Genomic DNA, 72,089 nt, shown 5'->3' with positions numbered 1-72,089 from the left:
AAACGATGTCTTAATATTCCAATATGGCTTAGTCTAGCCGATTGATGAAATTCAATAACAACTAAAAAAACATATTCATTATAGTGAGGAAGGTAAAAGGGCATGTAAGGTGACAAAGATTCTTGATGCATTACAAGAGTTAGATTGGTTGCAAGTGAGACCACAAAAAGCAGCTTTTCTACAGTTGAGATTCGTGTACCTTTGAGATCCAATGGCTTCACACCTCATTGGTTTTGGGATCAAGATCCTCTTTTGAGCTAAGGGTGAAGATCTTCCTGACCAAGCTCATCGGACCGTTGAAATTTTATCCAACGGTTACAATTATTATATAACTTTTAGAGGGGCCCCCTGTTTGTAGTCGTTGGATAAAATTTCAACGGCTCGATGAGCTTAGTCAGAAGGATCCTCACCCTTAGCTCAAGAGAGGAAACTAATCCTTGGTTTTGGTCTAGCCAACACCAACATGTACCCAAATTGTATTAATTTGTAAGTCAGAAAGGGTAGAGTAAAAGTCATACTTGCCTCTGAGTCTAGAACTACCAAAGGACGATGAAAACCACCAAAGGATCCTCGAAAGGCTTAGAACGACCCATCTGCGAAGCACCATCGTCTGACATCCAATGAACGATTAGAACCCATAGTTCTGAAGCTATGGTCGAGTCAAGACAAACTCAGATGGTGGTTCACGTCGGGATGAAGGAAAAATGGATGATCTTTGACTGCCATAATGGACAAAGGTTGGGTGGGTTATGTCTGTGGGAAAGAGAGGAGTCGAACGGTGATGGGCCCGTCTGAGCTCGCTAGAAAAAAAGACTGAAAACTTGCTAGTCAGTCGGGTCAAGTTACAAAGGAACCGTGTTGTCAAGTCGACCCACGAGCTGGGTTTCTATTTTCAAGAAGTCCCCCATCATTCCCCCCCCCTAAAATTCCAAAGCCTTTCTATATATAGTAGTGCAATTTATAATAGTGCCCCTATCTTTGCTCACTTATTTCTCATTCGTTATAACTTCGATTTGTGGTCGGTTTTGGCCAACATGCTCGTGAGATTGCCCTCTATCTAAAATTACAAAGAATGCCCCTGAAAGGTATACGCATTTTTAGTGACTAATTATAGAAAATAAAACTTGTTAACTAGTTAACGAAAAATTCAAACTTAACGAAATTAAATAAATTCGCAAAATAAGAAATACAAAAAAAATGAATAGTAAAATTCAAGGAGGAGATTTCATATCTAGAGAAGACAAGAATATTTAGAGATGATCCTTTACTCAGCCTAGAACAAAATTAGATTGAAAACGATGATATCAAAAGATCTCGGCTAGGCATAAAGCATTGTTGGTCGCCTCTTGTTATGGTTTAGTCATTTCTTTTAAATTTCTATTGTATTGAAAAAAAAAGGTTAAAAGACACTTGTGTTGGAAGTATGCCCACAAAGCCACTCATTTGATGTAATAGCTTTTTGGAATACTTAATGTATTAAACTTTTATTTGTTTAATGAAGGGCAAAGCTTATTGTTAATCACTATTTATTGTATCATGTGTTTAAGCAATAAGGGAATCCAAGGGATGTATTTGATCTAAGAGACAAGTGATCTAAGTGAGTTAGATTATCGAGGCCATTCTCTTATGTTCATTCCTAAAACGTTCCTAGCCATAGGATTGCCAATTGGGCATTGACAATCCGCTAAGGTTAGTATGTGTTATGTTGACTCAAGCGTGAGTATGACTAGTCTCAAGTCATTTGGTGTTGGACACTAAGACAAACACATAGGTGCTCGAAAGAGTAATCGAGTACACTGAACTACGATCAAAAGAGAGTTCGAACATACATGTCATGTATGAACTCTAAAGTTGCAATATGCAAAGTAGTCCTTTGACCTGAGGCATCATAGATGTCTAATGGTTAGGTCCTTGATCTTTGATCATGTCAAACGGCATTCCATCGGAGTGTCCACGGCATTGTTGGGGTCAAGCTATCTAGTCATGTAGACATATAAATGCACAACAAGGGATCTCTAACCTTCCATGGTGGAAGGAGAATACTCTAAGATATGATTCTAAAGTCTTTGGCCAAAGCAAATGAATATGACTTAGGAAGTTTGTTCCAAATCATATTCAAGGGAATCATATAGGAAAGTATCACATTGGATAGTAGACATGAAACAAACTATCACTTAAACAATGTGATTAAGAGTATTGTATTAGAGAAGGACCGTATTGCATTGTAGTTGTAACTAGATAGGTTCTCCAACCAATTCTACTTAGCTTGGGTAACCATGATATTCTGCTAGGCGTCACTCATGGTTTGTGGAAGCCCTAATGGTTAGCAAACACTAATCAATAAAGGGAGAATTGAAATGTGGTTTCAATTCACAATCGATCGTTAAGAGTAACAATCGCCCACTGCCTCGTTAATTGGAACCTAATGGATCGTACACCGAGTAAGGATATATGTGAAGAAATCAAATGAAATGGATAAGCAATTAAATGGTTTAATTGAAGAATGGTCAAGATTAATTAATTAGTTAATTAATTTTACGAAAGGTTCGTATTGGGCTTATAAGTTGGTTTTGGGTTTCGGGGCCCAAAAGCGTTTTGGTCCAAAAGGCCCATTATGTTTAAGTTGTATGACAACTAAAACAAAATGGGCAAATAGCCCAATAACATCAAAGAGGCCGGCCATTAGGGTGGATGGGCAAACTTGGATTAATTACAAGTTTGCCACTCACTTGTAATGAAGTATAAATTCAACTTTATAGCTTTATTTTCATTTAGGGTTTTCTAGTTGAAATTGGGTGAAACATTTTCTCTCCATTTTCTTCCAAGAGGCCGGCCACTAAGGGAAGGGACATCTAGCAATCTCTTCTTCCCTAAGTCATCCATATCATCTTCACAAGATACATCATTGGTGAAGAGACTTAGAGACATCAAACTTTTGGTGTTTTGGAGAACATATCCTCATTTCCTCAAATCTTCAAAGGAGCACTAAAGGGAGGAAAACACAAGGAGGATTCAAGGAGCTTGGAGGTGACTTGAAGGCCCTCCACTTGGGTGAATCCCTTGTGTAAACAAGGATGAGCTTCAAGGGTAAAGAAACTCTAAATCTTTACTTCTCTTTAATGTTGTTAAAGAGTTTATTGGTTCACCATATACTAGGCTTTGAAAGTCATGGGTTTTATGAATTGTTTTTTAATGCATGCCTACTTTAAAGTGTTAATTGCTTGCATGAGTATTCAAATGTTCATACTTGTTCTTAGCTAGGAAAAAATTTTTCCTTCAAGTGGTATCAGAGCCTAGGCCTAGTTTATGGTGAATCCTTTTGGGTTTTGTGACTTTCATATTTTGTGATTTAAATGTTGTAAATGTTACAAGCTTTGTTGTTGCTTTTGAATATATAAATTTTGCTAGAAAATTTAGCATCTCAAATGTTGTAGATGTATTTCATTTAAGCATGAATATTGGAACTAAAATTTGGTGCCATGTATTTTGGGAAATTCGGCCAAATCCTTAGGGTGATTTTTTGGGTTCATGTTTGTCTTGTTAAAATGGTTTTAAGGTGACTTTTGGAACCCCTAAGTACCCTAGGATATTAGCCCTCTTTTGAGAGGTGAAAAATTGAGTTTTGGTGATTGAAAACATTCATGGAGCTATTATGAGTTTTCATGGTGTTCTTCAATGTTCTTGAAGTTCTTGCCAAGAACAAAAGGGTTTGAAGTTTTGATTCTAAAGTTTTATGTTTTTCATAAAGTTTTGGTTTATTATTTGATGGTTGATGATTATTGGTGAGATGTGATCAAATGGTTTTAATGATTTGTCATAGATCTTTTATTTTTCTTACAAACCATCAATTTCACCAATAACTCACCCACCAAAATCCACTTGCATTTTGCACATGCATGCTCAACTTGCATAAAACCCTTTCACACTACTTTACCTCTCTAAAAACCGGCCACCCCCTAGTGGGGGTACTTTTGGGGTCTTTTATGCAATTACATAAAGTTTTGATACTTTTATGTATTTGCACTTTGGCCCAAAAGTTTACGTTTTTACCTTAAGGCCCTAAAACGCTAAAGGACGAATTGTTTTGATCCTTTAATGATGTTTTTACATTAATAAAATTTTGGGATCTAGTTGTAATTACATGAAGGTGTGGACTATTGTGTTTTTACAAAGTGACCCCAAAAGTTTTTGTATTTGCATTATGGCTCAATTATTGTGGTCATAGTTTCCTTTTGGCCCAAATAAAATGAGAACAAAATTGTTTTGTCTCTTTAATGAGAATTGGATTTTCATTTCATTTAGTTCCATTTAAATCAATTCTATGGATCCAAAAACCAATTGTTTAAGTTGCTTTCTTAGTTAATGTGATTAATTGAGAAAAGGGTGAATATGAACCAAAGGCCTCGATAATTGAGCTATGTGATTGGCCGCTTTACATTATGAATGTTTGGGTTTTAGTAGTATAGATTTGAATGTAATTTGATTAATTCAATTTGTTGTAAATGGACATAAGTCCATCATTTGATTTGTGTTGTAAAAGGGCATAAGCCCTTCTTATTATTTCATGTATTCCTTTTGTTTATATGTATGCAAAATGGAATAGTTGGGTCCAACGCCCAATAGGAAATAACGGTTTAATTGGATTAAACGCGTAACTAAAATCAACAACTATCTACCTTAAACCCAAGGTCCAACACAAGGCTCGTGTTGGATCAAATTAACCGGTTCATAATCATCCTAAGACCTAATATGACTATATAGTCCATATGAGGATGCAATGCATTCGTTAGTAGTTCCATATAGTCTCACTTATTTCTTCGAAATAGTGGGAGTATTATAAACTACTAATTCATATTAAACTTGGACCAATGGTTGTGATAGGCCCAAGTTCTTTTAATGTGATTAAAATGTTTTGATGTAGCCCAAAACTACTCCCTCAAAACGAATATTAAGTTGATAAGCGAGAGATGTTTAGAATATCTCTTCATAGGCCTTCCACCGTGGTGGGCTCCAAGCGTTTGTGACTCATACACCGGCTTCACCCTATTATGGGGAAGTACAAAGTATGTGCTTACATCCAGGAGGAGTCCATAAACATATGATGAGGTGAGTGTAGGCAACGAGGATAGCCAACATCGTATCATCGTGAGGCTATTCTTGAACCCCTTCACGAACTAAGCATGGTGGGAATAACTTAAACTAAGTGCAATGGTGCCAACATCGTATCATCGTGAGGCAACATTCTCTAGAGGCCAAACGGATGGGTAATTACAAAAGTTGTAAATGAATAATGCGTTATTCTCTCATCATTATTTTTGCTAGCCAACATCGTATCATCGTGAGGTGGGCTTGGTAATGGTGAGTCTCCCATAACCCGCTAAGAGTTCAATATAACTCTCGAATTCTATTGAGGGATGTGGAATTTGCCAAAAATAGTGGGTGGTACTATTTGATTCAAAGACCCAATCAAATAGTTTTAAACAAACAATCTAATACGATTTCTGTTATGTTATGTAGCGAACGACATGCCTAAAATTATACCCACCATTATACTTGACAAAAGGGGCCTTAAGGGCCAACGTTTCCTTGCTTGGTATCGCCACATTGAGAATGTCTCAAAGGTGAAAGACATATTGTATGTGCTTAAGCAATCCCCTCCTCATGTACCTCCTACGAAATTAGCTTCAAAGGAGGAGTGTCAAAATTATGTTAGACACTATGAGGATGACTTACAAGCCAAATGCTTAATCCTCACTTCACTTAGTGAGGAGCTTATGAAGCTACATAAGCACATGGACACTTCTTGTGTCATGGTTGAAAGTTTGCATAAGATGCATGACATTGAAACTAGTAATGTACGATTCTCAAATGTTTGTAGTCTAATGAATGCCAAGATGGCAAAGGGGGCATCGGTCCATAAACATGGACAAAAGATGGAAAAGATATTTAAAGTCTTAAAAGTTTAGGAACTTCCATCGATGGGAAAATGGCCCAAGACTTTTTCCTTGCATCTCTCTCGGATGATTTCACTAAGTTTATTGTAAACTATAAAGTGAATAGATTCAAACATTCTTTGAAAGAGATGATTGACATGTGCTGTAAATTTGAAAAAGGTTTCAAAAGGGACAATGGGAGTGAGAATGCAATGATAAGGAAAAGGTTGCATAAGAAGAAGGCAAAGAAATCCAAAGGAACATGCTTTCATTGTGGAAAGGATGAACGTTGGAATAAGCAATAGGCACCTACATGCTTAACCTACCCTCTGGGGAAGTCCTAGAACTTAAAAATTGTTTATATTTTCCTTCATGTATAAAGAATTTGATTTCCATCTCTAAGCTTTTATGAGATGGGCACTCAGTATTGTTTGACAAAATGAGTTGCACTTTATACTTGAACGGTCGTATTATCTCTCATGGTAATATGATAGATGGACTTTTTCACCTAGAGACGAATAGTGGGATGCACTGTATTGCAAGCAGGAATACCTCAAAACCCAAAAGGGCTAGAGAAGAAGTTAACCAAGAAAAGATGTGGCATCTTAAACTTGGACATGTGAACCTTGATAAGATTCACAAGATGTCGAAAGACGGATATATCTACCCATTAGGTAATGATCAGATGGGTACTTGTGAATGTTGCTTGAAAGGGAAAATTACCAAATCTCCATTTACTGGAAAAGGAGAGCATGCCACTGAAATTCTAGGGTTAATCCACACTGACGTATGTGGACCTATGTCTACTACGTCGAGAGGAGGCTTCTCCTACTATATCACATTCACCGACGATCACTCTCTGTTTGGCTATGTGTATCTTATGAAGTACAAGTCAGAATCCTTTGAAAGGTTCAAAGAATTCAAGAATGAAGTAGAGAAGCAAACTGGGAAACAGATAAAGATCCTAAGATCGGATCGAGGGGGTGAATATCTAAGTAACGAGTTCCTAGATTATCTCAAAGAGTGTGGAATAATATCACAGTGGACTCCACCAGGAACTCCACAACTCAATGGAGTTTCTGAAAGGAGAAATCGAACCTTGATGAACATGGTTCGTTCTATGATAAGTTCTGCTGATCTACCAGTAACATTCTGGGGATACGCTCTATATACAGCAGCTTACTTGCTTAATAGAGTACCTTCCAAATCAATTTCACAAACGCCCTATGAGATATGGCATGGAAGAAAGCCAAGTCTTAAACACATTAAGATTTGGGGTTGTGAAGCATATGTCAAGAAGCTTGAAGCGAGATCAGTAAGATGCTATTTTGTGGGATATCCTAAAGAAACTATGGGATATGAGTTCTACCATCCTGACGACCAGAAAGTCTTTGTCGCCAGAACTGCTAAGTTTCTAGAGGACGAATTTGTTCTCAAAGGAACTATAAGCAAACAGATGGAAATTAATGAGATTAATAATGAACCACAAACAAGCACTCGACATATTGACAACCCTGTTCCTGAACCCCTAGCTCCACGTAGATCTGAACGGGTTAGTAAGCCACCTAAGAGGTATGGCTTAGACAATGACTTTGATGAATTGTACCTTCTAAGTGACAATGAAACAAAGGAGGACCCTAGAGACTACACTGAAGCAATGTCCGACATTGATTCAAAGAGATGGCAAGAGGCCATGAAATCCGAGATGGATTCCATGTATCAAAATCAGGTCTGGACTCTTGTAGACCCTCCAGAAGGTATTGTACCTGTTGGAAACAAATGGGTCTTTAAGAGGAAGATAGGCCTTGATGGGAACGTGGAGACTTATAAGGCTAGACTAGTAGCCAAGGGTTACAGGCAAAGAGAAAGGATTGACTATGAAGAAACTTTCTCTCCTGTAGCCATGATTAAGTCCACTCGGATTTTTCTTGCTATAGTTGCGTACCATGATTACGAAATCTGGCAAATGGACGTGAAGACGGCCTTTCTGAACGGCTACCTAGAAGAAGAGCTCTATATGACTCAACCCGAAGGTTTCGTGTCTAAGTCTGAAAAGACTAAGGTATGCAAGCTTCAAAGGTCCATTTATGGACTTAAGCAAGCCTCCAGGAGCTGGAACATTCGTTTCGACACTGAAATCAAAACGTTTGGTTTTACTCAAAACGAAGACGAAAATTGTGTTTATCAAAAGGTCGTTGGGGAAGCAGTAGTATTCCTAGTGTTATATGTAGATGACATATTACTATTCGGGAATGACACTACAATACTTTCTTCTGTAAAAGTGTGGTTGTCCAAAACCTTCCACATGAAAGATTTAGGAGATGCATCTTATGTACTTGGGATAAAGCTCTATCGTGATAGATCCAGAAGATTAATTGGATTATCCCAATCTATGTACATTGATAAGGTGCTAAGTAGGTTCGAAATGGAACAATCTAAGAAAGGTTTTCTTCCTGTGAGACATGGAATTCACCTTTCTAAGGCCATGGAACCTAAGACTCCTGAAGAGATATGGCAAATGAGTTATATTCCTTATGCTTCTGCCATAGGAAGTCTCATGTATGCCATGATATGCACAAGGCCTGATATCGCATATGCTGTGAGCATTACTAATCGATATCAATCTAACCCAGGATCAGAACACTGGGCAGCTGTCAAGACGGTCCTTAAGTACTTAAGAAGAACTAATGACATGTTCCTCGTATATGGAGGAGCGGCAGAGTTGCGAGTGGAAGGCTATACAGACGCAGATTTCCAATCTGACGTCGATGATAGAAGTTCCAACTCCGGATATGTATTCACTCTGAATGGTGGGGCTGTCAGTTGGAAGACCAAGAAACAAAGTGTAATTGTTGATTCCACAACAGAGGCTGAATACGTCGCTACAGCTGAAGCCGGCAAAGAAGCGTTCTGGATGAAGAAGTTCATCACTGAACTTAGGGTGGTTCCAACCATTACATCACCAGTAACTTTGTACTGTGATAATAGTGGGGCGATAGCTCAAGCCAAGGAACCCAGGGCACATCAAAAGAACAAGCATTTTGACAGACGCTTTAATATCATTAGAAGATATGCTGCCGAGGGGAAAGTCAACATTCTCAAAGTTGCTTCAGCCGGTAACGTAGCAGATCCACTGACAAAGCCAATGTCTCAAATCCAGCTTGACCGTCATATGGATAAGATGGGTATTAGATACATGGGAGGATGGCTTTGAGTGCAAGTGGGAGATTGTTGGAAGTATGCCCACAAAGCCACTCATTTGATGTAATAGCTTTTTGGAATACTTAATGTATTAAACTTTTATTTGTTTAATGAAGGGCAAAGCTTATTGTTAATCACTATTTATTGTATCATGTGTTTAAGCAATAAGGGAATCCAAGGGATGTATTTGATCTAAGAGACAAGTGATCTAAGTGAGTTAGATTATCCAGACCATTCTCTTATGTTCATTCCTAAAACATTCCTAGCCATAGGATTGCCAATTGGGCATTGACAATCCGCTAAGGTTAGTATGTGTTATGTTGACTCAAGCGTGAGTATGACTAGTCTCAAGTCATTTGGTGTTGGACACTAAGACAAACACATAGGTGCTCGAAAGAGTAATCGAGTACACTGAACTACGATCAAAAGAGAGTTCAAACATACATGTCATGTATGAACTCTAAAGTTGCAATATGCAAAGTAGTCCTTTGACCTGAGGCATCATAGATGTCTAATGGTTAGGTCCTTGATCTTTGATCATGTCAAACGGCATTCCATCGGAGTTTCCACGGCATTGTTGGGGTCAAGCTACCTAGTCATATAGACATATGAATGCACAACAAGGGATCTCTAACCTTCCATGGTGGAAGGAGAATACTCTAAGATATGATTCTAAAGTCTTTGGCCAAAGCAAATGAATATGACTTAGGAAGTTTGTTCCAAATCATATTCAAGGGAATCATATAGGAAAGTATCACATTGGATAGTAGACATGAAACAAACTATCACTTAAACAATGTGATTAAGAGTATTGTATTAGAGAATGACCGTATTGCATTGTAGTTGTAACTGGATAGGTTCTCCAACCAATTCTACTTAGCTTGGGTAACCATGATATTCTGCTAGGCGTCACTCATGGTTTGTGGAAGCCCTAATGGTTAGCAAACACTAATCAATAAAGGGAGAATTGAAATGTGGTTTCAATTCACAATCGATCGTTAAGAGTAACAATCGCCCACTGCCTCGTTAATTGGAACCTAATGGATCGTACACCGAGTAAGGATGTATGTGAAGAAATCAAATGAAATGGATAAGCAATTAAATGGTTTAATTGAAGAATGGTCAAGATTAATTAATTAGTTAATTAATTTTACGAAAGGTTCGTGTTGGGCTTATATGTTGGTTTTGGGTTTCGGGGCCCAAAAGCGTTTTGGTCCAAAAGGCCCATTATGTTTAAGTTGTATGACAACTAAAACAAAATGGGCAAATAGCCCAATAACATCAAAGAGGCCGGCCATTAGGGTGGATGGGCAAACTTGGATTAATTACAAGTTTGCCACTCACTTGTAATGAAGTATAAATTCAACTTTATAGCTTTATTTTCATTTAGAGTTTTCTAGTTGAAATTGGGTGAAACATTTTCTCTCCATTTTCTTCCAAGAGGCCGGCCACTAAGGGAAGGGACATCTAGCAATCTCTTCTTCCCTAAGTCATCCATATCATCTTCACAAGATACATCCTTGGTGAAGAGACTTGGAGACATCAAACTTTTGGTGTTTTGGACAACATATCCTCATTTCCTCAAATCTTCAAAGGAGCACTAAAGGGAGGAAAACACAAGGAGGATTCAAGGAGCTTGGAGGTGACTTGAAGGCCTTCCACTTGGGTGAATCCCTTGTGTAAACAAGGATGAGCTTCAAGGGTAAAGAAACTCTAAATCTTTACTTCTCTTTAATGTTGTTAAAGAGTTTATTGGTTCACCATATACTAGGCTTTGAAAGTCATGGGTTTTATGAATTGTTTTTGAATGCATGCCTACTTTAAAGTGTTAATTGCTTGCATGAGTATTCAAATGTTCATACTTGTTCTTAGCTAGGACAAAATTTTTCCTTCAACTTGGTCATCAGCGTCGAAATTCGTTCATCTCATATTCTCTCCGAGAGGTTGTGGTTTTGGCTGAGAGCATCAATCAATTTCTTTCCTTAACCAGTTGGCTGCACAAGCCGATACTCAAGGAAATAAGGAGGGAACAAGCAACATGATCAATGATGAGAGTTTTTTTTTGCAGCTTTTGGCTGAGAATATCTATAGAAGATTTGTGGTAGTTTTCTCGATCGAAAAAATGGTTTGTCTATGCACCAAGCTCGACGTTAGCATATTTTTGATCCATTACGCTAACTTGGATGTGCTTTGAAATCGGAATAAGATTATCGTCGACAATGCCTTTGCATTTGTAATAGCTATTGAGACTCTGATTAGCTATACATTGGCCCTCATTCCATTTGTGATGGTGACGTAATACTGATTGGTTAAAATAGAAGCAAGCAATCTAGGTTGAACTTGATTCCTTAGCGAAGCATAAAGTGTTTAAACTTGTAGTTCCAACTCCACCTAATGTGATGTCTATTGGCTACAAATGGGTATTAGTAAGGCAGCATAATGAAATAGTATGTTACAAAGCACTCTTTGTGGCGCAAGACTTCTCTCAAGGCTCTGGAATTGACTACGAGAAGACTTATTCCCCCGTAATGAAGGTCATAACATTTTGTTACCTTGTCGGTCTGAATGTCTAGCTCATGGACATGATCACTGTGTATCTTTATGGCAATCTAAATACGGATATCTATATGAAAGTTCTAGAAGGACTTGCATTGACTAGCTCAAATAATTCTCAACCACGGAACACACTTTCTATTAGATTAAGACATTTGCTTTACAAATTAAAGCAATCTAGATGGATCTGGTATAACAGTCTTGGCGAGTATTTGATCAATCAAGGATATTTTAATAACAAGTTATGCCCTTGCATATTCATTACCAAGTCATATTCTGGATTTACGATTGTTGCAGTCTATATAAATGATATGAATCTCATTGGGACTCTGAAAGAGCTTGAGAAAACAACTACGTACCTAAAGTTGGAATTTAAGATCAAAGATCTTGGGAAAACTCGATATTGTCTTTCCATTTGAACTTTAGATGAAAAACGAGATCAATTCCATCCTAAAGATGAAGAGTATAAGTGCATTGTTAAAGTCATCATGCATTACCTTAAAGTTACAATGGATATGGGCTTATTCTATCCCCACACATCTTTGAGTGAATCCAACCCCCCTGATCCGTAGAATGATGTATGCCTTATTGGTTATGTTAACTCTGGTTATTTATCTGACTCGCACAGGGCATATTCTCAAACAGGTTATGTCTTTACCAATGGAGATGCAACAATCTTAGAGATCAACCAACCAAGAGTTGGTTGCTACCTCTTCAAATCACTCTAAGATCTTATGTCATTGCCGAAATTAGCCTTTTGAAAGCTTGTTCACAAAATTGGATTGCGCAAACTTTTAGACTTGCATAGTAATTCTCTTGGGAAGTTTTGTCGAACTCGGGGGGAGTATCATGAAGTATACTCTCATGACCTTAATTTACTATTTTCTCTATAATCAAGAACATTTTTTTTCATTGGATTTTTACTAACCTGACGAGGTTTTGATGAGGTACCTACTCTAGGTTGATCATACCCTTGTGTGCAACATTAACATCATTCATTAGCTCACTTTTTCTCCTTAAGACTACTGGTTACCATAGTAAGATATTTGTGAGATTTGCTTTTGATATACACCCTACTATGAGACTTATGTTAGCAATTATTGTACCTATCAAGAACTGACCACAACAATCGCCATCTCCTAATCATGAAGACTTGATGTGACTACTTCTTAAGTTGTACACACTCAAGATGGAGCGTATGGAATTGAACTATTAATTAGGAATGCGAATGTGTAAACTTAAATTAGAATCCTAATAGCATTTGGAGATCAAATCCTCATAGGTTTGCGTTACTTGCAAGGCAATAAAACCATCATGATTAATATAAATAAAGGTACAAGGCCTAGGGCTGAGGACACAATTCTCATACACCTAAGGCATTCTCTCTCTCTCTCTCTCTCACCCACTTTTATAATTAGTTTCATGATAAGCTGATATTTATATATATTTTACATCAAATTCACTTGTCTTTTCTAAGTTAGTTCCTTATATTTTTGAGCTATTTACTTTGTTTTTGTGTTTCGTAGCATGTTTCAAGCAAAGAAGAGAAAAATAGCACAAGTGGGATTTTAAGTAACAAATTTGTCAAAACTGCATGTGCAGATCAGCTGATTTTGGAAGCGAGTTGCGAATAACTCATAATGATTTAGAGAATGAGCCTTATATTCTTAGAAGGCTACAAATGTCTATTTTTTGGAGCATTTTGCGGCTTGTCAATAGTATTTTTCTAGAAGAAGTTATGCCCGTTGTAAAATTGAAAGGTTCCCAAGAGGCTGAGCAGTTTGTAACTGAAGAAGCTATGAAAGCAATAAACCCAATAAATCCTTGTAGCCAAAACTGATGCAGCCAAGAGAAAGCTAGCTGACACCTATTCAAATAACAAAGGAAATGGAATTAAAGATGAGGATTAAGTGGAGTAATTAGCATAAAGGCTACCCAAGGAGTTACAATTGTTTTTTTTTTTTTTTTTTTTTTTTTTTTTTTTTTGCATTTCCTATCACTAAATGGCTATTTAGTTGGGTGACTTATGGAGAGGAACGTTGGGCAGCAAGGATGTTGTTTAAAGGAAATGAATGGGAGGAAATAAAGATATAACTAAAAGAAAAAAATGGGGCAGCAAGTTGTAAAGGGAAAAAGGCTACAGGTTGCAGTGGCAAGGTGGGAGGAAAATAAGAAAATAGAACAAAAATAAAATGCAAGGAGAAAAGGGAGCTGACGGGAAGCAATAGAGGAGGAAGAAGGAAATCTTGGCATTCTCTTCTTTCAGTTTTATTTAAGGTTTCCTATTTTGATGTAGATTTCCTCTTTAATTGGAAATTAGATCCTTCTAGGAAAGAGAAATAAATTACTTCTAAAGTTTATTTTTTCCCCATGCCTTAGCAATCTTCTACACTTGCTTGTGCAAAGGACCGTTTTTTGTTGCTTTCTTCGTCTTCGCGCCACACCAAGGTAAGAAAATTTTAATTTTTCCTTGTCTTCGTAATTTTTGGGAGTCTCGGGGCTTGAAATTTGGCTCAACGGGGGTCAAGAACATGTCAAAAACTGGTTGGGGAGCCACGGCATGGCTGTTGTCATGAGGCGGCGGCTAGCTGGGCCAGGTGCAGCTCAGCTTGGGCCAAGTTGATGGGTGCTGGGCTAGACCTGGTACTGGCCAGGTTAGCATGCTGGATTAGACCGAGAAGGCGCGGGCCTCTTTTTTGCAAGGCTCTAGCTCGTGTGTGAGAAAAAAAAAAGAGGGAGGCGCGAGGCTGCCAGTTCCCCCTCCATTTGGATTGGGTCTTGGGAAGAACCATGCCTAGTGTGTTGGGCTGCCTGGCATGTCGGACCTTCTTGTGCGCTGGGCCGCCTGGCATGTTGGGCCGAGAGGGGAGATGAGAGCCAACGCGAGCTGGGCTTCCTTGGCTGCTGCTTTTGGGCCATAAGGCCTGATGCTTCCTCTTTTTTTTTTGTGCGTCGCTTCTTTGTAGAATTTCCTCGAGCATGCCTTCTTCAAGCCACAAATGTGATGATGGTGTATCATCAAGGTAGGTCTTTGAGTAAAGTGGGCTACTTCAAGGTTACTCACTTCAAAGTTAGCTCCAATGACTCGTTCAAAGATTTTCTCGAAGCGTAAAGGCATGCGTTTGGGGTGCGTGTGAATCGTGTCAAGGAAAGTAGCAGCCTTGGGCTGAGCTGATAGGCATTAGGCTAGACCTGGCACAGGCTAGGCTGGCATGATGGATTGGGCCGAGGAGGTACGGGCTTCCTTTTTGCTGGGCTCGGGCCCATATGTGAGAGGATAGAAATAGAGAGGGGGAGGCACGGGGGTGTCAACCCCCCTCCATTTAGATTGGGCCACAAGGCCAGTGAGCCGTGGGAAGGACCATGCCTGGCCTTCTGGTGTGTTAGGCCGCCTGGCGTGTTGGGCCGAGAAAGGAAATGGGAGCCAACGCATGTACTTGTTAACTGCGATTAACATGTGAACCGATATCTAGGATAAGTAAGACAACACCAGTACTTACGATGCCTTGTGATGACTCAAACTCTTTTTGTTCTTAATGATTTCTATTTGTTAAATCTATGAACATGCCATTCTAGATTGCATGCTAGGGACTAAGTTAAGTTGAAAACGTCATTCTCTTAACACACTACGTAAGAAAGAGTAATAGTTTATGTTCTAACATTGTACCTAACTGAGCATCATCTTCATCCGGAAATAAAAGGAATTTGAATGAAACATAACATGTTTGCATGATTATTTGGTGGTGGATAGCAATTCCCCTAACTCGTTTTCTAACTTTGTGATCTACAATCTGTTTTTATTATTTAAAATCCGTTTCTGTCCTGTTTTTGTTTTATTTAATTAAAATAGAAAATCAACTCCAAAAATCTCGTGTGAATGTACCTCTGTGTGTCTACTGTCGGAGTATAAATTTTGTTGAATTTAGATAAGTGTAAGTTAGTCTAATAGTTATTTGTTCGATGGCTAGTCAGTAAGGATAGCAGCCCAATTTTTGTGACATTTTAAGTAACTAGATAAAACAATTTTCTGCGGGAAAAACCCTTATTTTCATATGTTACAATGGACAAATCCTAGTGTTAAAAGGGAAAATCAATAGGACATTTGTGTGATATTTTGTGGTGTGTTTTTAATCCTATCATTTCACAACATTAGTTTATCAATTTAGCGAATTATTAATTTAGCACGTTATGTTGAAGTTGGGATTGGCCAAACCTACTTTTTAGCCAAAATAGTCCATGAGATTGGCATAACTCTTTACTTTGGTCCCTGAGACTTGAAGTTGATCGAAGTGGTCCCTGAGTTTGTTCACCCTCAATCTTTTGGGTCCTTATGTGAAAAATTCTGTTAAATAAGGATTAAAATGACAAAAATACTCTCAATTTAATAAACAATATCCTTATCTAATGGAGATTTTCTACCGAAGGACGAACGTAATTGATGGAGACCAAACTCCAAGACCACATCGATTGATTTCAAATCACAGGGACCAAAGTGAGGAGTTATGCCAATCTCATAAACCATTTTGAATAGAATGCCCCAAAAATATTATTAACCAAGGTTATTAATTTATCGGGTACTAAATTATCAAAGTTCTGCTATAAATATGAAATTTATTAAGTATGTGGGATCTATTCAACAATATATGAGGTGAGGTATTAATAAAACAACCCTACTACTTTATTTTTTTTCTTAGTTTGTGTGATTGATTTTTATTCCTATCATAATGTTCTTAAGTTTCATGATTTCATCGATAGGACCTCATAATATTATTGGACACTCTCACAAAATGCTTAAAATGATTAAGAATGCAAAGATTTCAGATTTCACACATAGAAACAATGATGTTGTACTGAAGAAAGTTGAGGTTTCACTATAAAATCAATTGACAATATGGGGAGTAGCAAAGTTACTTATAAGTACATACAAGGTCCCTCCTCATCAATGTGGGATTCATTCTCAACACGCCTTCTCACGTGACGAATTTTCAAGCCTAGCACGTGGGACAAATTTGGTGATGTGGAGCACGTGTGGCCATTGGGATTCTTACATGGGACAACTACTCTGATACCATGAAGAAAGATGATGACCAAAACCAATTGACAATATGGTAAGTAGTCAAAATACTTATAAGCACATGCAAGGTTCAAATCCTCTCATCAATGTGGGATTCATTCTCAACACTACTCCTCACGTGTGACGAATTTTTAAGCCTAGCACTTGGATAGCACAATACATTGATGTGGAGCATGTGTGATCATTGGGATTCGCACAAAGGGCAACCTGCTCTGATACCATGAAAGAAAATAAGGTTTCACCATAAAACCAATTACCAGTATGGAGAACAACCCAGTTACTTATAAACACATACAAAGTTCATCTTTCCATCAATATGGGATTCATTCTCAACATGTACACTTTAAAAAGTCATATTGCACTATTTGGAAAATTAATTTCTCTTATATTATCATAAGAAATGAGTGCACAAAAGTTTCTAAGCATGAACATTTAAGAAAAATGTAAATAGCAACAACGATAAGGTAATGCACACCTAGAATAGCATGCTCCGATAAAGTGATGATCACTTTTGTTGAGGACGTAAATTGTGGTTGCAAATTCGACTTAAGATTATTAAACCCTTCGGTTGAGCAAGGGGAAATTGTGTGGTCTTTGAGTCCATTGTCTTGATCAAATTTTTTTTCCTTTAAAACTAAAGGGCCGAAACTGTGCAGCTTTCTGAACCATTTATTACCAACCTTTTTTTACAGCAGATTCTTTTTGTGTACTTGTTGCCAAGATGTTCCTTTCGCAACGGTTAAGATAAAAAATGCCTACTTTAATTAGAAAAGAGAAAGTTGGGATAAAATCATGAAATTTTCTATGTTACTTTAGAGTCTTGATACTTCGGGTTTTTTAACACAAATCTTTTGTTAAAAGTACCAAAATCGAAACCTAACAGTAGTCTAGAGTATAAATACTCTAGATCATCATAAATTTTTTGTAGTATCATGCACATGTCTGCAATCAGCATATATAATTATTTTTTTCAAGAAAAGTATGATGTTTCGTTCATTAAAAGAAGACATTACAAATACATATCATGAAGAATTTGGGCCCAAAAGGGTCCTTGCAAACTGGATCTAAAATTATTCAAATAAAACAACACCAATCGCAAAGCAATGAATACACTTCAAGCACTTATTTGGGAATCGTAAGCTTACACGGATGAGTAAAGCTGTTAAACCTCGTGTTACATGGAGATCATGAGAGAAAAAAATCTCAAATCATTTTGGAACAGAGAGTCCAATGCCTATGGGTCTAATCGCATCACCTATTCACCACGATCCTAGAATACCAAGTGAAGTAGATCAAGAAAATCAAACAACTTCACGTTTCACAATAGATCCAAAAGAGAAGTAGCACACCAAGACAAAAATTAAAATAAGGCAACTCTCCTATATAGAGAAATCAAACTAACAAACTCCCATAAAGAGAGAAATCAAAACCAACTCCAAGATAGTTTCCGGAAAATATTAAACAAAATCAAAATCAAAAGACTTACGGACATCCAAGAGTCGGAGCACCTTATTGGCCAACACCATAGCTAAACCTTATGGCAACAATTCTACACCAAAACAAAAAAAACTGAAAGAAAAAGAGGGAAGAGACCAAGATTTATTGTGAAGGGGTAATATTACGGTGACCAAAATTTTAACCAAATTTGCAAATCAAATGATGTGCTACCAATAGGAAATAAGCACGTTAACCAATGTTTAACTAATAATTCAATTATCCACAACAACATCATTTGGTTTGCAAATTTAATTTTTACAAAATTTGGTCTTCCTAGTATTATTCATTGTGAAGAAGATTTTCAGTGACTTCAAAGAGAAAGCCAAAGCCAAAGGTATATGTGAAAACATGATTTGGGCATCGTTAATTTGGGCTATTAAGAGTGAAGTTGATTAGGATACAATAGCCTATGTACGTATACTTTTTATTAGGGAGTAAGATTTTCTCCCCTCCTAATTTATCTCCGTTTCCATCTCCTCCTATTTAAACGGTTGCGATTACGTCACGTCTACATCATGTTTTGAATTTTTTATATAGAGAATAAGGTAAGTGGCTCTTTACCACAATGGTGGAAATGTGTTGAGCCCTTGTATGACGTCATGGGTTCAAACCCCGCTGGTGGCTAATTTAACATTTAATCTAACAAAATTTATCACTTGACAAAAACAAAAAAAAAACAAAAAAAGATAAAAAGAAGAGTGTGAGAAGAGGGAATGGAAGGGGATGGTAATAGGGGATGAGAGAATCTTATTCCTTTTATTAGGGTTCCGAAAATCTACTGTCTCTGCTTTTTAATTTTTACAGTTAGGCAGGTGCTCTACTTTGAACATTGCATGGACCGAGAATGATATTTGGGTTAACGTGAAAGGGACAAGACTTGCCCACAGAATATTACAATGCAGATTTGAAAGTTTGAAAGCAACCTCTGATACACAGAGATAGAGATATGGGGAGGCAATTTGTCTGGGAGTTGTTGTAATTTGGGTTTTGTTTCTTCTGACTTAAATATTTTAGTTACATGTATTGCAGATTCCAGCTTCACAGGGTGGGGAGAGGGGAATCCAGACAACGTAAAATTATTTGGTCCATGAACCAGGTCCTTTCCCCCTATCTTTGACATGCAGATGGCATGGTACAATGAACAATTTGTTATGCAGATGGCATGGTACAATGAAACAAAGTCTTTCCTTTGGGGGGTATGGGGACGGTGGGGTTGAGGACGTATGAGTTGTGTTGTCTCCAGCAAAGGTACTAATAAGCATCGTCATGATGTAGTTTTAGGTCATCTTCTATATTTGTATGACGAGACCAGTAGACCTGTATTCTTTTACTTGAATTGAAGAAGATTGGCAGCTTGAGTTTTATGGGTTTTCTCTTCCTATTCATAAATCATCTCCCTATTCTTAAGAAAATATTTTTGTATTTTAAGTTTCAAGATTCGAGTCTTTACATTTGAGTTTTTAAATTCACGACATGCATTGGAGATGGTTAGAGTCACATCTCAGTTTTTTTTTTTTTTTTTGCCTTTTTTGTTCAATAATATTTTTTCTTTTTTCTTTTTTTTTCTTTTTTTTCTTTTTTTGCATGAGCATGGGTTCCACTTTGAAATAAAATTTCATATGAAACTCAAATTTAGTTGCCGCTTTGGCTAGAGATTTATATATGAGTTTTATGTCTCCAGTGCATTGACAATGTGACTATGGATTTACAATTTCAGTATAACTTACTCAAAAATATCGAACATGAAATGTATTTGTAGACGTCGAAATTTTGATTAAATAAATGTTCATCAATACATTAAACTTTCGACATGGCATGCACTATGTGTCCCACAAATCGTACACATGACATGTGACTCATCAAAACTGGACAAGTCATTAAGAGTGACACAGGTGACATTTGGCGAAAAGTAATTAAGGAATTATCTTTATTAATTCTTTAACCAATTTTAATTTCATTCAAAGAAATTAATTGATTTAAATTTAAAACAAATGAAATGGCAAATCGGAGAAGATTGGCCAAATCATGGATGGCCAATTTAAGGATGAAATGTGACTGTTTTATTTGATTTAAATAAAAGATTTTTTTGACTAAAACAAGGATTATTTGATGTAGTCAAATCATGAACCAAACCAAAAATCAAGTCTTGGTTCTTTCATGAGTTAATTAAGTCCAAAATGAAGTCCAAATCAAGCCTCCATCAAGACTTGGAAAGCCTATAAATACAAGGCTCTAAGAAGAAGAAAAAAGACCCCCTCTCAGACACACATTCTCATACCCATACGCTCAACTCCTCAACATTCTACCCATTTAGAAAACTCAGAAAGCTCATTGCATTTTTTGCCTATCAAGTTATTTGGGTTTCAATTTAACAACTTGAGACTTTTCACTTACAAGAAGGAAGACAAACCAACGAAGCCCTAGTTCTAGCTATCATTACTCAAAATATTGTATCACTTAGCCACTATTTAAGAAGCATGATGCGTGCTTTGTATATTCAAAGCATAGAGAGGACAATGACATTCACATGCTGCTTAAGAAGCATCGGACTGGGGGATGATGTTGCTGCCTAAACACATTTACATCTGCTTTATTGTTTTTACAGTTTTTATCTACCATACATCTTAGATTTCAAAGTAGCTAGGGTTGTCCCCATATATATTGGGGGCATTTATATAGATATAATAGGTAGCTAACATATCAAGTTGCCCATTTGCTGTTGTAGTTATGGTTGTAACAAATGCAAATTGTAGTTGGATGTTGAAATAACATTCATCAAAATGGAACAGACAAATGAAATGGGTCGTAAGTGAACAATATGTACTACTAAAGCTTCTTTATAATAACTACTATTTCTGGGATGCAGTAGCATTGGTTTCAAAAAGCCAGAATATGGAGCTACCAAGACTGTTTAAACACAAAATTTTGGCGTGGCATTGGTATTTGGTAAAACCTATGTACAAATTACATTAGCCACCCATTTCATGACCATAGCCCACCAGTTGTGACTGTTGTTATACTCAACAGCTAGCTGCCTATATTTTTTTAAGGAAAATTAACAAAAAGTTCAAAAAAACTTCCCTTTTAATGAAAAGTTCTTTTTAAAGGTATAATGAATAGTCCCAGGGAAAGGTATAAATATGGTTTTTTGTTAAAAGTGAACAGTACCGGAAATGTTTTGTTAAAACTCCCATTTTTTTAGGGTTTATGTAACATTGCAACTAAAACTCTTTTTTTTAAGGTAAGTATATGATGACGATTCCCAAAACCAATTGAGAAAATAACAGCAAAGTCCTTTCATTATTACATTTGCAAATTTTCAAGGATTAAAAAAGTATGTAAACTAAGGTGTGTATTTAAAAAGGGAAGTGTTATTGGCACTCTAAAAATCTCATTCTACACTCCTCACAAGTGTATTTTTCTTTCCTAATATAAAAAGTTTGGAGTGTAGAATGAAATTTTTAGAGTGCTAAGAACAATTCCCTTTAAAAAAAAAGTAAAATGAAATTAGACTCGAAAAGCCACCATTTACAGAAAGAAATAGAAATCAAGCTTGCACTTCAGTTGGTTTAGAATATCTATATACAAACTCGAGATCTTAAAATTCAGTTGGTTAAGAATATAGGTGATTTTGTATAAAATCAAAAAAATTATCATTTTAATTATAAATACGTCAATGAGACTTTGAGGTACACTATAATACCCCAATCAAATAAAATTTATAATTCATGCTACTAACACTCAAAAGTCTCTACGACTCAAACACCTCTACTCTTGAAACGCATCTGTGCTTCACACCACGTAACTACTGGTTTCACACCGCACTAGGCAAATGGAGATTGTGGAGCCTAAAATAATCCAAAAAATTCTAGAGGCAACATGTGGACTTTTGCTCAAGAAAGACAAGATTGCCCTCATTAAATGGGCAGGCTCCTCAGATACTCCCACATGCAGCTCACACCCCTGAGGTCCCTGCAGCTGAATACGATTACGCACAGCTCACCTGCCTTTGGCAAGGAAAAGTCAAAGTACTAAAGATAAGGATTAATTACCCAAATCCTATCTTTAATACATTCCCAATTGAAGAAGCCTCTTGGATTTGGTTTCTTCTTCTGTTACGTTGAATGTCTCACACGTCGTATCAATTAATTTTTCCTAGAAAAGTTTCTTCATCAATCCCTGGAGAAAGGATACAATGGTAGGAAATGCAGAAACCATGACGAACAGAACCCCATACCTACAAGGATTTAAATCAAAGAGCAAAGACGAGGATGTAGCCCCACGACGGTTATCCTCAAGACTCAACGCGATGGTAGGAGAAGCCTCACTGTCGTGGAGCAACACCATCATCGTGGCCACCACTTTGCAGCCCATAGTAAGGACCACCACAGCAGCAGCAGTCCAAGTCGAGGCCCAGACGCCCGTTGCAACAGCCCATTGCGCTGTTAAGGCACTAACAAGCTACGAGCAACAAGCCCAGCCTATGCCAGCTGCTATAGTAGGCCCGGGGCAAGAGGCCCAACCCATTGCAGCGATAGGCCTTGCTGCACAGCAGGCCTAAAACCAAGCCTAATGCACCCAGTCAACAGGCCATGCCACAGCAGCCCAACGTGAACAGGCACCGGCCCAGTACGCAGCGCATGACCCAGCCACCCAGTCAGGTTGGCCCTCCCCGCAACCCACTCTGGCTACCCGGCCCGAGGCTTAGTCCAATCCGAGACCGCCTCTGACGATCCTGATTTCGGCCAACAGTTATACCATCAACCCAAGGTTTATTTTCACCCCACTTATCTGCAGAAATTCCCTTTATGGGCTTAAGCTTTAAACATGCAGCAGGTCGCCAATTTGAGCAGCACCCTGGTGTAGTAGACCACTCTGGTGAACCAGCTCTTTGAGCTCATCGAGTCGCAGCACGCCTCATACGTGTTGGAAATGTGTCCTAAAGCCAATCATGTGATGATAGTTTACGGACATTTCACATGTTAAACTAATCTAGTTTTACATATAAAGGGCAAAGATTATTGTTTGAGCCGTCTCATATAAATGTTATATGCTTAAACGATAAAGTCCAAGGAATATGTGATTGGAAGAATGCGATCTAAAGAAGTTAGATTCATGAGACCATCCTTTCGTAGACACATCCTAAACGTTCCTGATCATAGGATTTCCAATTGGGCATTGACAGTCCGTTAAGATCAGTACGTACTATGTCTTCTCTCAGGGAGAGTGATTAGTCTCGAGTCATTGGTGTGTGTGACATCAAGACAAGTACGGTAGGTGCTCAATAGAGAATGAGTTCACTGAACGCGATCAACGAAGAGTTCTCATATTCCATGTCACATGAGAACTCATGGTTGGGATAATGCAAAGTAGTCCTTTGACCTGAGGCATCATAATTGTCTTGTGGTTAAGTCCTTGATCTTTGATTATGTCAAAGTCACTCCATCAGGAGGGTGTCCACGGCATCGTTGGGGTCAAGCCACTTATCTATGGAGACAAGTGAATGCGCAACAAGGGATCTCTAACCTTCAAACCGTTTGAGGGAGAATACTCTCTGATATGATTTGAATCTCTGGCCAGAGTATGAATGAGATTAGGGAATGCGTTTCGAATCACATTCAAGGTAATCATATAAGCACAAGACACACATTGGATAGTAGACATGAGAAAATAAACTATCAAACCAAACAATGTGGTCAAGAGTATTAGATTAGAGAAAGACCGTATTGCATTTGTAATCTCGAACTGAATAGGTTCTCTAACCTCTTCTGATTAGCTTGGATAACCATGATATGCTGCTAGGTGTCACTCATGGTTTGTGGAAGCCCTAAACGTGTATAATCACTAAAGGGAGAATTGAAAATAGTTTCAATTCACAATCGATGTAAAATGGTTTTAATCGCCCACTACCTCGCTAAAAGGAACCTAATGGATCGCACACCATAAAAGGTAGAGATTGGAGATTAAATGGAAATGAGTAAGAATGATTAAATGGTTTAATCATTTATTTATGGCAAGGATTAATTAATATGTTAATTAATCAAACGAATAAGTTCGTTAAAGACTTCGGGATAGTTTTGGACCTTAAGGCCCAATGGGCTTCGAACGTCAAGCCCATTAACTTAAGTTGTATGACAATTTAATGAATAAAGATTCATTAAAGCCCAAAAGCCCAAAAATCCCTAAATGGCCAGCCATAGTGTATGAATTAGGGTTTTGGTTGTTTAGGTCACTTAAAGAAGTGACTATATAAATGACTTTATAGCCAAATATTCATTAAGGATTAAAAGGGTTTATTTTTGGGGAAAATTGGTGAGAATTGTCTCTCCATTTTTCTCTCTAAAGAGGCCAACACCTTGGAGGGTACATCTAGCAATCCTACTACTCCAAGGTCACTCATTTCTTCTACAATCTCACCTTGGTGAAGAGACTTAGAGGTTCTCAATTTTGGGAACTTGGAGAACCTATTCTTCCATCCAAATCCATGGATCTAAGAAGCAAGGAATGAAGGCCCTATCTCTTTGGGTGATTAGCCTTTGCTTATGCAAAGAGGAATCTACAAAGGTATTAATTTCAACTCACTTTGTTTTGAGTTGATTATTGGTTCACCAATCTACTAGGCTTTGAATTTCATGGTAATGTTTTGTTTTTGAGTGCATACAAGCATGATTCCGCCTTTAATTGTTAATTGCATGCTATATGATGTTGCTCAAATGAACATGTTTTCCCAAAAGATTTCCTTCAAGTGGTATCAGAGCCTAGGTCTAGTAGTTGGTGAATCCTTTTGGGTTTTGTAGTTCATAAGTTTGTGATTTAAAAGTTGTAATTGTTACAAGCTTTATTCTTGCTTCTTTGAAAGTAAATTTTGTTGGAAAATTTGCTATCTCAAATGTTGTAGATGTTGTTCATATGAGCATGAATATTGGAGCTAAAATTTGGTGCCATGCTTTTGGGAAAATTCGGCCAAAACCAAAGGGTGGATTTTTGGGTTCTTGTTTGACTTGTTAAAAGTGTTTTAATGTGTTCTTTGGAACCCCTAAGTACCCTAGTTTGGTTAGATGTTATTTCCCTTAAGTAAGAATGTTTTTGGAATGTTTTTGGGTGAAAAAAGTTCATGGAAAAATTTGGGTTTTTCATTGATGTTCTTCATTGTTCTTGATGTTCTTGCCAAGAACAAAAAGGTTTGGTGTTTTAATTCAAAGTTTTGATTTATTTCATAAAGTTTATGTGATATGTTTTTAAATGATTTATCATGTATTTAAAGTGTTAGATATTTGTATAAATGATGATTGAAATAATTGTGATTGAATTATTTCAAAAACTTATCTTACATATACTTGCATGTTTTTGACAAAACTCACAAATCAACACACACACCAACCTTATCCCTCCCCAAAACCGGCCACTCCCTCAAAGGGAGTACTTTTGGGGCTTTTATGCAATTACATAAAGTTTTGATACTTTTGTGTATTTGCACTTTGGCCCAAAAGTTTACGTTTTTACGTTTAGGTCCAAAAACGCTAAAGGACAAATTGTTTTGTTCCTTTAATGAAGTTTTTGCATTATTAAAAGTTTGGGTTCTAGTTGTATTTACGTGAAGTAGTGACTTTTGTGTATTGTACAAAGTGACCCCAAAAGTTTTTGTTATTGCAATATGGCCTAAAAGTTGAGGTTAATTGCATGATGGCCCAAATAGGATGAGAACAAAATTGTTTTGTCTCTTTAAATGAGAATTGGATTTTCATTTTGTTTAGCTCCATTTAAATCAATTTTATGGATACAAAAACCAAATGAAAATGTTGCATTCAATTTAATTAGTTAAAGTGTTAATTAATTAAAGGGTGATTATGAACCTAAGCCTAATATAATTGAGCTATGTGATAGGCCGTTTCAAATTTGTTTGAACCATGGGAATGTGTAGATTAGATTTTGGTTGTAATTTGATTTGATCAAATGTTGTAAAAGGGCTTAAGCTCTTCTTTACTTTAAAGTAATTTGTTATATGCAAATGTTGTAATGAGCATAAGCTCACCTTTACTTTGAAGTACTTCTTTCTTGCTTTATATGATATGCATGAAAATGAAGTAGTTGGGTCCAACGCCCATAAGACAACACGGCTTAATGTGATTAAACGCGTAACTAAAATCAATCTTCATTCCTAGACCGAGGTTCAACACAAGGCTCGTGTTGAATCTAAACAAAGGTTCATAATCATCCTAAGGCCCTAAGGCAACTATGTAGTCCATCAAATGAATGCAAAGTTTATGTTAGTAGTATCATATACTCTTACTTTAAAAATCGTTTTAAAAGCATAGTGGGAGTATTATGTACAACTAAAACAATGAGATGGACCAATAGTTGTAATAGGACCAAAATTGTTTTAATAGAGATTAAAATGAATGTTTATATGTGATGAGACCTAAAACCCTCAACCAAATCAATATTAAGTTGATAAGCGTGAGAGTGCTTTGAACACTCTTTCGTGGCCTTCCACCGTGGTGGGCTTCAATCGTTTCTGACTCGTACAATGTATTCGTCCAGTTTTGGGGTTGCAAAGTATGTGCTTACATTCAGGAGAAGCCTATAAACATATGATGAAGTGAAAGGTAGGCAACGAGTGTGGCCAATATGGAGTTCTTCTGAGGCCATTCTTGAACCCCTACTTGAACTAGCATGGTGGGAATGACTTAACTAAGTGCAATGGTGCCAATATGGAGTTCTTCTGAGGCATCATTCTCTATAGGCCAAACGAGATGGGTACTTGCATTAGTTGCAAATGAGTAAGCGTACTCTCTCATTATTATTGTTGCTAACCAATATGGAGTTCTTCTGAGGTGGGCTTGGTAATAGTGAGCCTCCCATAACCTACTAAGAGTTTCATCCAAAACTCTCGAATTCCAATGAGGGATATGGAATTTGCCAAAAATAGTGGGTGGTGCTATTTGATTTAAAGACCCTGAATCAAATGGCTTAAAATCAATCAATTTATATTCGTTATGTATTTGATTACCAATATATTTGCAAACGCTATCCAACACTTGACAAATAAAAGCCGAACGTTTAGTTTACGGACTTGGTACTACAAAACCATAGATTGTCTTTAATGGCTTGTAAATGTACCTAAGTAGTCTCATCCTCACAATCTTCCTATTGATAATGTATCTGATGCGAGAATTACTTGACACACAAATTAAACCCTCTTTTTGACAATTGTAGTATAGATGTAAGTAGGGTATCGTTCTAGGCCGGGGATTAGGAGGGATTGCTAATCTATTCTAAATTAATTTAAAAATATTAAACAAGACTCAATGACACAAAACTAGGCTAAAAACTCTAATAATTCGAAACACACTTAAAATGACTCAAAATAATAAAAACAATCAAATTAAACACTAAGAATTGAAATGGACGAAAATTGAATTAAAAGACTAACAACAATGAAAATTAACTAAATAATATAATTTAATAATGGGGGGTTTGGTTTTGATGAAAAGTAAATTAAACTTAAATAAATTACAGAATTGACAAAAATATGAAATTAAGGTGAAAGGATAGGTGATGGATTAGCTAGAGGGTTCTTCTCTACACATGACACATATGCAACCTAAATTGATTTTCAGTTGTTCTTTCTATAAGTTGTAAATTTCAACGCCCCAAATTAACCATGAATTGCATAAATTAATTCTCAGATTTTCCTTAAGTTAATGGATTGGATGATTGCATACGACAACCCAAAATATTCCCCACAAGTTCCCTACATGAATTGCATAATAGAGATACAAGCAAGAATCATTAAGTTCTATGAAAATCATAAGCATTGACGAGGCACTTGTTACTATGAATTGCATGAAACTTATGCCAAGAATTTACTTCACGCGATTGTGGATAACAACCTTCACTACTTGTGAATATAAGTTCATAACGATTAGGTGAAATTCACTTATATTCTAGCATCAAATTCATGCATGTAAATTAAGTATGCATCCTTAATCGACATACAAAAATAAGTTATCAATCAAACAGTTAAGCAAATTAAATCACAACTCAGAAATCACAACTGAAGGTAATCAATTCATATTACAAACATATTCATGGCTTTGAATTAACCTCTAACCAACATAAATTTAATTACACATTATTAAAAACAGAAATAAAATATAGATTTAGAAAGATTTAACCGAGAGAGAGGAGAGTGCTTGCTGCTTCTGCCCATGCTGCCCTTGCGTCAGTCCCCCTCCTTCTCTCTATCTTTTTTTTTCTGTTTTTCTGGCGTCTGACTCTTTCTCCCTATCCCTCTCTGCGCCTTCCCACCTTCTGACCGTCCTCAATTCTGCTGCCAAGGCAGCCTTTCCTTTTCCGCGCCCAAGACCGCCCTCACCCCGTACTGACTCTCCTTTCCTACCCGTGCTCACTTGCCCCGTCAGCCTTCCACGCTGACTGCTCTCCCCCTTTTTCCTTGTGCTGCAAAGGCAGCTCTTTCCTGTCCCCTGCTGCTCGCTGCCAAAGGCAGCTCTCTCCTTCCACCAATGCCGCGCCTTGGGCCTCTCTCGCTGCCAAAGGCAGCGCCTCTTCTCTGCGAGCTGCCCAAAGGGCAGCCCCTTTCTCCCGCTCCAAGACCCCCCTCGCACCAATCTACTTCTCCTTCTTTTATTCTTTTCCGCCCTCACCTAACTTCCCTCTATCTCCTGACCTGCCCTCCAGCTGCCAAAGCATCTTTTTTTTATTTATTCCTTCCTCACGCTGCCCTCTTCTATTTTTATTGCTGTTCAAAGCTGCCAGGCAGCTCTTTCCGCCCACGTCTCCTTTTGTTATTTTTTTATGCCATTTCCTTTTGACTTTTCAAAGCTGCAAGGGCAGCTTACTCATTCCCTCTTAGCTGTCTCCTTTTATTTTCATTTAGTTTCTAGCAGCCCCACATAGCAGAAAAATAAGTTCTTTTGATCATGTTACTTCTACAAACACAATATATCAAAAGTATCATAAATACTTAAAGCTTCCAACTAAATTAGACAAGAAAAGAATTATAAAAGGATGAAATATATAGTTTAAATATTGGTTTATCATTTAGCGTCACAATGGATTAGCAATATTGTAATTTAAATTTGCTTTTGACGAATTTATTACATAAAATTTCACTTGTTCTATTTTTATTTTCTTTGCATAACAAATCCTATAAACACAAAAATAACGTAAATAGCTTAAAAATATAAGGAACTAACTAAGAAAAGACGAGTGAATTTGAAGTAAAAATATATATAAATATGATCCGATCAAATACCCCCATACTTAGCTTTTGCTAGTCCTCGAGCAAAACAAAGAAAACTAGAACAAGAAGTAACAAGAAAAACATTAGCTTCCCCCTATGTGACCCTCATAGAATTTCATTTAAGAAAACAAATCATCAAGAACTATAGCTAGCATCAAGGAACTAATCCAAGTTCATCTTCCTTATTCAAATATTAGCAGTAATCTTTGAATCATCCTTGAGGTGTAGTGTGTGAGATAGCCATGCTAATGCAATTTCAAGTTTTTATTTTTAAAATCATCATATGCAAACTAGTGACCTTCTCACGGGATATACACTCAATCACATATGTGTTTAGTTTTAGTGTGTTTCGCTCAAAGAAACAAATGTGAAATTTCTACCATAAGCTTGCATAAAGATCACTTCTCCACAGTCATAATTGCAAAACTTAAATCAAGAGGACTTTTATTGGATATAATGAGGCTTAGGGATAGGGTTATTGAAACGATAGAATAGGAAAACACAAGTTCCAAGCTACATTGCAAGCAATTCTTTTCTTTAGATTTATAAGAACTCAAGCTCTCCAACAATTCTTCTAATACCTCCAATCACACCCTTAAACTGAAACTTTAAAAACTTTTTATTTTCTTCGTATACAATCTTTCTTTTTTTTTTTTTTTTTTTTCTTTTTTTTTTTTAAATTTTTTTTTTTTTTAATACAAACATGAAATACCCCCACACTTATTCTTTTGCCAAACACCTTCAAAGTACTTCACAAACGTTTCTCATAAGACAATTTCGCATTGCTCGCTTGGAAAGGGTAAGGAAAAATGTTTCAGGTATAAGGGTAGACATATCTGGTGATAAGAAATAAAAGGCTCAACATACACGGCTCAAATTGGCAATCTAATGATATCATTTTTCTTTGGGAAACATGGTTATTTGGGCCATAGTGGGTAAACCTAATGCCTCTATTATTTCCAAATTCATGCAATCAATGACAAACATTTCGAAAGATCGTTACGCAAGTTCTAGAGATGTATATCACATAAGTTCATCACACATAAAAAAATAGGAGTGTATGAAAAATGCACACACTTTCAATAGGCTCAAAAACTCACATAGGATGTATATGGTCACTAAATTCACATATGAAGCTTTACGTTATGCTTTAGTTTCACATCAACAAGGCTATGTGCATTTGGTTTTTCAAAGATGATCAAACATGTACAAAACTAACAAAAGAATTAGGAATTTCACAAAACACATGTTAACTAAGTTCTTGATGATCATGGTTCAAATTTTATTCAATTATATCATTGGGTCGGGAAACTAACAAAAATCTAATTCAAAACAATAAGGAAAACAAGACAATATTTTTGGATTTTTAAATTTTCCGAATTTTTTTTTTTTTTTTTTAAAGAAAACAAAAAGCAACAGCACAGAAACAAATGAAATTCTGGAGATTTCTACCCCCACACTTAAACTTGACATTGTCCCCAATGTCAGAAAACACTATAATGCAAATAAAAAATAAAATAAAATAAATAAATAATAAGAAACAAAATAACGCAATTGGACTGAAAACTTCCCTAATTTGCAGTAAAATCAAGCGATGACCCCCAAGCTAAAATTCTGCAATCAACTTCAAGGGTGGAAATAACCAAAAGTTCCTGCAAAGAAAAGAAATAATTCAGTTAAGTACGCAAGAAAATTAATTAAAAAAATTGCAAACGAAAAATTTTAAATTACGATAAAAGATAATGAATAAAAACTAATAAGTGATCATTGGTCGTGCTTGTTGACTTTCCACAGCTTTCCTCTTGAACTGGGTGACACTTAGCTTTTTACTTGCAAGTGATGATTTGATGATATTGTACGGCGAAGCTTTGCTCTTTGGTTATGTTGCAGTTCCTTATTTGTTCTCCAAGCAGATGTGGCAGCTTCTCTAGTTCTTCAGCTCGGACTCCTTCCGCTGGGATGATTGTGCAAGCTGCATTCTTCTCTGCTTGTTTCTTCTGTACGTTGTCTCCACATGCTGCTGGTATCATTTTCGCTTGCCTTATCTGTTCTTCAGGTAGATGTGGCAGCTTCTTTGGAAGTACATCAGCAGTGGAAGACGAGTACTCGAGAGCAATTTCTCCATGTCCTGCAGGTTAGAACAAAGACAAGGAAAAGGACATGGAGAATGCATGATATGAGATACTCTTGCTTTCAACCTTTATGATATGAAATACTTTTGCTTTGAATGGGTTGTTCGCAGGAGTATCCCAAGGAATGAGGAACACAGAGTAACTTAGGAGGATTCTTTGGGAATGCATTTTCGGAGATGAAGAAGTGTTGAAAGGGTGTGCTGAGAGAGTGTGCTTTTGCTGTGGAAGGCGAAGGTAGAAACTTATAGGACTTGTCTTCACAACCGGAACTGTTCTCTCACTCATTGTCGGCAGCCGGTGGATGGATGAATAGTACAAATTAAGCGCTTTCTGACAAAGCTGCCCGTAATTTTCGCAAAGCTGCCAGTTGCATGTGACAAATGCTGACTAGGCTGAGAGAGACAGATGGTTGGAATCGGCACTTCGACAGACTGCCCGAGAATTTCGCAAAGCAATTTGCGTGTGACAAGTGACGACACGTCTGGACAAATTGATCTTTTGAAATCTGGGGTTCGGCTCGTGGTTTCTGAGCAAGCCCAGCCTTTGAGAAATGCAACGCCTCTTTTGAGAAAAGAATCCGGCTTTTGAGAAAGGAGCCCCGACTCTTCGATTTGCGAGAGGACGCTTCTCTGAGGAGCGCCTCTTTGATTTCTTCTTTTTATAGAGGCGCTAATTTTGTTCCACAACACACTTGAGCTCCCTCCTGTAAACGCTCCCTTCTTGCACTTGTTTAATCTTGATCAGTCCGACTCTCTTCTTTCTTCACCACCTCTGAAAACTGTCTGGCCCTTCCGATCGTCGTTTTGACTTGAACATTGGTGAAGAGGCAGCTCCGCCTTCACCAGACAACATATGGCGCCCATCTTTCATATCCCCAACTGGTCCTCTTACTGTTGGGGCTTCGGTGATGAAGAACGATATGACAGCAGCGGTGGTGGCCCGGAACCTTGTCACTCCCCGAGATAACAGACTGCTCGCTAGACGGTCTGATGAATTGGCGGTTAAGGAGTCTCTGGCTCTTAGCGTGCAGTGTGCTGGTTCGGTGTCCAACATGGCCCAACACCTATTTGCCCGAACCTGTCTTGTTGAATCGTTGGTGGCTGAAATACAGAGTCTCAAAGAGGAGATTAAAGGACTCAAGCATGAGAATAAGGAATTGCACAAGCTCGCGCACAGCTATGCCACCAGCATGAAGAGGAAGATTGACCAGATGCAGGACACCGATGGTCAAATTTTACTTGATCATCGGAGGTTTGTGGGTTTGTTCCAACAACATCTGCCTTCGCCTTCTGGAGCGGCACCGCGTAGTGAAGCTCCAACTGATCAACCTCTGCTACCTCCTCCTTCTGTGGCCCCGCCGACTGCTGAAGCCCCGCCGACTGCTGAAGCCCCGCCTACTACTGAAGCACCACCCGACCAATGAATACTATTAGTTTACATCATTGTAAAATATTTGTACTTTTTTTTTTTTTATGTTTTTTTTTTTATCATTAATTTTAAATTTTATCTTTTTTTTTATTTTATTTTTTTATTTTTATATGTAAATTAATGTAAAGAGACTTTGGTTAACCTTCCCCCACACTTAAACTAAATAACACAAACTCACAGAAATCAACCAAATAACACAACTAACTAAACAAAACAAAATGAAAGCATTAAAGATAAGGGTGGAAGAATGCAAAGCTGATTGGGTTAGCGATTCCAAAGTCTCCCTTCGTTGAATGCTTGGGTTGCCTCCCAAGAAGCGCTTGATTTAACGTCTTTAGCCGGACGCATCTTTCCTTTAAATTTCCATCAGCTCTATTTGTACCTAAAATCAAAGAAAGAAAAATAAATCAAATATCAAAAGTAAAATACACAAACACCAATATAAACATAAACAAAAACAAAAATAAAAGGATTAGCAAAGTTACTAATCCCCGGCAACGGCGCCAAAATTTGATGCGAGAATTACTTGACACACAAATTAAACCCTCTTTTTGACAATTGTAGTATAGATGTAAGTAGGGTATCGTTCTAGGCCGGGGATTAGGAGGGATTGCTAATCTATTCTAAATTAATTTAAAAATATTAAACAAGACTCAATGACACAAAACTAGGCTAAAAACTCTAATAATTCGAAACACACTTAAAATGACTCAAAATAATAAAAACAATCAAATTAAACACTAAGAATTGAAATGGACGAAAATTGAATTAAAAGACTAACAACAATGAAAATTAACTAAATAATATAATTTAATAATGGGGGGTTTGGTTTTGATGAAAAGTAAATTAAACTTAAATAAATTACAGAATTGACAAAAATATGAAATTAAGGTGAAAGGATAGGTGATGGATTAGCTAGAGGGTTCTTCTCTACACATGACACATATGCAACCTAAATTGATTTTCAGTTGTTCTTTCTATAAGTTGTAAATTTCAACGCCCCAAATTAACCATGAATTGCATAAATTAATTCTCAGATTTTCCTTAAGTTAATGGATTGGATGATTGCATACGACAACCCAAAATATTCCCCACAAGTTCCCTACATGAATTGCATAATAGAGATACAAGCAAGAATCATTAAGTTCTATGAAAATCATAAGCATTGACGAGGCACTTGTTACTATGAATTGCATGAAACTTATGCCAAGAATTTACTTCACGCGATTGTGGATAACAACCTTCACTACTTGTGAATATAAGTTCATAACGATTAGGTGAAATTCAATTATATTCTAGCATCAAATTCATGCATGTAAATTAAGTATGCATCCTTAATCGACATACAAAAATAAGTTATCAATCAAACAGTTAAGCAAATTAAATCACAACTCAGAAATCACAACTGAAGGTAATCAATTCATATTACAAACATATTCATGGCTTTGAATTAACCTCTAACCAACATAAATTTAATTACACATTATTAAAAACAGAAATAAAATATAGATTTAGAAAGATTTAACCGAGAGAGAGGAGAGTGCTTGCTGCTTCTGCCCATGCTGCCCTTGCGTCAGTCCCCCTCCTTCTCTCTATCTTTTTTTTTCTGTTTTTCTGGCGTCTGACTCTTTCTCCCTATCCCTCTCTGCGCCTTCCCACCTTCTGACCGTCCTCAATTCTGCTGCCAAGGCAGCCTTTCCTTTTCCGCGCCCAAGACCGCCCTCACCCCGTACTGACTCTCCTTTCCTACTCGTGCTCACTTGCCCCGTCAGCCTTCCACGCTGACTGCTCTCCCCCTTTTTCCTTGTGCTGCAAAGGCAGCTCTTTCCTGTCCCCTGCTGCTCGCTGCCAAAGGCAGCTCTCTCCTTCCACCAATGCCGCGCCTTGGGCCTCTCTCGCTGCCAAAGGCAGCGCCTCTTCTCTGCGAGCTGCCCAAAGGGCAGCCCCTTTCTCCCGCTCCAAGACCCCCCTCGCACCAATCTACTTCTCCTTCTTTTATTCTTTTCCACCCTCACCTAACTTCCCTCTATCTCCTGACCTGCCCTCCAGCTGCCAAAGCATCTTTTTTTTATTTATTCCTTCCTCACGCTGCCCTCTTCTATTTTTATTGCTGTTCAAAGCTGCCAGGCAGCTCTTTCCGCCCACGTCTCCTTTTGTTATTTTTTTATGCCATTTCCTTTTGACTTTTCAAAGCTGCAAGGGCAGCTTACTCATTCCCTCTTAGCTGTCTCCTTTTATTTTCATTTAGTTTCTAGCAGCCCCACATAGCAGAAAAATAAGTTCTTTTGATCATGTTACTTCTACAAACACAATATATCAAAAGTATCATAAATACTTAAAGCTTCCAACTAAATTAGACAAGAAAAGAATTATAAAAGGATGAAATATATAGTTTAAATATTGGTTTATCATTTAGCGTCACAATGGATTAGCAATATTGTAATTTAAATTTGCTTTTGACGAATTTATTACATAAAATTTCACTTGTTCTATTTTTATTTTCTTTGCATAACAAATCCTATAAACACAAAAATAACGTAAATAGCTTAAAAATATAAGGAACTAACTAAGAAAAGACGAGTGAATTTGAAGTAAAAATATATATAAATATGATCCGATCAGTATCATTGGAAGAATATGTTAGAAAAGGTCTATCATAAAGAGGACAACACTTTTAATGTCATAATTCTTCAATTACAAATTGTTGTATGAAGAAATAGGAGTTGCTTTGAACAACCCTTAGTCAATGCAAACACTTAGTGCTTGTTTCTTTGTTACATGAACAAGGAACTTGAGAAGAAAGCACAAAGGCATGGACACTTTATGTGCCATGATTCTTCACTTACAAATTGTTGTATGAAGAAATGAGAGTTGCCTTGTACAACTCTTGAAGGTTTGTAATTATGTTTAGAACATAATGGTTGGTTGACAAAAATAGTCCATTAACATGGACTTATGATGATTTTGAATCATTGAATGTTGAAGTGATAAACCACTTAACGAGACGGAAACTAGGCAAGGACTTCACCTTTGTTTCCCTATCCTAATCGTTCACTAAGTTTATTGTAAACTATGTAGTGAAAAATAAACCACATGCTCTCCAAAATTGTTTGATGTGTATAGCACAATTGAAAAAGGTTTCAAGAGAGATAGTGGGAGTTTAGGGACCATGACTATTGTAGTCAAAAGGAGAAGTCAAATAAAGAAGATAAATAACTCCAAGGGAACAAACTTTCTTTATGAAAGGATGGATATTGGAAGGGGTATTTGCAAGAAATGTCTTGCAAGTGTCAAGAACACACCTTTCGAAGGTGTTGTAAATTGTTCTTGAATAGTTCAAAACAGTTGGTTCTTCTACTTGAATGCTTGATTCCGTATTAGTAACTATGTTTTACAAATCGTTGTAAAAGTGTGACTAATAAGAAGTAGAAGATATATGTGTGAAGAAAAGGTGCTTCACATTCGGAAACGTGAATCAAATATAGATCTCTGCGAAAGCAGATGGTACTTACTTCCTCATATGAACTACCAAAGAAATTGGAAAAACATAGATTGTCTTTATATTCCAATTTTAAGGAACTAAATTCCGTCACTATGTGAAATGGATAAATGTTTTGTTTGACAAAACAATGTTCTTTATTAATCAATGATTGGATTATGGTAATCTAATTAATTATCTCTATAGTAGAGATAATATGGTAGTGTTAACTGTTTAGAAAAGAATGATGCTTAAAACCCAAAAGGTTGCAAGGTAGTGACTAATCCCAACTAAAGTTGTGATACCTCTAAAACATAAATTACGAGTTGGTCATAGATGGACGCTTTGGATCGTTAGATCCGGATCCAATACCTTCTTGTTAAAATTGTATGGAGGCGAAATGTTCGAATCTTTATTCTTTTGGAAAGAAGAAAGAATCACAAAGTTGTTGAGGTTAATTCACTTAAATGTTAGTGGCATTTGTCCACAAACATAATACTACTCATGTTGTATGACATTCACCGAAGAACACTCTCGGTTGGACTATAATTTATTTTGAATAAACACAAGTCCGAATACTTTGCAAAATGTTTTAAAGAATTCAAGTAATGTAAGTTGATGAGTAAGACATCTAAAGTATTTACCTCCTTAGATTTGATCCAAGGAAAGGTAACATTTTAGATGAGTTTCCTTGAAAGATATCAAGGAAATAAGCATCATAAGATAATGTATTTCTCCATTAGGAGAAGATCGAACTCGAATAAGATTTAGTTCGTTAGATGTTATCTATTACCCATATATAGGATATTTACTTCTAAAAACAATATGATTGTCAATGAGAAGATCTTCCAATATTTTCATGACTCCTTAAGATGTAGTTGGAAAGAAAGACAAATCTTAAGCATGTTAAAGATTTGGGGTTGTGTGCTAATAAGCAATATTTGTTTGATAACAATCTTGTAGGATATCCTTAAAATAACTTTTGGATATCGCTTCTATAAACCAACTAACAAATGTTGTTTTGTTGGGTAGTTCATTGTAATTCTACAATGTGATTTGCCTAAGAGCAAATGAACGAGAGATAGAACTCGAAGAATGGGTTCTTTGAGAGACAAGAAAGTAATCAACAAATATAACAACCTAGTTCCTATACCTCAAGCTCCAAGGTAGTCGATAAGGATTTATAAACCGTCTCAGTTGAATGGTTTTGAACTTTATGACTATGTCATAGAGTTGCACCTCTTAATTCGAAAGAAATAAGAATGAAAATCCTTATGACTACATTGAGTGCATATACGATATATACTCAAGAAAATGGTAAAGTACCATTTGACTCGAAATAATGAAACCTTCATAGCTAATTGGTAGCTTAAGATGACTACAATCAAAGAGAATGGTTGACTTTAAAGGAACCATTTTTGACGTAGTCTTAGTTTCAATTAATTCGAAGATTGCTAGCTACAACTAAATGGTGATTCAATGTTTTGACATAATATGGGTTTCCGAAACCATTATTAAGATAGTCTTGATAATATATGTCTAAAACTATAAATCACAAGACATGTAAGTTGTAGAGATCCATCCATCATGGATCTTAGCAAGTTAGTGGGAGCTATTTGCATTTTATGAGAAAAAGGATCAAATCGTTTGATTTCTCATAAAGATGTAAATGAATCTTTTGTTTACTAGTTTTACAAAAGATTCGTGGGAGTTAATCATGTTCCTAAAAATTTAAATATATATGATATATTAATTTTGGAAATGAAAAGAATACTTCTTCGTTAAAGTTATGACTTTAATACATTATATGAAGATAGAATGTATATGGGAGATATAGTCTATATACATGGGATGGAAATCTATAATGATATATTTCATGATATAATTGGATTATATCAATCCCTAATAATAGACAATGGATGCTAGGAAGTTTCTCATATGATGATAAACTTCAATAAGAAGGACGATTCTAATGAGACTAGCAAGTTGCTCTTCTCAAAGGGAACGTGCCCCTTTGACTCCCAAAGAAATAATGCGTAAATTGAATCCTTTATGCATACGCAGAAAGGTTATTTATGTATTTCATATTGTATGAAAAACATTGATATGAGTTGTACCTAGAACGGTACAAGACGATATCAGTGCAAGCCCAGGATCAGAACCATGGCAACTGTCAAGTGAGTCCTTAAGTATTTAAGAAATACTAAAGGATAGATTCCTCAAAGAACGAGGAAGAATTAGAGTAACGTAATGGAAGCGTAAATGTATTAGATTATGAATCTAATCCATAATTGGATGTTTCTTCATTATGAATGAAGAGATAAACGAATATCTCTTTATTATGACTAAAGAGATATTTGGATGGAAACATTAAAGTAATGACTTTAGTGTGTTCCATTATGAATGCAAGATATATTGCCATATAGAAGTTTACAACAATGTTGTTTGGATGGGAAAGTTCATTTATGAACTCTCTATTCGGTTCCAACCAGAAAGTGTATGACACTAATGGGGCGATAGCTCAAGCCTGGGAATCAAGGTCTCATCAAGATCCGAACACAAATGAGAGACTGAACCACATGATTGAGAATCATGTATAATGGTGACGTCGTTATTCTCAAGGTTGCTTCTATGGATAACACATATAGATATCCACTGTCTAGGCCTACTATTCAGCCATTTATGAAATGACTACAGAAGAGGTATCATCAAGATGACCAAGCTGATTGGCTCTAGTGCAAGTGGGAGATTGTTGGAAATGTGCCCTAAAGCCAATCATGTGATGATACTTTACGGACATTTCACATGTTAAACTAATCTAGTTTTACATATAAAGGGCAAAGATTATTGTTTGAGCCGTCTCATATAAATGTTATATGCTTAAACGATAAAGTCCAAGGAATATGTGATTGGGAGAATGCGATCTAAAGAAGTTAGATTCATGAGACCATTCTTTCGTAGACACATCCTAAACGTTCCTGATCATAGGATTGCCAATTGGGCATTGACAGTCCGTTAAGATCAGTACGTACTATGTCTTATCTCAGGGAGAGTGATTAGTCTCGAGTCATTGGTGTGTGTGACATCAAGACAAGTACGGTAGGTGCTCAATAGAGAATGAGTTCACTGAACGCGATCAACGAAGAGTTCTCATATTCCATGTCACATGAGAACTCATGGTTGGGATAATGCAAAGTAGTCCTTTGACCTGAGGCATCATAGTTGTCTTGTGGTTAAGTCCTTGATCTTTGATTATGTCAAAGTCACTCCATCAGGAGGGTGTCCACGGCATCGTTGGGGTCAAGCCACTTATCTATGGAGACAAGTGAATGCGCAACAAGGGATCTCTAACCTTCAAACCGTTTGAGGGAGAATACTCTCTGATATGATTTGAATCTCTGGCCAGAGTATGAATGAGATTAGGGAATGCGTTTCGAATCACATTCAAGGTAATTATATAAGCACAAGACACACATTGGATAGTAGACATGAGAAAATAAACTATCAAACCAAACAATGTGGTCAAGAGTATTAGATTAGAGAAAGACCGTATTGCATTTGTAATCTCGAACTGAATAGGTTCTCTAACCTCTTCTGATTAGCTTGGATAACCATGATATGCTGCTAGATGTCACTCATGGTTTGTGGAAGCCCTAAACGTGTATAATCACTAAAGGGAGAATTGAAAATAGTTTCAATTCACAATCGATGTAAAATGGTTTTAATCGCCCACTACCTCGCTAAAAGGAACCTAATGGATCGCACACCATAAAAGGTAGAGATTGGAGATTAAACGAAAATGAGTAAGAATGATTAAATGGTTTAATCATTTATTTATGGCAAGGATTAATTAATATGTTAATTAATCAAACGAATAAGTTCGTTAAAGACTTCGGGATAGTTTTGGACCTTAAGGCCCAATGGGCTTCGAACGTCAAGCCCATTAACTTAAGTTGTATGACAATTTAATGAATAAAGATTCATTAAAGCCCAAAAGCCCAAAAATCCCTAAATGGCCGGCCATAGTGTATGAATTAGGGTTTTGGTTGTTTAGGTCACTTAAAGAAGTGACTATATAAATGACTTTATAGCCAAATATTCATTAAGGATTAAAAGGGTTTATTTTTGAGGAAAATTGGTGAGAATTGTCTCTCCATTTTTCTCTCTAAAGAGGCCAACACCTTGGAGGGTACATCTAGCAATCCTACTACTCCAAGGTCACTCATTTCTTCTACAATCTAACCTTGGTGAAGAGACTTAGAGGTTCTCAATTTTGGGAACTTGGAGAACCTATTCTTCCATCCAAATCCATGGATCTAAGAAGCAAGGAATGAAGGCCCTATCTCTTTGGGTGATTAGCCCTTGCTTATGCAAAGAGGAATCTACAAAGGTATTAATTTCAACTCACTTTGTTTTGAGTTGATTATTGGTTCACCAATCTACTAGGCTTTGAATTTCATGGTAATGTTTTGTTTTTGAGTGCATACAAGCATGATTCCGCCTTTAATTGTTAATTGCATGCTATATGATGTTGCTCAAATGAACATGTTTTCCCAAAAGATTTCCTTCAATACGAGGTGTCCCAAAGCAAGACAAGGGCAAAAGATCGTGACTCGTTCCAGCGACGTCTAAGGAAACAGTCGCTCAGCCCGCCATAAACTGTGCATTCGGGTAGTGTGCACTCTCATTTGGACCCTCAGGAAAACGTCTTTTCATGCCTCAATGTGCAGAGAAGCGTTCATTCCAGTGTCAGTATGTATTCAAGGTTAGCTCTACACTTCAGCGAGCATTCCGAACATTTAACAAGCACTCTGAACATTCAACAAGCACTGCGAACATTCCAGGCTAAGGGTCCACACAAGGCTAGGCCCACACGGAGATCCTCCTACGAGGCACCTAAGTAGACAACCACAAAATGGACCGAGGAAGGCACGAAAGTAGTCCAGCTTGAGTACCACTAGCATCCCCTATTAAGAACAACGACAAGCAGCACAGAATGAACCACATGCACCGTGATCATGGCATAGACGAGCAGGACATGCAGAAGAGCATTATAAACCAGCAGGTCAACACCAAGGGCAGCCGAAGGCTCTGCTGCCCCACCAGGCGCAAATCCAAAAGGAATTTATAGTTTTCCTTAGGGAAAATCGTGACGTTTTCGCATGGGCATCCTCTAACATGCCTGGCATTGATCCAGTGATAGCTTGCCATAAGTTGCATGTCGACCCCACTACCAAAGCTGTGATCCAGAAAAGGCAACATTTCACACCCGAGCGAGTAGCGATAATTGAGCCGGAGATCAACAAGCTACTGAAGGCTAGATTCATTAAGGAAGTGGTGCACTCAGCATGGTTGGCCAATGTCTTGCTGGTGATGAAACAAAAGAAGGGCAAATTGAGAGTATGCTTGGATTACACCCATCTCAACAAAGCGTGCCCTAAAAACAACTATTCGATTCCCCGAATCAACCTGCTCGTTGACTCAACATCCTGGAACCAATTGCTCAACTTTTTGGATGCATACTCAGGCTACAATCAAATTGCCATGCACGAGCCTGACAAGGAGAAAACCGCATTCGTGATCGAGCAAGGCACATACTGTTATAAGGCCATGCCCTTTAGCCTCAAGAACGTAAGAGCTACCAACTAACGACTCGTCAACATGATGTCAAGAAGTAAATAAAAGTATCCATAGAGGTCTACGTCGACGATATCATGGTGAAAGGCAAGCAGAAAACATACCACATTGGCAACTTGGCAGAGACTTTTGACATCCTCTAATAGTACAAAATGAAGTTCAACCCAGTCAAGTGCACATTTGAAGTCTCCTTAAGCCGGTTCTTAGAGTGCCTTGTAACTTAACGAGGAATCGAAGCTCATCCAAGGTAAATCAGAGCAATCATGGACATGAAATCTTCCATGACTCTGAATGAGATCCAAAGTCTGACCAGACAAGCAGCTACACTCAATCGTTTCCTCTCACGATCCACCGACCGATGCAAGCCCACAAATAGACAAATGGGACAATGAGTCCGAGAAAGCATTTCAGAACCTAAAGTAACCTAACATCACCTCCACTAGTATCCAAGTAGGAAGCAACGGAGAACCTATACATCTATCTAGAGGTATCGAAGGTAGTAGTGAGCTATACCCTCATATGAGAAGAGTTGGGGGCCCAACTGCCAGTATTCTACACACCCAAAGCTCTCCTAGTTATGGAAACCAGATACTCGAAGGTTGAAAAGCTAATTTTGGCGCTAGTTGTTGTAGCTCAAAAGTTAAGACCTTACTTTCAGGGACACCTGGTCATTGTCATCACCCAGTACCTACTGCGATCAGTTTTGCATAGTACAGAAGCTTCTCACCGAGTGATGAAGTGGGAGTTGGAACTTGGCTAATACGGCTTAGCATACCAACCCAGCACAACGATAAAGGCCCAAGCATTGTCGACATTTATAGTAGAGTTCACCCCAAGCCTGAATGACGCAGCAACTCAACCCTGAAATGCCCCAGAGGCAGCCGAGCACACCATAGCCACACCAGCCCTACTTACAGAAGATTTCTGGCACTTACATGTCGACGGATCATCCAACTTCAGGGATCAGGAGTATACCTAGTTTTCACTAGCTTAAATAGTTCTATGCTCGAGCAAGCGATCACTCAAAGCTTCAAAATGTCAAACAACGAAAAAGAGTATGAAGCCTTACTAATAGGTTTCCGACCAAACCTCAGCCTTACTAGCGGTGAAGAAGCTCGCAATCCATTTTGATTCATAGATGATCACCAACCAAACCTCAAGGGAGTACATAACGAACCATCCAAGGATGGCCCGATACCGAAAGAAGCTAGGAGAGCAACTAGTGACATTCTAGTCATACACACTCACTCAGGTTCCACAAGCAGAATGCCCACACAGACGTACTAGCAAGCCTAGGCTATGCCATAGACCATCAGCTTAAACTTTCCATCCCAGTCGAGTACTTGGAGAAGCCAAGCATAAATACGGAAAAAGCGGCCGAGGTGGTGCAGATCAACACAACTCTGAGTTGGCAGGATCTCATCATCAACTACATAGTCAATGAAACGCTCCCTGCAAACAAACTAGAGTTTAGGAAGCTTTAGACGAAGGCAGCACGCTACTACATGTGGAACGGCATACTCGTTCACATATCCTTTTCAGGACCACATCTCTGTTGCCTATCACATCACGACGACCTAAATGTTCTTAGTTCAATCTATGAAAGTGTATGTGGAAATCACTCCAGAGGCCGTTCCCTAGCACGGAAAGCTCTTAACACAGGTTACTACTGACCAACCATGCATCAAGACATCAATAAGTATGTACAAAGGTGTGGCAGCTTGCCAGCACTTCAAGCCCATGCCCGCCCTACCTGCCAACGAACTCCACCCGAAACAAGCCCTTGGCCTTTATGCAGTGGACGATTAACCTGACGGGACCAATGACGCCTGCCATTGGGGGCAGAGGCATGATGATCATAGTGACCGACTACTTCACGAAATGGGTCGAAGATGAACCCATGACAACAACTACCCAGATGGACATAGAGTGTTTCATATGGAAGAACATCATCTGTCACTTCAGCATCCCTAACTTCATCGTCACAGACAATAGTCTGTAGTTCATAGGCAAAGACTTGGCCATGTTCTTCAAAAAATATGACATCAAGCAGCATATGTTTAAGCCCCGATATCTATAGGGCAATGGGCTGGCCAAGGTGTCCAACAAGACCATTCTCGAATGCCTCAAGAAATCCCTTTTAGACAAGATGGCAAGTGGCCAGACGAGCTCCCTGGTGTTCTATGAGTGTACCACACCACCAAGAGACGAGCAACCGGTGAAACTCCATTCTCCCTACCGTTTGGTTATAAGGCAATCATTCCTTCCAACATCGTGGTTCCCAGCATTAGCATTGTACTGCCGAATTCTAAGCAAAACGAGAAAGAGATGGCCACAAACTTAGACTTAGCAGAGAAAGAGCACGAAAAGGTTATCACCCACATTGCGGCCTATCAGCAGCAGTTTTTCTCCAACTACAACAAGAAGGCGAAGATCCAGCAATTCCAGCCAAGAAACTTAGTCCTTAGAAAACCCTTCATAACCGCCCACGAGGAAGGCTCCAAAAAGATGGCTCATATCTGGGAATGTCTGTACAAAATCAGCTGAGTAAGTAGGAAAGGCAGCTACACCCTCACTACTATGTGCAACAAAGAGATCGAAAATTAGTGGAATGCCTATAACCTGATAAATTACTTACGTGTGACCTTTCACCATTCCTTGGACCCTATTCAAGACAAATAAAGTTGAAAGACTCAAGTAGCTCGACAAACAAAACCTTGCATACCAAGGATTATCAATTGTTATGTTATTTCTACCTACAAGCAAAGTTAATACATTACTCTATTTTCAATAAAGATAGAAGGTATTATTCACAAGCCTGGGCCGAATGCATCCCAACTAACCATCCCTGCCAAAGAAAAAGACGCCCTGCCCTTGCAGACATGGCGTGTCATCTCCCATCAAAAGAGGGTAAACTGATCTGGGATATCTAAACGTGGATGCGTTGTTCGACTGCTCAGTTCCCTTTAATGCATCGACTACCTGCAACGGATAGCTCCCAAAATTGACCAAAATAGACTTTTTCTTAAAAAGACTTAGCCGACTGAATGATTCAATTCCGATAGAGCCCAGGTCTCTAACCGGAAGAGACGTTAAGTGCAGGATCCCTGCCCAAGAAATAATTCATGTGACTAGATGGTCCGTCCTCAACGTGCAATCTTCATAAACATAATTTGGCTCTAAAGTGCTGCAATACTAGTTAAGCAATCTGCGGAATCAGTTACAATTGTTGCCCAAGAAATCCATATCGAGCTGAGATTTCGCATACAACTTAAGCCTAAAACATCTTCAAAAGCCAGGACCAATGCCTAAAGTAGTCACGCAAGTAATCTACTTTTGTAAGTAAGACGCCGGGCCGACGGTCCTAGGCAATCTGTAAACCTAGACTTACACCTACTAAGACTATGCGAACCCATTTGCTTATTCAAAAGCAGCATTTCGGCCAACAGTCTACGATTTAAGTTTTGCAAGAGCCAAACCGAAATGCACGACTATAGCAACTACGCTAACTCCTCTGCTTTCTACGAGAAGCACGTGTCTGGTCGCAGACACTGAGTTAGAAATTTCGCAACATGCCTTGGGAAGGCTAAGGCTCATGAAGCCGCTAAAGCCGAGATTCACGACTATAGCATCTACACGGACTCCTCTATTTTCTACGAGAAGCACGTGTCCGATCGCTAACTCTACAAGTTAGAAATTTTGCAACATGCCTTGCAAAGGCCAAGGATCATGAAGCCACTACAGCCAATATTCACGACTAGAGTAGCTACGATTACTCATCTACGAGAAGCATGTGTCCGGCCGCCGACTCTATAAGTTAGAAATTTCACAACATTCCCCAAGAGGGCAAAGGCTTGTGAAGCCATTAAAGCTGAGATTCACGGTTATAACAGCTATGTAGACTCATTTGCTTTCTACGAGAAGCACGTGTCTAGCTACTGACTCTATAAGTTAGAAATTTCACAACATGCCTTGGGAGGGCTAAGGCTTATGAAGCTGCTAAAGCTGAGATTCACGACTATAACAGCTACACGGACTCACCTGCTTCCTACAGAGGCTACTAGTTTGGCCGCCGGCTCCATAAGTTAGAAATTTTACATTTTTTTTTTTGCTCATGCGGGTAAAGCTCCTTAAGCATCAAAGCCAAGACTAAAACCTAAAGTGATGACGTATGATCGATTGCATCATCTAAGTAGTTAATCCAATTACCCGTCCTACGACAAAGTTTTGCAAGTCGCGTCAAGCACGCAAGGCTCCTAAAGCCCGGAAGCCAAAAGTAAAACCTAAGTGACGATGTGGGATCGACTGCTTCCTCAAAGCAGCTCGCCTAACCGCCAGTCCAACAGTAAAGTTTTGCAAAAAAAATATAGCGAAATAGTAAGGATGAAGCAAAGCAAGGAAAGTTGTTTATTAAATTTCTAGCAAATTAATCAACTGGCTCGAAAGCCAATGAAGTTCAAATAAGGCAGAACGAAAAGGAAAAAAAAAGAAAATTCTTAAGTCTAAAAAAAAAAAAAACTATTCATCGGCAACCTGCACAACCACTGGTTCCTCAACTGCCATGCCTCAGCAACCACACCGCTCTCAACAGTCAATGCTTCCATCAGCTCATCCTTAGCCGCCCTTGCCTAGACTGCATAATCCTCAGCTGCTTCACCAAAGGCATCATCAAACAAGAAGTCAAGCAGATTAACTGGAGAAATGAAAAAATTCTCGAAGTCCTTCTCGAAAAACTCATAATTCGACGGCCTATCCTCAAGATGGTCTACATAGCCTAGCTTGTAGAAATCGACCTAACAAGAAGCAAGCACCACTTCGTGACCAACCTTCGCATTCTTCTGCTACACATTCTCCTCAACAAGCCCAGTCTGAGCATCATGCAACTCATCCAGTTCCTTCTTCAGGTTCTCGCTAGCAAACACGCACCTTGCAGATCCATTTCCTTAGACTCAAGCTTACTAGCAACAGCCTTGAGATGAGACACTTCAACATGCATGAAGACAAGCTGCTCGTCCTTGGCGAAATAAGCAGATTGTAGCTCCAAATTCACACACTCAAGGTTCTTAACCACCGGTGCAATAAGAATAACTTCTTCTCTACAACTTCCAACATCGTCTGAGTCGCACTAAGCTTAGCCTTCAAATTGATGACCTCCTGATGAACGGTCTCCAGCTGCATAGAAGTATGGGAAGAGATATCAGACCCCTTCAAAACGACAAGTTCAGATCTGAGCCTCTCGATCTTTTCAACAACTAAGCAAAGCTGAGCCGTCAACGCCACTTCTGCCTTTTTAGGACACTTGATAGCATCCTGATCAACCTGCATAGACTCAACTGTCAGGATCAAGGTCTTATGCATTGTAGTAAGCAAGGAGGACCATCTCAAGTAAGTAAGATGCTTCGCAAAAGAGTTTGAACGGACGACAACTTGCCCAAAGTTATCAACAAACTTGGTGCATGGATCGATGTCCTCCAGCAGTCAGCCTTCAGCAGCACATAAACCTTGGGAAATTCCCTAGCTTCATACTGGGTGGATCTTTCATAATTGCCCGTATGAGTAGACTTCACTTTCTCACTCTTCATAGGCCCAGGCACCACTCCCTAACTTCAATCGTAGCAAAAGGAAGAATAGGCCCAGGCACCACTTTAGTAGCAGAATCCACCTTCCCACTCTTCATAGAGGCGAGCCTCTCAGAAGCCGAACTAGACTTAGCTCCTGACGCGTGCTTCGATACAAACCCAGACACTCGAGGGCACCACCGAACATTTCCACTGGGCAATCCTCTTAACAATGGTAGTGGCCATCTTCGGAGCAGCAAGTTTCACAAGCTCAAACTCAATAATCTTTTTCTTCCCCTAGAGGAAGTCAGATCAATGACAAGCTTCTTAACAATAGATGAGCCTTCGCGAGCAACAAAGGAATTCCTTGGCTTCTTCTTAGCCAAACACTCACTAATAGGTAAGAAATATCTCTTTTTCCACCTTCATTGGTAGCAGGCTCTACAGTAGAGATCAGTTAAGCAAACGCCTCTTCTTTAATCCACGTTATCTCTTCTTTCGGAGGAAGCTTGCCTATCTCCCGACAAAGAAGATTGAGCAGCCAGCGCCACTCACAGTACTCAATAGGAATGCCCATGGCGATGTGCACTTTCTTCATATCAGCCGAAGTTCTTAGAGTTAAGCCAAAATCCGAATCTACACAAAGTAAGAAGGACGATCAATAAATTGAAGTCATGGAGCAGCTCAACAAAAATTCAAGCAAGCTAGGAATAAAGCAGTTCACTTACCACTGATAAAGACAGTCGAAACATGCAGTTTAGGAGAAGAGTCAGACTCCCACTCTCCACTTACCTCCAAGGTATCTTTCGCCCACTCATGATCACCTTTGCAGGAACATCAAGCAACCTATGGTGAGACCTCAGCTGCCCCATGCCTTCCTTCTGGCCAATTTCAAAGAAGTACCATAATTCATATATGGTAAAGCCAAGATCAAAGAACCTACTCAAGTTCGAAAACCCCATCATCGCAAGAACTGCATTTAATGAGTATTGAGCAAATGTGCATTTCATGAAGCAGATAACCTCCTAGAAAAGACACAGCATGGAAAAATAAAATCCCAACATGAAGTAATACGAATGGAATTTGATAGCCCTCTTCCTAGCAGTGACGTATTTGCCACACGGTTCATGGCCGCTATCATCCTTCACCTGCTTAACGCGAACCCCTGACGGAATCGCATGCTTGTACGTTTTAAGAAAATCCCGAAATAGCTCATCGGAAGTAATCTTGACATGTGCAGCCTTGAAGTAGCCCACCTTGCCGAAAGAACCACATTGATGGTACAAAGGTGAAGGATATTTGTCACTTTTGCGATCGGAGAAAGTCATCTCAAAATTTCTATAAGAAAGTAAGAAGAAAAATATTTAGAAGGCAGCTCACAAAAAAAAAATATAGATATATATATAAAGGACCGCAGAGCCTAACGCCCTCGCGCCAGGCCCCATGACCCAGCTTGCCCACATGGCTAGGCCACAAAGGGCCTGAACCCCTGCCAACTCTCTCTCACGCCCAGCGTGCCCAATAGGGCCCAACTTGTTAGCAGTAGAGACCCGACCCATGCCGATATCTCTCTCATTTCCTACCGCCATAGCAAGCCAAGCATGCTCCTCCCTCACGCCACCTCAGCCTTGCCGAGCCAATTTTTCAAGCCCCAAGTCTCCTAAAAATTAAGAAGAAGAAAATTCAAATTTTTCTTACCTTGGTGCAACACGGAGAAGAAGAACAACAACAAGAGATAACTCTTTGCATAGGGCAAGAGAAGAAAAAAACTAAGGGAGGGGGAACAAATTTCTTGTGGCTTCTCTCTTCCTTGTTGGAATAATGATTGTTCTCCAAATTTATTTAATTCCTTGCTTCACGCAGAATTAAATAGGTATTGGGGGCAATTGGTTTCCTTTTCCTAGAAGAAGTCTATCTCCAAATCAAGGAAAGAGATCTAGTTCAAATTGGGAAACAACTCTACAAGCCCATGCAGCTTAATATTTCTACACCTATTGCCCTTTTCCTACGTGTAGCCCAGCAGGTGTGGGAGCATTTGTGAAGCCTAAGATAATCCCAAAAATTCTAGAGGCGACATGTGGGTTTTTGCTCAAGAAAGGCAAGATCGCCCTCATTAAATTGATAGGCTCTTTAGATACTCCCACGCTCGGCTCACACCCCTAAAAGTCCCTGCAGCTAAATACGACTACACACAGCTCACCTGCCCTTGGCAAGGAAAAGTTAAAGCATTAATTACCCAAATCCTATCTTTAATACATTCCCAATTGAAGATTGACTTCATTCAAGTAAGTAATCCTATTTAAGTCAATTAGGGATATTTACTCCATTATCTCAAGATATTATCTCATATTTAATATCTTGACAATATTTCTCCATAAAACCTTGGCCAATAGGATGTCGCCATGTGTATGGTAAAACCCTAACACCATGGACGGCCACTCCCCTATATATATCCCAAATTCTACCAAATTTCGGTAAGGTTTTACAACCCTAAAAATCCCTAAACACTTACTCTTCTTAGAGAAACTAATTTTGCACACTACATCTTTTGATTTTGAATCTGAGTTTGTTGGATACTAAAATTGGTTTGCCATATCAAAAAAACATATGCAAAGCACACTACACCACATATTTAGTTTGAATTCCTTGTATTTTTGCTTGAGTGCACTGTGTTTTTGAGAATTTGAACTTGTTTGGAGGTTAAAATTAGTTTGGGCGTATAAAAAAAATTATGCAAAGCACAGTAGACCACAAATTTAGTTGGAATTCCTTGTGTTTTGTATGGGTTCATTGTGTTTTTTAAGAATCTGAGCTTGTTTGGATGTTATGGTTTAGGCACATAAAAAAACATATGGAAAACACACTAGACCCTATATTTACTTTGAATTCCTTGTGTGTTTGTATGGGTTCATTGTGTTTTTAAGAATTCCAGTTTATTTGGATGCTAATATTGGCTTGGAATATCAATAAACATATGTCAAACACACTACACCACAAAATTCATTTGAATTACTTGTGTTTTTTTTTTAATAATCGATATTATCTACGCTAAAGGGAAGGGAGATGGGCTTAGCTTCACAATGGACTAGCAATAATGTGGTTCAAATTTGCCTTTAGCGAGAATCGAACCTAAGACTTCTCACTTACAAATGAAGAGGAATACTGTCACATCCCGGCTCGGGCCCCCACCACATCCTGGGCTTGACTCCACCGTAGCACGATATTTTCCGCTTTGGGCCCCGACCACGCCCTCATGGTTTTGTTTCTGGAACCCACACGAGACCTTCCCAATAGGTCACCCATCCTGGATTGCTCTCGCACGAACTCGCTTAACTTTGGAGTTCTGATGGAACTCGAAGCCAGTAAGCTCCCAAAATGCTTCATGCCAGGTAGAGATGAGAATATACATATAAGGCTTAGAGGATCCTCTCCCCTTGGCGATGTGGGATGTTACAATCCACCCCCTTAGGGGCCCGACGTCCTCATCGGCGCACTTCCGGTTAGGGATTGGCTCTGATACCAAATTGTCACATCCCGGTCTGGGCCCCCACCACATCCCGGGCTCGACTCCATCGTAGCACGATATTGTCCACTTTGGGCCCCGACCACGCCCACACGGTTTTGTTTCTAGGAACTCACACGAGAACTTCCTAGTGGGTCACCCATGATTGCTCTCGTGCGAACTCGCTTAACTTCGGAGTTCCGATGGAACCCAAAGCTAGTGAGCTCTCAAAAGGCCTCATGCTAGGTAGAGATGAGAATATACATATAAGACTTAGAGGATCCACTCCCCTGGGTAATGTGGGATTGGGATGTTACAAATACTACCAGACTGTAGTACTAAGTGGTAATTACTTGTGTTTTTTAGAGTATGAGTAGTTTAGATGTTAAAATTGGCTTGGACTTATCAATAAATATATGCGAAACCATACACCACAAATTTAGTTTGGAGAATTGAGTTGTTTGGATGCTAAAATTGGTTTGGGCATATCAAAAAAACATATACAAAACACATTGTACGTATATGTGGATTTAGACACTATGTTGTTGTGTCTATTTCTTGTTTTATTTTTGCATTGCAGTTCAGATGTTGTGTTGCAATGTTTGTTTCCGGTTTATCTTTGACATTTGGACTTAGGCTCTACATTTTAATTAGTTTCAACCTGCTTTTGCTTTTATATTTGAATTCAGAATCTGCAATGTAGCATTTGTTTTTATAGTTATATGGATTGAGCTTCTGACTTTATTAGATGAAAAAACAAAAACATACAATATTCATATCACCAGCACAAACTTCATATTTTTTTCTGTTACAATTGAAACATGTCCCCAAAAACAGCTAAAGGGAAACAAAAACAAGTGAAAGGCAATCTTTCAAAAACGAAAGCAAAAGGTAAAGAAAATAAAAAGGCATATTTTTTTCCCATTACTCACACGTCTCCTACGCTTCACACCCACGCATCTGATTTTGCATTTGGATTCAAACACTGCAACGCAGAGTCCATTTACTGGTTCTATTTTTATATTAGTTTTATATTTGAATTCAGACATTGCAATGTAGTGTACATTTCTTGGTTTTGTTTTTTCCATCACTCACACGCCTCCTACACTTCATACCTCACACGACTCCTTTTAGATTTAGATTCAAACACTGCAAGATTCTGAATTGTAAACCATATAACTTTTTGCAAACGCACTTGTAATTTAGGAAGGTTTTGATGGACACTACCCTTAAAAGAACCTTCACGACCAAAGCCTTTGAAAATTGTTAGAATATGTTACATTATTTTTCTGTTTAAGAATCTTTTTGGTCTGGATGATTTTCAAATGAAGTTTAAGAAATTGAATGATTCTGATTTATGTGGTAAATATACGTTATTCAAAAGAAGTATTTGCATTGCCCATGGAAGAATTCAATCCCCTTTCTTTATAAAAACAATAGCCTACTCTAAACTAGTCTAATTATGAGAAAAATGATTCGACTTCGGATATACTACCAATTTAGCTCAGTTAAATACAAATTAATTAGAAACTACAAATAATGCGCGAAAAATCTTGGAATATTTACACAGTTACTCAAAGAACGCGCGAAATCGGCCTAAAGCAAGCCCCGCGCGCACAATGCCCTCGTGATTCCTCTGTTTTTGTTTTGGTTTTTCACTTTTTACCTTCTCATCTCTCCTCTTTTAAATCACTCTCTCTCTCTCTCTCCCTCCCTCTAAAAGTGAAAACTGAAAACACGCTGCACACTTTGGCTTCTCTCTCTCTATAAATACAGTTCTCTCTCTTATCTCTGTGTGCCTTGCGCCCCTTCTCTCTCACTCTGTTCTGTTGAAGAATTACACTCTCGCACGCAGGGGTTCAGAAGAAACTGAATTTTTGTGAAGGAAACTTGCATAAACATAAACCAAGTTCTTCTGGGTCTCCTGCATAAACAACAATGTCGGTTTTGAAAGACGAAGATCCTCGCATCCACGGCATTAAAACCAAGATTCGGGTCGTCCCAAATTTTCCCAAACCTGGTTTGTTCTTCGTTTCCTCTCTATATATTTTTCATCCCGTTTAAACATTTTGCTCTAATTTATTTTTGTGTGTGTATTTTTGGCTCATCAAGCTGTTTAAAACTTTGATTAGCTGAACTGGGTTTTCTTTTTTAGCGCAGAAAGTGATGACCTTCATCTATTTTTCTTACCAAATAATCAAAGGGTTGTTTAAATATGGTTTGGTTTGGTTGATTTACTGGGACTGGCATACACTTTGCAGGAATTATGTTCCAAGATATCACAACTTTATTATTGGACCCAAAATCCTTTAAGGACACCATCGATTTGTTCGTTGAGAGATACAAAGGCAAAAATATTTCAGTGGTTGCAGGTAAAAAACATAAAGACCAGTTTTTTTTCAATAGCAATTTTTTTTGTAAGAAGTATAAACGCAATTGGTGGATTGCACTTGCCCGTCTTCTTCATCTTGCTGCGTTCCAGGTTCAAACTCGCTACCTTCCCTTAGTACAAATTAGAGTAGTGGTGTCTTTTGTAATAAATGTGCCAAAGGCCTAAGCTTTTGATGAAGATAACAGTGATTAACTTGAAGGTGGTGGGGTCCATGGTTAGAAGAAAAAGTAGGTGTGAGTGATGAAGAAATGCTGTCTACTGTTATATTTGCATAAGTTTCTCCTTGTCCTTTAGAATGCTTGTAAGAGACATTATGGAAATGGAAGTCACAATGGGTTTTGGGAGTGATTTTTTGTTTGACTCTAAGCCTTGTTAGTGGGCTGTGCCACTGATGATAGCTCTCCCTCAAGTTCTTTTCTTTATTCTCCTTTGTAAATTTCTTCACATTTGCTCTCTCTCTCTCTCTCTCTCTCTCTCTCTCTCTCTGGCATGTGGTTGGGTTCAATTTGCGTGGATGGTGGTTGGTGATGCTGCCCACCTTGTTAAAAGTGGACCCCCATCTCAATTGGGCCGAATTTTTTGGCTTCATTATAATATGGGTTTGCCCAACTTTACCGTTGGATGACCCTAATTTACACTCTTCATGTTACCTTTGTTTATTTCCTTGAGGTTGTATTTGGTACGTCGTACTATACTGACTATTTCAGCCATACATACTAATCTTTGCATCGTGCATTGTTGGAGTTTATTATCATGACGTGAATAGTTTACTGTAATAAGGTATGAATGATTTGCTGTCTTGGCTTGTTTCTGTAGATAGCTTTTGTTTTAGCCCTTCAAAAATTGATAGAGGAACTATTGAGGGTTCACTTTATGGATTGGAGTTACTTTTGTTTGGCCCTACAAATTTTGGTAAATATTACATTGTGGAAGATTATGAAGAAAATTACACTTTGCGTATATGGAGATTGTAAAGTCACAATGATGTCTCGAGGAATCTATCGTGATTGACTTCAGTACTAATTGATCATAGCTAATGTACTACTTTAGGTCCTACAGAGTTGAAAATCTAATGTCATCTCATTATTGATGGGGCTTGATTCTCAGTTATTATATTCATTTTCCAAATGAGTTGGTCCAAAGTTGTTTATGTATGTTTTGTCATGATTTATGTACACTAGGAGTTCTCTATTTGTGCGCTTATGTGGACTTACGCTCTCTTGTTGTGTGAAAGCCTTTTTATCTATTGGGGAATGGGAAATGATAATCAGAGACCCTTTTTCTCCTCCGACACACCCATGTTTAATCTTGTCCATTGTTTCCATTTGATATATTCAATTTGACGGCTAGAAATGAAGAGGAGTGTAGGAGGCGAAAAAGAGTGGTTATCGTTTCCCTTTTGGAATCTATCTTCAAATTACACCCTGACATGAAAAAGATATGGAGTTTGTTCTTGATGATAACGGTTAGCATGCCGTATTTATTATCATGTGAATTGATGTTACCTAGTTGAGCAATTGTTTATGCTTGATTTTTCTACTAGAAGGACCAGTATTTCATAGGTTTATATTTTCGTCAATTACCATTGAAGTGAAATCTTAACCTCGATGATCCCATGTCTTTAGTAGTCTTGTGCTTATTAGATATTGTAATTTGTTAAAGATTTTCTTCTGTTTATGAGTTCGTAATTGTATCAGAGACATGTTAATTCCATGTTTTGCATTCAGGAATTCTGTTCAAAATACCTTCTTTTTTTGTTTGACGTCTTTCTGTGTCCTTGAATACTGTTTCTGTCAAGCCAGGGACCTGGATATAGTTGGACAATTGAGAATGACAATTTGCCATACCCTTGTGATGTTCTGAAATATGATGTTTCTGTTTTTGTTTATTCCAGGAATTGAGGCGCGAGGTTTTATCTTTGGTCCTCCAATTGCATTGGCAATAGGAGCAAAGTTCGTTCCCCTGAGAAAACCAAAAAAGCTGCCCGGTAAATTTTATTCTATTAGATATTTTGTGTACATCTCTTGGTATAAGTGACTGTATTTTGACATGTTTTATAATAAGCAATTTTTCAGTTTGTTGATATAGCAAAGTTTGCTAAGTCTCTTAGTACAGTGACCGATATATGTCTTAACATTTTAAGATCAAGTGCAAGAGAGTAGTGATTTATACACCTTAACATTTTGTGATCAAGTGCTAAATTGTCTGCTTGGTTGGCAGATTATAGACCCGCATTCAAGGCCACAATTTGGGTTTGTCCAGTTGGTCCTTCGAACACACTGCTCGGAATTCATAGTCCTTGATAATTTAAGATGCTCTGTGTTCTGTTGTGGTTTTGTTGTCTAATCTTGCATAAAATATATCTATTTCTGTCCTCTCCAGTTCTTGCATGTCGTTCACTATGCCATGGTTATAACGTTAGAATCTCTCGGATTAATTTTGTTCTTAAAAGGTCAAGGATTATCTTTGCATTCTTGTTTCCGTGAACTATAGGGCTTATTTGTTTGTTGTGTACTCTACCTAGATTGTTCATGATGCTCTTGACAATTAGGAGCATATATATTTTAAATTCTAACATTCTATTATGGTCATCTGACGTCAGTTACGTATAGTTTTGCACCTCTTTTTCCCCTTGAGATGAAGTTGTGGCTAATAGTAGGATTGTTGTAAAACTTTTCTGTTGGGGCAGGTGACGTTATTTTTGAAGAATACACTTTGGAATATGGAAGGGACCGTCTTGAGATGCATGTTGGAGCAGTAGAACTTGGTGAGCGTGCTCTGGTGGTAGATGATTTAATAGCCACAGGAGGCACACTCTGTGCTGCAATGAATTTATTGGGTAATCACTCTTTTGATAATATAAACAAGATGTTGGTTAAATTATTGGAACAACTGATAGCTTATATGGGACTAATGACTGGTGCATCCGTTGGTGATCTGCGTCTAACTTTCGTATTTCAATTGACGTTCCAGTTGTGTACTAAGTATCAATTTATCTGCTTGACTTTCTTGAAATACATAATTTGGATTTGTGGATGCTCGCAGACCTTTGCGGTGATTCTGTATGTTTGATTTTAAATGAAATGTTTATCTCAGAACGCGTTGGAGCAGAAGTGGTCGAATGTGCATGCTTAATTGAATTACCAGATTTACAAGTCAGTTGGTTTGACTCTTGGCTTTCCTCAGTTTGCATTGCTATGTTTTGAGCCACCATTGTCCATTCAGTGACTTCTTGTTTGGATGTTGCAGGGACGTGAGAGGTTGAATGGAAAGCCATTGTATGTACTAGTTGAGTACCAATGACCGTGGCAAGACTATAATTCATCCGCATTGGTGCTGCATGACAAACATGTACATTAGAGGCACATTACGGGCTCTCCCATCTCCGGAATCTGATTTGATTCACCCCACCCATCCCCTTTTTCCCAGTTTCAACGATTAATGAATTTTGATAAAAACTTCAGTTATTGAGACTCGTTGTTTTAGCTAGTACTAGTAGCATTAGAGCATCGATTTAGGGAAAGCGTTTCGTTTGACAACTGCTGTAGGACTCAGTTTCTATGTTTTCCCCAAACCGAATTGATGTAGCCCTTGCCCTATGGTTCTCGCAGTTCAGAGCTTTATGTATAGGCATGGGTTCTTATTATTCTGGCACTTAAACGGAGTTCATTTGTTAACCACTGCCTCTAAAGGGAGTTCGGTTATTTGCCAGCAAAAAAAAGAAAAAACTAGAGAGTTTGGGCTTTTGAGTTCAGATATCAGTTCGGTGAAAACAGTGAGATGTGGGATGGCCCAACGGTTAGGATGAATTTCTTATGCTGGTAAATTACACGATAGTAGTTAGAGAAAGGTTGAAATACATTGGTGAGTCTTTTCAGCTCCCGGAATGGTGGACTGTCATGGTGAAGCGATCAGTTGATTCCCTTTTTTATTTTAAAAAATTAAAGGCCGTACCAAGTGCACAAGGCTCCCCCTTTACGCAAGGTCCGGAAGAGGTGAATGTCGGCTAGCCTTACCCCCATTTATGGAGAGGCTGCTCCCAAATCTCGAACCCGAGACCTACCGCTCATGGGCGAAGGCACTTGCCATCGCATCAAGTGCGATCTCTTTATTTTTAAAAATTAAAAAATTAAAAAAAAATGAAACGTCTTAGTCATGATTTAATGTTATTTTTGAATTTTTAACCCAAATATCAAACTCTTGAAACCGGCTACAGGACATGTCCCAGTTTGACTTCTAAGTATTTAGTAAATACATGTACCGTAACTAAGCTCTAAACTCTCATGTCCTAATGTAACTTGCATTTTATATTGATCAGGTGAACTGATGCTGATTGACTCACGTGTCCTCTAATTTATGTTCTCCACTTTTTGTAAAAGGGTTTATTACATTCTCAATTTGATTCATGTGATTTAAAAATTCTCAAAAACAAACTTAAATTTTATTTTCGTTAAAAATAATCATTAACTTACATTGGACAAAACGTGATCCTCAAAGCAATCCTTACTCGGGAAGAAATCACATAGAAAATTCCAAGAGCATGAACAATACGCTAGAGGTGCCAAAATAAACACCACAATTCACGATGGCAAATTCAATAGAAACATAAAACAATTCTCAAGAAAGGAAAACCTACACTCAACCAAGAAGGAAGATGGCACTTGTGATGGCTAAACCTTGAGAGTTGGATAACTACCATAAAGACACCATGAGGAATGTCACAACATTCTTTAACAATTGCAAGAGTCAACAAATAAGCACCGTTACGATTCACCTCTAGCAAACATGAGCTTCCTGAAGGGAAAATTATGAGTTTTACACATAGGGATTTCGAAATGACTATCATGCATATACAAATCAAATTTTATATACGAAAGCAGCGGAAGCATTTAACACAAATTATCAAAGCTATAGTCATGCAAATCCCCTTCAAGGTTCATAGGTTTATATATAATGCATCAAAACATTTTAGAGAAGAACAAAGTGAAGGTTTAGTCTTATACCTCTTGATCTAGACTTGAGACCAAGGATGTACCACCTCCAAGCCCTTTGCTCCTTGAACTCCTTGAGCCTAGCCTCCCTCCTTGCCTCCTCCACTTTGTTGGTAAGAGTGCTCCAAGGTTCTCCTTTAGTCTCCAAAGAAGAAGACCTCTAAAGATCCACACCCACTAGTGTAGTGAGATGGATGGAGGAATAACCAAAAGGGTGAAAAATTGTTAGCTAAAACACCCTCAAGGTGGCCGGCCTTTGTGTAGTTTTAGAGAGATATATCTTTTGCCTCTTTGATGTTTTAAACACACAAAAACCCTAAGGAATAAATCTTTATAAAGTTCCTTATATAGACAAAAAGAAACCTAGTCAACAACTTGACTAAATATCTCTCCCAAACCCTTTAAGTGGCCGGGCTTTTAGTGTTTGGTTTGGGCTTTGGGCTTTTATTATTTCAAGTCATCCTATGCTTGAATAAAAGCCCAATGGGTTTAGGCCGAATGGGCCCAATAAAACCCGAACGTTTCTTTAAGCCCAAAACGATCTTTATCGCTTTTATGATTTCTTTAGGCTTTCTAAATTAATCACAACACCTAATTAATCCAATTAATTATTCCTTCATCCATTAATTACTCACTACAATAGAGTGTGGGTGTACAATCATTTTAGGTTCTAATTAGCAAGGCAGTGAGGTGATTGGCATCAATCCAATTGATTATATTTAATTCAATCACTTAGTGAATTAAAACTTCCTTTTAATTCACCTTCTTCTTTGATGACTACATTTAATCATCTAGAAGAACTCACAAGCTATGAATGACATCTAACCATATGTCATAGCTACCCAAGCTAATGTAGAAGTTGTTCGGAGAACCTATTCAGTTGGAATTACAATGTAATTCGATCATTCTCTAAAACAATACTCTCAATCACATTACTAGGGTATGGATATATTATGTCAAACTCCTAATGTGATTATTCCTTCTTATATGATTCTATTGAGTCGTATAGGAACGCTTTCCTTTATTACGCTTGATACTTTGGCCGAAGATTCCCGAATCATATCTTAGAGTATTCTTCCTCTCTTATTGAGGATTAGAGATTCTTTGTTGCGCATACACTTGCCTTCATGACTAATTGGCTTAACCCCAATTATGCCGTGGACACCTGCGAATGGGGAGACTTTGACATAATCAAAGATTAAGTACTTAACCACAAGACAACGACGATGCCTCAGGTCAAAGGATTACTTACATTATTTCAACCATTAAAGTTACTTGCTTGACATGTGAGTAGACCTCCATGAAAGTACTCTCGTTCGATTGTGTTCAGTGAACTCATTCCCTTAATGAGCACCTACATACTTGTCTTAGTGTCACCACACGAATGGGATGAGACTTTCCATCCTTCCAATTGAAGCAGACACAGTATGTACCGGTCTAAGTATTGTCAGTATCCCTCCGACAATCCAATGACCAGGAACCTTTTTGGACATTATGGTTATGTGAAGAAGGTCTCTGTAATCTAACATCATTAGATTACTTCTTCAATCGATCCATTGTCCATGAATACACTATTTAGGACATATATCGTTTGTTGAGATAGTCCTAATTAGTATCTTTGTCATTTAATGTATAAGAGTCATCTATACATCGATTCATTTGTCCTGAAAGGTTTCTTCCAAAGATTGACTTTCAAGGCATATTTCCAACACTTCCTCCTCATAGTGATTTGCCAAGCAAAAAACCAACAACCCCATCCGCTCTAGATCCGAGGTTGAGTAGTATGCCCATGGCCATTACAAAAGGCACTCTTCGACTAAGAGCGACTATACCCAGAGGATTGAGATAGTTAATACAATTGACTTATAATCTTTAAAAGATAGCCACGGACCATTACACACTTCAATTAAATGAAAACAAATATCAAACAAGAAAAGCTCTCGTAAGGATCGCTTTTTGGCCTTGATTTTGAACCGTAGTTTCCACTCTATTTTCAACTATATATACAACAAGGACTCGAGCTGGAGAATCTCCCTCCCTGGCTAGGCTACTACTTTTTCTTGTTTGAAATTCCACGTCCGGTTTTCATTGGTATTTGCTTTTTGCTTACCCACTATGGTTTTTTTTTTCTTTTTAGCTCTTCTTCCGCCCGGTCGACCTGTCTGAAGTCGATGGTGCATCCAGTAAGCTCTTTCAATTTATCTTAGAAAATGAGGCATTCCAAAATTTTTAGGTGTAGAATCAATGCATTTAGCAGACGGAACAATATTTTATTTTTGCTTAACTTGAAAAACATGCATGAAATTGGAAATGGTTAGAGAGTTTTGGTAAGTGGAACTAAATTTTATTGGGCACAAGGTGCACATCAAAGATTGTGATTTGTGGCCATACCCTTCATTTTCTCTTAAGCCAAGCAATGGTTTAGGCAGCAAAACAGTTGCGTGACTTGCGCTGTACTTTGCCAGTCAACCAAATTAGGCTTATTCAGCAGCATCAAATCTGCTGAGGCTACTCACTGAGAGGGATAGCAATGGACCAAGACAAACCTATGAAAATGAAACGGACGCTTACCTCACAAGTTTGATTCTGGAACGATTTTATTGTCACGTGAAATGTACATATCTCACTTTTTGTAAATAACGTATCTTAATTGTTATATTTTATATGAAAATTGTTCAATTTCTCAATTTTCATTTGAAGATCATCCATACAAAAAGTCATTCAAATCGTACATCATTTTGTCATCCAAATGTATCAAATAAATGAACGGTTCATCATGACTATGTTAGATCATCCATACAAAAAATCATTCAAATCATAAATTGTTTTGTCATCCAAATGTATCAAATAAATAAACGGTTTATCATGACTATGTTAGATCATCCATACAAAAAGTCATTCAAATCGTAAATCGTTTTGTCATCCAAATATATCAAATAAATGAACGGTTCATCATGACTATGTTGCAAGTAGTCATTCAAATCATAAATCGTTTTGTCATCCAAATATATCAAATAAATGAACGATTCATCTTAACTATGTTAATAGGACTCGCATCGTCAAGTTGCTCGATACATTTGGATCACTAATTGGTTTTTTATTCAAATGATTTTTTTGTTGGACATAATCTTTGAATGAAGATCAATAAGTTGAAATGCTCCAAATCCCGATTTTAAAATTTACACAATAAAAATCTGTTCTTCGAAAATAGTGGGATATGGCCACATGGGGCTGTTGCATTATATATATTTTTTTAACATACGATATTATCTACACTAAGTGGTGAGGGATTAGTTTAAGTCTCATAATGGGCAGCCATAATAATGTAATTCAAATTCGTTTTTGACGAGAATCAAATCTAAAATCTCTCACTTAAAGATGAATAATACTAGAATGTAATACTAATGAAAGGGGCTGTTGCATTATTAAACCGTGACAATATCCCTTTCGATTTCAACAAGAAGGGAAAATGTAAAGCCTTTTTACCAGAAAACAGAATGCTAAAAACCTAAATAACAACATCAACTAACTATACTTCTATTGGAAAAACAACACCTATGCTTTTCATTCCTTGTCTCTTCATTTTCTATCCCTTTAACAAAATCCGGAAAAAGTTCAGTTCTTTCTTTTCTTAAGATTGTACTTTTGTGTTACACAAGTTAATTCCTTCAACAGCATAAAGAAATCCTTCTTGTGTAACATGAATATTACGCATGGGCAATGAATGCGTGGTGCTCAAGTTTACTTGTTTATATTCATGTTGGGCTTATTTATACTATTCATACACATTTCGAGTTTTGTAACTAAGGTTTTAAAAAATGTTAGGTTTTAGTGGGGTAGAGTGGAGCTTAACGCCTAGGCAGGGTCTAGCGCCTAGATAGGGCCTAGGCGAGAATCTAAGTGGATTAGACGGATTTAAAAGTAAACGTATTATATATCGCATAAATAAGTATTTGTTTATACTTAAAATTACATAATTGACTTGGCATACATACATTCAAAAATTGAATGACATATTAGAAAATATTAGAATATATTGAAAACATGAGGAACCAGGATATAATGAGTATTCATCTGACTATTCAACAAATCTCTTATAATTTATTAAAAAAAAACTGCAAAAAAAGAAAGTTATCTATTTTTTGTCTATGTGAGAGTCGCCACCTAAGTGAGTGTCTAGACGGTCGCCCTCTCTTAATTTTGAAAGTTCTAGGGATTAATCGGAACAGTAGCTAGCTGCCTAGCGCCTATGCGGAACCTATGCGACGTTAGACGAGAATTTTTAGAACAATGCTGGTAACATGTCATATCTGAAATTCCGTATCTATGTATGATACCTGACTAATGAAATTAGTTGGTGGCGACTTAATTTAGCTGTTGAACCAATATCCGAAATTATAATTGCTCAGAATTAATACTTAGTTCTGAAGTTGTAATAATATGTATATATATATATATGTTACAATTATCCCACAATTGTCATCATTATGTTTGTTGGTGACTGTTATAATACCAGTTAAATTTCCATATCGTGCTCATGAAAAATATGAACTCTGCCCATAATAACAACAGATTAATGCTAATTACTATCAAAAATAGATTTCAAGTTTTATAATCCCAACCAATGCAACCGTGTTGAAAGAGTTCTAAATTCGAAGTTACCTTCACCATTTATACAAAAGAGAATAGTAATGTTGTTATCTCCCGAGCAAAATAATTTAACAAAATCATGCAATAAAAACCCATTAATTACATTAGTAAAACAGTAAAAAATATGAACATGACAGTAATCACAGATGAATTAAAACCGAAAACTGGTTAATTAGGCATTTATCAACTCAATTTTTCCATAAATCACACCCAAAATATCAAAAACCCAAAACAAAAAAAAAGAGAAAAAATTGAATTGATAAATGCAAGAACAAGGTGTGATAAAAAAAAACACAAAAATAAATAGAAAAAGGGACAAATTCTTTAAAAAAGGACATTGTATTTTTACAGTTTATAGATGATAAGAAAGCACGGCAACACGGCGCGTGAATCAAACACCAGCAACTCGCCGCTGTCTCCGCTCACCGAGTCGAACTCGACCCGGCCATCCAACAACGATTCCAACTCCAACTGCTTCGAAACCCGACCCGCAATGACCCGGCAAACCAGCATCGCCCTCCGTCCCCTGGCCCCACCAGCACCTGCGCTCTCGTGGGCCACGCCGCTACCGGAAAAAGTGCAAATCGCTTTTCCCTTTCCGCCGTGAAACCCCCACATTCCCCTGCAAGCGTCATACACCCCAACGCCGGAGCTGGCGGGACCGAGGCAGTGGAACCGCATGACCTCGTTTCCGTCCGCGACGCACCGCGCATTCTCCTCCTCGCACTGGGCCCCGCCTGTGGACCCGGCCCGGGACCGCGCCTTCACAACCTCCCTGTACTCCTCGAACCGGGCAACGGTCTTGGACCCGTTCTGGACTTTAAAAATCATCTCGATCCGACCCGAAAAGGCCTTCGGTCCCCAGCTGGTGTGGAGGATAATCTCGACGACATTGCGCGAGGGGTGGTCCTCCGGGAGCTCCGTCAATGACGGCAAGAACGGGTCGTGGGGTCGCGGCTGACGGGTTCGGACTGGTTGGGTCGGGCTCGAACTGGGCTCGGGTTTTGTGGGTCGACCCAGGTGTTTGGGTTTGGACCGCTTGGGCGGCGGACCAGGCGGCGGCGACGGCTTTGGTTTTCTTGGTTTTGTAGAGTCCATGACGTCCTTGATGTTTTGAACGCTCTTTCTGCAACTCGTGCTGTTCATCAGATTTTTCGGGTTCGGATGGTAAACGTCTTCGAACGCTCTCGACTTGCATTGCAGCGACTTCACCCACCCACTCGCCATTGACGGACCTCTCAAAACGAAACCGTATCTCACCACACCTTCCACTTCTCTCCGAGCGGGTTTTTTTGGGGAGAAAAGAAAAGAAAGAATTTTGCAGAGAGAGAGAGAGAGAGAGAGAGATGGCGCGTTTATTAAATGGAGGGTTTCCAACTTTCGACAGGTGAGGGTTGCGGAATTACGGAAATGCCCTTCTGAGGAATTTGGAATTACCCACGTGGATTTCTGTCTCTTTCTTTTCATGGGAAGGGGGGAGAGGAGAGGGGAGGCATGTTGATGAAAAGAAACAAATTTCATCATTAATTTGGGTTTTAATTTGTCGGGACAAGAGAGAGAGAGAGTGTCTGGTTGTGGTATTGGGATTTTATATGGAATTGCACTTGAAATTGATGGAGTTAAATATTGTTTTTTTTTTTTTGTTCAATAATATTGTTGTTACTGAAATTTGAACTCAAAATATGTTTCAATAGTCTTATATATTAATACTTAATTATTTTAATTTTGTTGGAGATAAAATTCGTTCGTCATATTTGTGTGTTGTTTTTGTTTATCATAATTTCAATTTTATTCATGGTTTTATGAACATATTTAGTTTTAGAGACACAATAAGAAGACTCTTTTTGACACATCCCGACCGAGATCAAGGCATGTTGGCCGTCACGTGAGGGTAACGTAACCATGTGCACAGTGCGGAAGCGATAAAGATAAGAGTTATACGAATGAATAAAAACCGAAAGCTACTAAAATGCACTAATAAACAGTAAGTGCTAGGAGTGAAATATAAGTGTAAATACTCCTATTCAGAGCATAGAAAATCTAGATGCAGTCCAGTAGGATAAGTACTAATTATACAGTACCATAAGATGTCCTACAATTATTTTAATATGTCAGAACCGCCAAAGTCCTCAAGGCCACCAACAACAAGCTTATCTAAAACTTGGAGGGGCGCAAAACAGAAAGTGTGAGTGGGCAAAAACAAATGTTTTACAAAACTATTTCAGTTCTCAAAGTTCTAACCCATCGCCGTAAAGCATGTATAATTTTTCCAGAAGTGGAATATAAACATATGCATAAATATATATGTAAATATAACAATTCAAATCATGCTTCACATATTCATAATCATAAATATGTCATGCCAAGATATAACAGAGTAAGTAATTCAGGTGTGAATAAATTCATGGGAATATATCATGTTAGCCGGAACCCCTATGGAAATCTGTACGGCTGAATTCATAGCTTAATAGTCAAATCTAGCGGGAGTCACTACGATGACCTATATGGCACTCTACTGCACACGAGTCGGAACCAAATGAAAAGGTATGTACGACAATATTGGTTGTAATATAATTATGCTCAATACTACTCTCTCATAATAGTTGGGCGATAAATCGCTAGTAACCTACGAGTCGGAACCATAGTAAAGGTCTGTATGACAGGACTATGCACCTAAATTGGATCAAATATGAGCATATGGTGCGGGAGGTGCCATTGTACTAACAGGCATGTGCCATATCTTTGGCTAAATCACAGTCACCCTAGGTGCATTTTTATGAGCTCAACGTTATTCAATCATATGCCATTAATCATTAATTCTCATCACAAAACATAACTCGCCTGTTACTTACCTGAGCGTCCACAACACCACAATTATATATAAGCATCATATACTAATTCATTTACGAAATATAAATTTAGATGCATGGCATTTAAGGCATACTTTCATTTAAACGCATTTTTTGGGAAAATATCAAGTATATAATTATATATTGAAAAACAAAAGCCCACTCACTGATATGTCGAAGGGTCGTAACCCCCGAGTCGCCCTTGACTGCGCTCGTCCTCGGGATAAGTCTCACAGTAGTATGCGAATTAACTGAATAAACGTTAATTCAAAGCACATAATCAAAACTAGCTAATAACTTCTCATACAATGCTCAAATTGGGTGTTTGAATATACCAACGTGATCTACACAACTCCACGAACATCCTCATATTTTTAGAAAAATTTTCCGACCACCCACGCGCCGCCCATGCGTGGGCACGTGCCAGGCAAACTGACGGTAACCCTAACAGCGTTAGGGAATATTCCGTTAAAAATGTAGCATATACCATTAATTATTAAAGGCGCCATCCAACGCCGTTAGCATATCCCGTCAGTTTTGACAGAATATAGCTTCATCTTCTCCAACGAGTCGTCGGACGCCGGTGACTTCACCGGTTTCTGGGTTAATTTTCAAAACCTTATATCTTTCTCATTTTAACACCAAACTTCAAGAAACTTGAACCATTTTAAAGATCTCACCAAGACGAATCAAACCATACCTGAGTCGAGCCCTGAAACCGCCAAAAAAAGCCTCGATACTCTGGCAAAACTTAAAACTCGTCGTTCTTGCTATTCCGATGTCCAAAATCTTCCTACGAACCACTCCTAGCCTCGTGAGGACCTCCTTAAGCTACCTATAAGCTTGAAATCCCCAAAAACATGAGATTTTACGTTTGCATGAATAGTACCTCAAATTGGAGGTTATGGTTTCTTGGGGTTTTCAAGGTTTCAAGTTCTAAAAATGACATATACGATCTCAAGGACATGCAAGGAGTTCAAATCTTAGCTTCTTGATGTCGATCCATGCTTGAAGTGTGAGTTTGGCGTTCGTCCGTAAATGAGGGAAGGAGAGAAAGAGTGAGTCTAAGGGAGAGAGCACGGAAGAGAAGAGAGAAGGAGAGTTTGTGTGTGTGTGTGTGGTCCATGTGGGTCACTAACCAAAGCCACAAAAATTCCTTTCTAATTTCTTCCAAAAATTAGGAAAAATGAAAGTTTGAACCCCCATGTACATGCATAACACACCACAACGTTCACATCCAAGGGTAAAATAGTCAATTCACGTCATCTATAATTTATTTCGGGATGGGCTGTGACAATCTACCCACGTTATAAAATTTCATCCTCGAAATTTACTTACAACCAATACATCCACTAATAATCATAAAATAGACGTGGATACATCTCTCTCATTCGGTCCTCTATCTCTCAAGTAGCTTCTTCCACTGAATAATTTTTCCATAATACTTTCACCAAAGGCACGGTCTTATTCCTTAGTTCCTTATCCTTCCAATCCAAAAGTGTCATTGGTTCCTCATCATAAGTCAAATTCAGATTAATTTCCAAAGGTTGAGGAGGAATGACATGTGAAGGGTTTGTAACATAATGACGAAGCATCGAAACATGAAACACATTGTGTACCTTGGACAACTTTGAAGGCAACTCAAGCCTGTAAGCAACCTCACCGACTCGTTCGGTGATCATATATGGTCCAATGTACCTAGGACTCAACTTGCCTTTCTTTCCAAATTGTACAACACCTTTCCAAGATGATAGCTTCAGAAATACCCAATTACCTACATTATACTTCCAGTCAGTGGCATGCTTGTCTACTAAGCTCTTTTGTTGATCCTGGGCCGCTTTCAGGTTAGACTTAATTACCTGAACATTTTGAGTAGTCTCATCCACAATCTCAGGGCCCACTAAAACTCTTTCGCCAACCTCTAACCAACATAAAGGTGTACGACAAGATTTCCCATAAAGTGCCTCAAATGGTGCCATACCAATACTCGAATGGTAACTATTGTTGTAGGCGAACTCTATCAAAACCAAACAATCATGCCAACTATCGCCAAACTGAAGTACTAAAGATCTCAGCATATCTTCTAATGTCTGAATAGTCCTCTCAGATTATCCATTTGTCTGAGGGTGATATGTTGTACTATAAAGTAATCTCGTACTAAGAGCTTCCTGAAATGCTAGCCAGAACTTGGAAGTAAATCTAGGGTTCCGATCCGAGATAATGTTAACTGGAACGCCATGGTACTTCACAATCTTCGATAGGAATAACTTAGCTAATCGGCTTAACGAATATTTTTCCCTCACTGGAATAAAATGTGCTCACTTAGTAAGCCGATCAACTATCACCCAAATACCGTCATAACCATTCTGTGTAGGAGGAACCTTGTACACAAAATCCATAGTGATATTTTCCCACTTCCACTATGGAATGGGAAGCTGTATCAACCCAAACGGTTTCTTCCATTCAGCTTTAATCTGTTGACAAATGGCACACCTACTCACATATTTGGCAATTTCCCTTTTCATACCTGGCCAATAATAAAATGGTCAAATGGTATGATACATCTTGGTGCATCTTGGATGCATTGCATATGTCGAAATATGTGCTTCATCGAAGATTTCTTTCTTTAACTCTGCATTATTTGGCACATATATTTTGCTTTCCTGCATAAGCATACCATCAGTTTCTCGAATCTTGAAATCTTTCTTCTTGCCTTGATTCCTTGCTTGAATTATTTCCTGGGTCTCTTCATCATTCATCTAGGCCTCGAGCACATGATCAATTAAAATTGGCCTAACTTGAAAATTTGCAAGCAAGGCTTCCTTTCGATCTTCCACTCCTAACTCCACTCTATTGGACCTCAAATCCGCTAGAAGAGAAACATAGCAATCATAGATGGCATTAAGTCTAGCTGGAGTCTTCCTACTAAGTGCGTCCACCACTGCATTTGCACGACGATGGTGATACTTAATTGTGCAATCATAATCACCAAGTAACTCAATCCACCTTCGTTGCTGAAGATTAAGATCTCTTTGAGTAAATAGGTACTAAAGACTCTTATGATCTGTGAAGATCTTACATTTCTCAACATAAAGATAATGTCTATAAATCTTCAAAGCAAAGATAATAGCCGCTAACTCCAGGTCATGAGTAGGGTAATTCTTCTCATGAGGTTTTAACTGTCTCGAAGCATAAGCAATCACCCTACCATGTTGCATCAATACACAACCCAGGCCATTCAAAGAAGCATCATTGTAAACTTCATAATTACCACTATCATCTGCGAGTGTTAAAACAGGTGCATGAGTGAGATAATACTTCAACTGCTGAAAACTTTGCTCATAATTATCATCCCACTCAAACTTAACATCCTTTTGGGTCAACCTCGTCAATGGCAAAGCAATCATTGAAAAATCCTCAACGAACCGTCTATAATAGCCTGCTAGGCCAAGAAAACTCCATATCTCGGTGACGGTTCGAGGTTGTTCCCAATTCTCCACAGCTGCCACTTTTTGAGAATCCACTTGAATTCCTTGAGCAGAAATGACATGTCCCAAAAATGCCACTTGATCTAGCCAAAATTGGCATTTGCTAAACCTAGCATATAATTGGTGTTCCCTCAAACTTTTCAACATCAATTTAAGATGTCTAGCTTGTTCAGCCTTAGACTTAGAGTATACCAAAATAGCATCAATGAAGACAATGACAAACCTGTCCAAATATGGCTGGAATACTCGATTCATCAGATCCATAAAAGTTGTTGGTGCATTAGTTAACCCGAATAGCATCATAAGAAACTCATAATGACCATATCAAGTCCTGAATGCAGTCTTAGGGACATCTTCACTGCAAATCTTCAACTGGTAGTAACCAGACCTCAAGTCAATCTTAGAGAACACACAGGCACCTCGGAGTTGATCAAATAAATCATCTAATCGAGGTAATGGATAACGGTTTTTAATCGTTACCCAATTCAACTGCCTGTAATCAATGCACAGCCTCAAGGTTCCGTCTTTCTTCCTCACAAATAAAACTAGAGCTCCCCAAGGTGAAGTACTAGGTTGAATAAAACCACTAGTTCTTGCAACTGAACTTTCAATTCCCTTAATTCAACAAGAGCCATTCTATAAGGAGTCAAAGATATAGGATTCGTACCTGGAAGCAGATCAATAACGAACTCCACATCTTTATCTGGCGACAATCCAGGCAAATCCTCAGGGAATACATTCGAAAAATAGCTGACCACACGCACATCCTCCACACTACTAGGAGCATCGTCATTCAACACCACATAAGCCAAATATCCCTGACAACCTTTCGAAAACAATATGTTGGCTTTCATGGCAGAAATAATACCATGCCTCACCCTACTAGGCTTTCCTACAAATGTAACCTCAGGTAATCTAGGACGATGGAAAGTAACTATCTTTCCATAACAATCTATCTTGGCACGATTATAGTGTAACCAATTAGTGCCCAAAATCACATCAAAATCCATAATATCCAACGACATAAGATTAGGTGGCATAACAACATCCTCCACCATCATTGGACATCCTTGATATACTCGATCCACAAAACATCTATCCCCTCTAGGCATAGAAAACTCTAAATCAAATCCTAGAGGTGTAGGATGGGGTTGCGTCATTTGAGCAAATGTATGTGAGATAATAGAATGTGTAGCACCACAATCAATCAATACTTTAGCAAAATGACCAAGAATATTTACGTACCCATGATTAAATCAGGATTATTCTAAGCATCTTGCAATGTCATGTTATGAATACGTCCCTGATTATGTTGCCGTCCACCACGACCTCTGTTAGCATGAACACCACATCCTTGTCTTGGCTGACCAAACTGCCTCGAAGATACTGCACTGCTAACAGCAATCTCTACCTACTGGGATTGTCCCCCTTGGTACCATTGGGATCCACCGGCTGAATGTGGTTGATATGACATAGAACCTCCATGATGCTGAGGGTCTTGAGAGTACTGATACTGTCCTGAAACTTGTTGGGTCAGCGCAGGTGGTGGGAATGAAGGTTGTTGGGGCCTCTGCTGATTCTAAGGGCATTGAGCAGCCCTATGCCCCATCTATCCACAAGTATAGCATTCACCGCTGCCTCTCCTACATTTCCCAAAATGCCTATTATTACACCTACAACATAAATGAGCATTTGATCCACTTGAACCACCAAAATCCCTTTGCCTCTGAAATCTCTAGCCTCTAGGAAATCTACCACCTCTACTCTGCATATTAGAGCTCAAACCTCCACTAGAAGAGCTAGAATTACGACCGCTTCTTTTAAAACTCTAGGTCTTACAAGGTCCCTGAGATGATTGACCTTTACCTTTATCATTTCGCCTCTGGTTCACATTCTTTTCTTCCTCATCCTCACTTTCACTGGGCATGTTCTCTGAGTCCTCAATCCTCAGTAAAACCTCATAAAACTCCTGGTAAGTGACACAAGGAGTCGATGTCGCTATAGAACGTCATTTCTTCTTAGTACCCAACCTAAATCAACAGAGCATCTCAACCAGATTAGTAGCAACCTCCGGATCATATCGAGACAAATCAGTGAACTTCCTATAGTACTTATTTTCTAACATCTTTCCTTGCTTCAAATGGGTAAACTCTTGTTTCTTGCGATCAATGTACTCATGAGGAATGAACCTTTTCCGAAACAACTGTATAAACACTTCCCAATCCGCTATAACCTCTAGTGTCATCTGATATGACTCCTGTCTCCACCAGGATGCAGGCTCCGGACCTACAAACTAGGTAGTCATCTCGACCCACCTATCAGGAGGAAGATTCCCTTGACTCTGCATCACACGGAAAGTCTTCTCAACATGATTAAGCCACTTCTCCGCTCCCTTATGTCCTTCATTTCCCATAAAATGAGTTTACTTCAGGTTATACACAGTCTCAAGAGGTGTCATTT

The 72,089-nt window shown here is 38.3% G+C and overlaps 3 protein-coding genes across 3 annotated transcripts; 1 reads left to right on the top strand and 2 right to left on the bottom strand.

Annotated features, from left to right (window-relative positions):
• Positions 1-52,916: 52,916 nt before the first annotated feature.
• On the top strand, positions 52,917-57,328 carry LOC103409565 (adenine phosphoribosyltransferase 3). Its single transcript, XM_008348382.4, has 6 exons — positions 52,917-53,279; positions 53,521-53,631; positions 55,546-55,638; positions 56,341-56,490; positions 56,748-56,806; positions 56,901-57,328. Exons 1-6 carry the CDS (start codon positions 53,198-53,200, stop codon positions 56,952-56,954), a joined length of 549 nt encoding a protein of 182 aa, XP_008346604.1. The 5' UTR covers positions 52,917-53,197; the 3' UTR covers positions 56,955-57,328.
• A 6,095-nt stretch (positions 57,329-63,423) lies between these two features.
• LOC103437214 (uncharacterized) lies at positions 63,424-64,802 on the bottom strand. The gene has a single exon (XM_008375678.4). The coding sequence runs from the start codon at positions 64,757-64,759 to the stop codon at positions 63,638-63,640; it is 1,122 nt and encodes a 373-aa protein (XP_008373900.3). The 5' UTR covers positions 64,760-64,802; the 3' UTR covers positions 63,424-63,637.
• A 2,745-nt stretch (positions 64,803-67,547) lies between these two features.
• LOC139196795 (uncharacterized) lies at positions 67,548-70,789 on the bottom strand. The gene is made up of 4 exons (XM_070823138.1): positions 70,297-70,789; positions 69,221-69,421; positions 68,940-69,082; positions 67,548-67,895 (listed from the first exon to the last, which is right to left on the bottom strand). The coding sequence occupies exons 1-4, from the start codon at positions 70,787-70,789 to the stop codon at positions 67,548-67,550; spliced, it is 1,185 nt and encodes a 394-aa protein (XP_070679239.1).
• Positions 70,790-72,089: the final 1,300 nt, after the last annotated feature.

This window comes from Malus domestica, chromosome 06 (assembly GCF_042453785.1).
Source record: "Malus domestica chromosome 06, GDT2T_hap1".
Taxonomy (NCBI): Eukaryota; Viridiplantae; Streptophyta; class Magnoliopsida; order Rosales; family Rosaceae; genus Malus; species Malus domestica.
The sequence above is the reverse complement of the archived record's forward strand: the minus strand, read 5'-3'. Positions and strand labels throughout refer to the sequence as shown.

Excerpts from the sequence above, each read along its gene's own strand:
- LOC103409565 (XM_008348382.4), top strand. The coding sequence starts at position 53,198 with ATGTCGGTTTTGAAAGACGAAGATCCTCGCATCCACGGCATTAAAACC. Across the intron at positions 55,639-56,340 it reads AAAACCAAAAAAGCTGCCCG|GTGACGTTATTTTTGAAGAA; the intron begins GTAAATTTTATT and ends CTGTTGGGGCAG. Across the intron at positions 56,807-56,900 it reads TTGAATTACCAGATTTACAA|GGACGTGAGAGGTTGAATGG; the intron begins GTCAGTTGGTTT and ends TGGATGTTGCAG.
- LOC103437214 (XM_008375678.4), bottom strand. The coding sequence starts at position 64,759 with ATGAAAAGAAAGAGACAGAAATCCACGTGGGTAATTCCAAATTCCTCA.
- LOC139196795 (XM_070823138.1), bottom strand. The coding sequence starts at position 70,789 with ATGACGCAACCCCATCCTACACCTCTAGGATTTGATTTAGAGTTTTCT. Across the intron at positions 69,422-70,296 it reads CGTTATTGATCTGCTTCCAG|ATGATAGTGGTAATTATGAA; the intron begins GTACGAATCCTA and ends TAACACTCGCAG. Across the intron at positions 67,896-68,939 it reads CCTTGCTTGCAAATTTTCAA|CTATCATCTTGGAAAGGTGT; the intron begins GTTAGGCCAATT and ends GTATTTCTGAAG.